Source organism: Hyperolius riggenbachi, chromosome 9 (genome assembly GCF_040937935.1).
Source record: "Hyperolius riggenbachi isolate aHypRig1 chromosome 9, aHypRig1.pri, whole genome shotgun sequence".
Taxonomy (NCBI): domain Eukaryota; kingdom Metazoa; phylum Chordata; class Amphibia; order Anura; family Hyperoliidae; genus Hyperolius; species Hyperolius riggenbachi.
Genome location: NC_090654.1, coordinates 78,450,414 through 78,522,502, shown reverse-complemented (window position 1 = coordinate 78,522,502; position 72,089 = coordinate 78,450,414). Strand labels below are relative to the sequence as shown.

At 43.3% G+C, this 72,089-nt stretch overlaps 1 protein-coding gene across 1 annotated transcript; it reads left to right on the top strand.

Annotated features, from left to right (window-relative positions):
* Positions 1 to 14,475: 14,475 nt before the first annotated feature.
* On the top strand, positions 14,476 to 70,775 carry LOC137533441 (protein SSUH2 homolog). The gene is made up of 13 exons (XM_068254831.1): positions 14,476 to 14,538; positions 19,935 to 20,042; positions 20,279 to 20,413; positions 22,804 to 22,879; positions 35,379 to 35,508; positions 36,923 to 36,983; positions 43,015 to 43,139; positions 45,125 to 45,187; positions 50,878 to 50,957; positions 55,501 to 55,593; positions 55,678 to 55,783; positions 68,961 to 69,065; positions 70,503 to 70,775. Exons 2-13 carry the CDS (start codon positions 19,997 to 19,999, stop codon positions 70,641 to 70,643), a joined length of 1,161 nt encoding a protein of 386 aa, XP_068110932.1. The 5' UTR covers positions 14,476 to 14,538; positions 19,935 to 19,996; the 3' UTR covers positions 70,644 to 70,775.
* Positions 70,776 to 72,089: the final 1,314 nt, after the last annotated feature.

The following is a 72,089-nucleotide window of genomic DNA, read 5'->3' as shown; positions in this document are numbered from 1 at the left end:
GGAGGGTAGCCACTGGGGGAGGGAAAAATCACTGTGGGTGCTGGGGGAGGGATAGGTCAGTGTGGGTGCTGGGGTAGGCAGGATCACTGCTAGAGCTGGGGAGGGAGAGGTCACTGTGGGTGCTAGGTGGAGGGAGAGGTCACTGTGGATGCTGGGGGAGGGAGAGGTCACTATGGGACCTAGATGGAGGGAGAGATCACTGTGGGTGCTAGGTGGAGGGAGAGGTCACTGTGGGTGCTGGGGGAGGGAAAGGTCACTGTGGGTGCTGGGGGAGAGAGAGGTCACTGTGGGTGCTGGGGAGGGAGAGGTCACAATGGGTCCCAGGTGGAGGGAGAGGTCACTGTGGGTGCTAGGTGGAGGGAGAGGTCACTGTGGGTGCTAGATGGAGGGAGAGGTCACTGTGGGTGCTGGGTAAGAGAGAGGTCACTGTGGGTGCAAGATGGAGGGAGAGGTCTCTGTGGGTGCTAGGTGGAGGGAGAGGTCACTGTGGGTGCTGGGAGAGGTCACTGTGGGTACTGGGTAGGGAGAGGTCAGTATGGGTCCTAGGTGGAGGGAGAGGTCACTGTGAGTGCTAGAGGAGGGGGTGGTCACTGGGTACTAGGTGGAGGGAGAGGTCACTATGGGTGCTGGGGGAGGTAGAGGTCAGTATGGGTCCTAGGTGGAGGGAGAGGTCAGTATGCCACACAAGGATTCCTGTCTGGGCCTCTTCACTTGAAAGTGTCCCGGGCGGGGGCGGAGCTTCCCGCGGGTGGGCGGGGCTTATCGCGGTCGGGGGCGGGGCTTATTTTGTGTGGCAAGAGGGGCCTTTTTTGAAGATTTTAAAAAGGGGGGTGCCTGGGCACCCAGAGCACCGCCCTGTGCACGTGCCTGCAGCGATGCATGCCCGGAGAATTTGTCCCTGGGTGCAAGTACACAGCTGTACTCACATCTCCCAAACTATATCCCGGGAATTACATATGCCGGCAGAAGCTGACGATCAGGTTAAAATATATTGAAAATGCTGTATGGCTGCGGACAAGTGGAGCAGCACCCTGTAGATGAATAGACCATTACTAACTTCCATTAAGGTGAGGTTAGTTTTTTTTAAAAAGAAAAACGAAACAAAATTGCTCAGTTAGCTTTAACCCCCCCTAAGGACCAGGCATTTTACATGCGGGGGGAGTGCATTTGGGGGGGTCAGGCAGCCGAAACCCTGCTGGGGCTTGCTAAGTTGTGTCCCCCCCCCCCCCCCTGTAGCCAGATGTCCCCCCTTTAGTCAGCAGGCAGCCATTACTCACCTCCCAGGCTCCAGCGATGAGCCACTGTGGACCCCTCAGCTCTTGCCGGCATCCCCAGTCGTACTGACACTAAGTTCCAGGTCACGGCTTGATGACGTCATCAAGCCGGGACCCGGAACTTATGTCAGTGCAAGCAAGTATGCCGGCCAGGATGGAGGGGAGTGCCGATTCGCCGGGGGAACGACATGAAGGTGAGTGGATTTTCTTATTTTCCCCTCTACCTCCTCATCAGTAACAGAAATCACTACGATCCGCCGGTGATCATAGTGATCACTTGACCAGGAGCCATACGCGATGTAGTCAGTGAGGGGAAATGTCAGCTGTCATATGACAGCTTAATCTCCCCTCTCAGGTGCGCATGATTGTGGCGGGACGCAGCATTTACTGTGATGTAGAGTCTACGTCCAGTCAGAGCGGCAGCACCACCTGCTGGACGTAGATTTGTACTGCGTCGGTCCCCAAAAGGGTAATGTCTAAGCCACTGATAACACAAGTGAATACACCCCTAAGTAAAGAATGTCAAAGTTGCACCCAAAGTGTCAATATTTGCATGCCCACCATAATTTTTCAGCACTGCCTCAACTGCCTTGGGAATAGAGTACAGCAGAGCTTCACAAGTTGTCACTGGAATATTCTTTCACTCCTCCATGATGACCTCACGTAGCTGGTGGATAGAGACCTTGCACTCCTCCACCTTCCATTTGAAGGTGTCCCACAGATACTCAATAGGGTTTAGGTCTGAAAGCATACTTGCCAGTCCAGCACCTATACCCTCAGATTCTTTAGCAAGGCAATAGTCATTTTGGTGGTGTGTTTGTGTTGTTATCATGCTGGAATACTGCTCTGTGGCCCAGTTTATGAAGGGATGTGATTATGCTCTACCTCAGGATGTCATCCCCAAGCCAGGAAACTCTCACCACAATGCTTGACTGTAGGCTAGATACAATTGTCTTTGTACTCCTCACCTGGGTGTCACCACACATGCTTGACACAATCTGAACCAAATATGTTTATCTTGGTCTCATCAGACCACTGGACATGGTTCCAGTTATCCATGTTCTGCCTTTTTTCAGCAAACTGTTTGCAGGCTTTCTTTTACATCATCTTTAGAAGTGGCTTCCTTCTGGGACAAAAGCCATGCAGACCAGTTTCATGCAGTGTGCGGTGCATGGTCTGAGCACGGATAGGCTGACCCCCCACCCCTTCATACCCTGCAGCAGGGCTGCATAAGTCTCATACGTCTATTTGAAAAAGACAATCTCTGCATATGATGCCGAGCACGTGCACTCAGCTTTTTTGGTTGATCATGACAAGGCCTGTTCTGAGTGGAACCTGTTCTTTTAAACCACTGTATGGACTTCGCCACCATGCTGCAACTCTGAGGTGTCATGTTGAAAATCCAGTGACCAGTATGCGTGAGTGTGAGAGTGATAGCTCCGAATTTAACAAACCTGCTCCCCATTCAAACCTGAGAATGAGTAGCGCGACTTTGGAGAGGGAAAATGTCTAATTGGGCAGCATTTTGTGCACACCACCATAAAAAGTGGTCCAAGGAAATGTACGTTGCACAACTCTCATACATATTAACAGTGAGATGCGAAAGTTTGGGCAACTTTGTTAATCGACATGATTTTCCTGTATAAATCATTGGTTGTTACGAAAAAATGTCAGTTAAATATATCATATAGGAAACACACACAGTGATATTTGAGAAGTGAAATGAAGATTATTGGATTTACAGAAATAATTGTGCAATAATTGTTTAAAGTGATCCTAAAGTAAAAAAAAAATGAGTTTTGCTCACCTGGGGCTTCCAATAGCCCCCTGCAGCTGTCCGGTGCCCTCGCCGTGTCCCTCCGATCCTCCTGTCCCTGCCGGCAGCCACTTCCAGTTTCACGGTCAGGAGCCGACAGGCTGGGAACGCGAGTGATTCTTCACGTTCCCAGCCACAATAGCGCCCCCTATGCTGCTATATGCTATGTGCTATATGCTATAGCAGCATAGAGGGCGATATTGTGGCTGGGAACGCCGGGCGGATCGCTCAAACTCACTCTTATCAAACGAACGATAGTCTGTACACACGCCCGATTTAGCGGGCGAACGACGGGACGTTCAAACGACCCGTCGTTCGCGGAAATCCGACGTGTGTATGGGCCTTAAGCCTCGAGTTCAGAGAAGCACCCTCTTTCGCCTTAAACAAAATGGGGGGCTGGGGGTCCCTAATATAGCAGCTTATTACACTGCAGCTCAAATTTCACAATTGTCAATGTGGCATGAAACCTCTCACCCCCCCTTTGGGTGACAATAGAACAAGCTATTTGTGCCCCTATCGTGCTCCACAATCTTCTATGGCTAACCTCGACCCAGCGTAAGACTATCAAAGACCCCGTCATCATTCATTCCCTCGGGACCTGGGATAGAGTCAAACATAAAGCGGGCCTCATCTCGCAACATCTACCCCTTACCTCCTTTTTAGATCATCCTGACTTTATCCCAGGTCTTGACAAGTCCCGTGCGTTTAATTGGTGGAAGGAGAGGGGCCTCACCTCTATATCTGATTTAGTAACTGATAATGCAGTTATGACTTTCGCTGCCTTACGGGAGAAGAAACAAATTCCTGTACACGAAAGCTTTCGCTGCTTGCAAATTTCCTACTTTATAGCTCAGACCACAAAGCGCCGTGACTCACTACTATCGCAAACAAGCTTTGAACATATTTGTGCTTCTGGTCCTGGATCTGCGGGTCTGATCTCGTTATTATATAAATATATAATTTCTCCTGCTAAACTCCCTAAACCATCATATATTACAAAGTGGGAACAGGAGCTCAATATCTCCCTTGACCCAGAAGATCTTCCTGAGATCTGGTCGCTCACACCTAAATGCTCAATTAGCGCATCTATAGTAGAAACACAATACAAGATACTCCTGCGATGGTATTTAACACCCAATAGACTCGCAAACTTTGACCCTAAATCCAATGTATTATGCTTCAGAGGCTGCGGCCAGTTAGGTACTATGTCTCACATCTGGTGGTTTTGTCCCAGGGCCCGCAGGTTTTGGATCAGAATTTATCAAATAATATACTCATCCATCAAGACACAGATCCCTAAACTCCCGGAAGTCGCCCTATTGGGTATCAGGCCCCCGGACATCTCAATTCACCAATATAAATTACTGACTCACATATGCCTCGCTGGTAAACAAGTGATCGCTAGCTCATGGCGATCTCCTGCCTTACCTATTGCCCTCTTTAAAGCAAACTTAAATAATGCACTTTGCTTCGATAAGATGAAAGCCATCTCTGATGACTCCCTCCGTAGCTTTGAAAAGGTTTGGCAACCATACGTCTCACAATACCTTAGATGCCCCTCTAACCTAATCACAGAGGTGTAGTGGATTCTGAGACGAGTGTGTCTGGGACATGTTTCATCGACACGGACGTACACTTCTCGAGTGGCATAAAATTAAGCGGATCTCTGTTACCTAGAGCGTGCAGCTGGAGAACCTACTCTACCCTCCCCCACCTCTCCTCCCTTCTTTCTTCCTCTGTATCTCTTTCTCTCTCTCTTCTCCTCCTTCGGGGGTTTCCCCCACATCTTTTCACCTTTATCTACATCCATTATTGCACAGGCGAGTGCCTATGGCACCCTCTCCCTGTCTCTATTCAGTCCTCATACCATAGGTATTCGAGGTCGCCCCCAATGAGGTCCACCCCCCTCTGCACATTGGACCCATTATATTTTGCGCACCTTCCTTTCGTACATCGGTATACCTCAATACCCCGGGAGTGCTGGTATATGTTGCCACTGGCTGCCAGCACTCTCTTGATTAGCCTTTAACACTGGCCTCCATAGTAAAGCATTTTGCACTATCAGGGCTATGATGTTCTTATAATCCCAATATATTTTGTATGTTTCCTTCATGAAAGTTGAAATGTTTGTATTTTCTATAATACTTTCCTCAATAAAAACTTTTTGTGGAAAAAAAAAAAATGATTAAAAATCAATTGTCTATGTGCTCGTTCTGCAAAGAGTCCCGTTACCATTACTGTTTTTATTGATATTGTTATATTTTGCTATCTCTAGAAAGGTTGTTGAAATAACCCTTTTCCCTCCCAGACTAGCTATAGTTAGATAGTTGGGTATTCGCACACTAATTTCGAATTGGTGGCATCTACTTGATCTCTGTTGGAGATTGCAGATTGTATCGATTGTACATAAAATCAAAATGGTACAGTGTTGCCTCACCAACCAATCCTAAAGGTCAGTGCAGTTTCTAGGCTAAAATGCACCCAGGGCGAGGGTGTAAAAATTGCGCCCCCCCCCCCCCCCTAGGTTAGATAGGTAGGTGCCTCTCAGTATAGGTTAGATTAGGTAGGTGCCCCCTAGTATAGGCTAGAATAGACAGGTGCCCCCCAGAATAGGTTAGATTGGGTAGCTGCCCCCCAGTATAGGTTAGATAAGGTAGCTGCCCCCCCAGTATAGGTTAGGTAGGTGCCCCCCAGTATAGGTTAGGTAGGTGCCCCCCAGTATAGGTTAGATAGGTAGCTGCCCCCCAGTATAGGTTAGATTAGGTAGCTGCCCCCCAGTGTAGGTTAGATAGGTAGCTGCCCCCCCAGTGTTGGTTATATTAGGTAGCTGCCCCCCAGTGTAGGTTAGATAGGTAGCTGCCCCCCAGTGTAGGTTAGATAGGTAGCTGCCCCCCAGCGTAGGTTAGATTAGGTAGGTGCCCCCCAGTGTAGGTTAGATAGGTAGCTGCCCCCAGCGTAGGTTAGATTAGGTAGCTGCCCCCAGTATAGGTTAGATAGGTAGCGGCCCCCCAGCGTAGGTTAGATTAGGTAGGTGCCCCCCAGTATAGGTTAGATAGGTAGCTGCCCCCCAGCGTAGGTTAGATTAGGTAGCTGCCCCCAGTATAGGTTAGATAGGTAGCTGCCCCCCAGCGTAGGTTAGATTAGCAGCTGCCCCCCAGCGTAGGTTAGATTAGGTAGGTGCCCCCAGAATAGGTTAGATAGGTAGATGCCCCCAATAATGGAGGGGGGAGCCGCAGGGAGGGCAGCCCGACCTCTCCCTCCCTCTCCTCTCCCGGGCGCCCTCCGTGCTCCCCCCTCAGATGCAGAGTCCGTGAGCAGCAGGGAAGCGCTGTTTACAACTCACCGGCTGCCTGGCTCCAAGCGCTGCTCTCTCGCCGCTGGTCTCCTCTCTCTCTGTATACATACTGATACACGCTGCTTCCGGCTACAGGAAGCAGCGTGTATCAGTATGTATACAGAGAGAGAGAGGAGACCAGCGGCGAGAGAGCAGCGCTTGGAGCCAGGCAGCCGGTGAGTTGTAAACAGCGCTTCCCTGCTGCTCACGGACTCTGCATCTGAGGGGGGAGCACGGAGGGCGCCCGGGAGAGGAGAGGGAGGGAGAGGTCGGGCTGCCCTCCCCGCGGCTCCGGCTCCCCCCTCCATTATAGCGCCCCCCTCCCAACAGCGCCCCGGGCGGCGGCACGCTCCGCATGGGGCAAGAAACGGGGCTGCTAAAGGTCACTTTGCCTGCAGTGCTAAATGCCTTCTGAATTACCTCAGGGTCTGAGGCTAAATAGTAATCTGTGGAAAGGGGAACAGGAGTTGGAGGGTGGCGTCACAAGTACAACAATTATAACTGAAAAAAAACCTTCATCACCTGCTAAGGTGGTAACTAGCACCCTGGTGCGAAATTAGATCTGTCTGACCGAAAACTGCAACAGTCAAAACTAAGAAAGTGGGATGCTACCGTTACACAGCCACAAGATGTCGCTGTTGCATAACTTAATAACTGCAAACATTTTCAATCATATACAGATGAAAAAAAAGTTTGGCTATTTCTGATTAAAAGTGATTTTGCAAAAGTGATTTTGTCATATACCTCCTTGTATGTCAGTGTGCAGCCTACAGTATGTAGGTCGCACTGGACAACCATTCCACAAGAGAGTAAACAAACACAGAACTAATGTTGTGAAAGGATGATTCAAAACAAAGTGACTTTGATAGAACATGTGATTGACAGTTCACACATATCACGTTGCCATCAACTAACATTCCTGCATATTTCGTGTAGTAAGCACGAACCATGTGGCAACACACAGCAGACTTAGCTGTGCTATGCTGCGATTTAACCATTTCCGTCACACCATGGGCTTGATTCACTAAACTGTGATAATTCAAATATTACATATATTACATATATATATATATATATATATATATATATATATATATATACATATATATATATATATATATATATATATATAATGGTCCGGGCGAGCGCGCTGGAATCCTCTGGCGGCATCCCCGGCTTCCCTCCAGCGGTGTCTTCCGGTTTTCGCACGACCCAAAGGTCACATCCCGCACACGCGAGCGTTAGCCAGCATTATAGGCTAAGAAGGAGGATGTAGGTGATGATGTCACCAATTGGAGGAGTGGCTACTGGATGGAGAGGCTGCATTTAAGGTCAGGAGCATTCAGTGCTCGCTCACCTTGATACTAATCAGTTCGCTGGTTCCTGGTCTAGCTAGCTAGCTTCCTGAGCTACATTCATATAATGTGTAGACGCACAATATATATGTACTCCAGTTAGTCAGTCTTTATTGCTCGCTCTAGTCTAGCCCTTTAGACCGCAGCCATCTGATTTACGTTCCTGACTCAGCCTGACCCTGACTTTGTTCTGCCTGATCCTAGCAACTGACATCTGATACACGTGTATGACCCTGCTCGAATTTGACTACGATTTAGCTTAACGATTTTGTACCTTGTTATTTCTAACTTGTGCACAAGTTCTGACCTATAGTGAATACCTTACTTCCTGTGTATTATCTGTGTGTATTGTCTCGTCACGCACCAGCGTGATATTATCAAGGTCCATAAAATTATCATGGAGGGGTTGCAAGAGCAGATTCAGACACTTGCTGGTGCGGTTGGCCACCTCACCGAGCAAATGGCCTCTCAGCAAGCGCAGATAACTCAGTTGTCCAACGCACATGCTCAAATCAATATTCCAGCGAATGTTAATGTGCAGTAATCTCCTCCACCGGCTCTTACTCCAACTATAATTGAGCCTAAAATGCCATTACCCGAGAAGTTCCCAGGTTCTCGTTCTGATTTTAGTAACTTCCGTAATCGATGCATGTCTTACTTTGAGGTCAGGTCTAGATCTTCCGGTACGGAATCTCATAAAATTACTTTGGTCAAAACACTATTACAGGGAGCCTCACAAACTTGGGCATACGGGTTAAGTCCTGAGAATGTAGCTCTTACGTCTGTAGAAACGTTTTTTGATGCCATGGCAGTAATATACGCTGACCCAGAAATTTCAGCTATGGCTACAAGTTGCAAGATTTACGTCAGGGAAAGCATACAGTTGAGGAGTATGCAGCCGTGTTCAGGAAATGGTCGGTATCACTTAAGTGGGGTGAGGCAGCACTCCTCGACCAATTTCTTTTCGGTATAAATGATTCAGTTAACGATGTGCTGGTGAGTCAACCTGAACCCAGAACTCTGGAGGATGCTATCTCCTTGGCTATACGTGTTGACAGACGGATTAGACATAGACGTCAACACAAAGTCTATTCCGTCTCAAGGAACCTCAGTAGTGCATCCTCCAGTGAAGAGTCAATGCAACTAGGTTTGTCACGATTGTCACCTACAGAGAAACTTAGAAGGAAACATGCTGGGCTTTGTATGTATTGTGGGGAGAAATGCCACATGGCTCAAAATTGTCCTGCAAAGGGAAAGGCTCCGGGAAACTCCAGCGCCTAGGTGAAGTTGGGGAACCTCACCTGGGCGGGCTCACTCACTGCTCACTGCACTCTGTGTGGGAGCAGTGTCAGTGTGCCTCACGCTGTCCTGGATAGTTTTACCCCTCCTAATGGCAAAAATGGGTTCCTCTTTAAAAAGGGGCCCCAAATCTTTATCTGTACTCAACAGGGGCCAAAATCTGCGAATGGACTTTTTAATCATTTCAGTATTTTTACCCAAGCTGGTGACAAAAGGAATCCCCTTGGTCTCTCTATCTCTAACCGATCTATGTAGTAAGGTGGACCTATCAATGCCTGACACCTCTTGCCTAACCTTCTCAATTCTAGCAGCATCATATCCTTTCTGTTTGAACTTTGAACTTATGGATCGGCTGACCCGACAATAGTCTTCCTCCTTTGTACAGATACGTCTGGCCCTAAGGAATTGCCCCCTAGGAATGGCTTTTACCACATGTCTGTGGTGATGGCTATCGTGTCACAACAAATTGTTGCGATCAGTGGGCTTACGGTACAACTTGGTTACCAGCTGACCTTCCGATGCCTTGATGGAGACATCCAGAAAGTTCACACTCTCTGCGGATGTCTCCACTGTGAATTTAATAGTACGGTGAGCCCGATTCGCTTCGTCTACCATCTCCAAGTGCAATTCCCTAGGGCCCTTCCACAACAGTAGAATATCATCCACAAAATGAAAATATTGCACAATATGTTTTGCATACACAGGATTCTTGAGAAACATGGACTGTTCCAATGATTCCACGAATATATTAGCAATGAATGGAGCTGGTGGAGACCCCATACTCGCCCCCATTAAGTAATTGGACTTAAGTGTTAACTCCAAAATATCAAGTAAAAAATATACCAGCCCATTAGACAGGCTGGTCTCCAACAGCCTATCCTCTATAACATGTATGACCTCATCCTGTGGTATCGCTGTGAATAAACTCTGTATATCCAGACTACAAAACAATAAATCATTCGGTACATCAGCCATGCTGTCCAACCTAACTAGCAGGTCTGTGGTGTCTTTAAGGCAATGCGGGAACGATGCCACAATTGGCTGCAGATAGGTATCTAAAAACCCTGCCAATGGATACAATACTGACCCCCTACTGGCCACAATGGGTCGTCCGGGGGGGGGTCTTGCAGCTGCTTGTGAACTTTAGGCAAAAGATATAATAAAGGGATAACAGGGTGCTCCACTGTGAGACCCCTTGCTGTACTGCTGTTGTTGACTCCATCCTCTGCAGCAGAACGTAACAAGATATCCACTTTTTCTTTAATTTTAATTGTAGGATCTCCATCACATTTCTCGTAGTGCACTGCATTGTGCACCTGACGGAACCCTTCTCGCAGATAATCTTGTAGATCCTGAATCACCGTAGCTCCCCCCTTATCTGCCTTAGTAATAATTATATTGGGATTGTCACTTAATCTTTTCAGGGCCTGCTTTTGGGCATAAGTAAGATTGAAATGTACATATTTGCTGTTATCCCACTTTTGCTTAATCTCCTGCTTGACCATTCTTTCAAATAGATCAATCGCTGGAAACTGTTCCTCAGGTGTCCAGGCTACAGAGTGGGTTTGCGTTCCACTTTGTTTAATCACGATCAATTTTTCATACAGAAGTTGACCATGAATATGACCATGAAGATGTTGTTTATGTATGGACATTGAACAATGGGTTAATGGGAAAAGGTGGAGCTAATCACATTGGGTGTGGTGGCCTGCCCTGAATCTTTATAATGCTGTGTGTATCTTCAATTGCTGTTATACACCTGAGGAAGGATCTAATATCCGTAACATGTAGTGTACGCTTGTTCCTAATACAGCAATTTATTGCAGCCAGTGGTGTGCCGTCTCTTATGTTTCATTGGTGATTTCCTGAAGCCGTAGGAGCAATCCGGCTGAGACAAGGCACCGGCTAGTTACAGGTCCAGGGGACCCAGCACACGAGTTCTCCTGGTATTTACAGTGTGGGGAACATTATTGATTCTGTCTTTGCAGCCAACTTGAGTATACCTGCACTCCCTTTGCAGAACAAATTATATGTGACTGTCATGGATGATACCCCTTTGCAGCACAAACAACTCATTTCCATCACCCCAGAGATTTCATTGCAGGTTGGGGCTTTGCATCACGAGCAATTGCAATTGTATGTTTTCCGCATGCCTTCTAGTCCGATTGTGTTGGGGTTGCCTTGGTTACAGCAGCACAACCCCTATCTAGACTGGTGTTCAGGAAAACTTACAGCTTGGTCACAGCATTGCTATGATGAATGCCTACGGGGTATTCCTCTCCTCAGCGTAGGGGTCAAACAGATAGTATTACCTCTACCTTATGAGGATTTTTCCGATGTATTTTCTCCCCAATCAGCCGATAAGTTACCACCACACCGATCTTATGATTGTCCCATTGACCTATTGCCGGTACCATGCCCCCACTTGGTCATTTATACACTCTCCATGAAAGAATATATTAAAGAGAACCTAGAGAAAGGCGTTCCCTCCGGCGGTTTCTGCTGGCTCGTGCGCCACCCAAAGGTTGCATCCCGCACGCGCGAGCCTTAGCCAGCATTATAGGCTAAGAAGGAGGCTGTAGGTGATGATGTCACCAATTGGAGGAGTGGCTGCTGGATGCAGAGGCTGCATTTAAGGTCAGGAGCATTCAGTGCTCGCTGACCTTGATACTAATCGGTTCGCTGGTTCCTGGTCTAGCTAGCTAACTTCCTGAGCTACATTCATATAATGCGTAGACGCACAATATATATGTACTCCAGTTAGTCAGTCTTTATTGCTATATATTGTATATTTGTAATTCATGCATAATATCCTCCTGATATTATTGAAGTAACATGTACTGTATATTTTCCTGTGTACCGACCTCTTGCTTGTTTCCCGACCTCGCTCTAGTCTAGCCCTTTTGTACCGCAGCCATCTGATTTACGTTACCAACTCGGCCTGACCTTGACTTTGTTCTGCCTGATCCTAGCAATATGACTGACATTTGATACACGTGTATGACGCTGCTCGAATTTGACTACGATTTAGCTTAACGATTTTGTACCTTGTTATTTCTAACTTGTGCACAAGTTCTGACCTATAGTGAATACCTTACTTCCTGTGTATTATCTGTGTGTATTATCTCGTCACGCACCAGCATGATAGCAAGGTGCTATTCATGACTTTCATTATACTAGCGGTGCCTTGCGGTAGAAAAGTAGTGCCTTGCTGGCCAATGTGATATGTGTGAAAGAGGCCTCAAGGATACTAATAAACACAATAGATTTAAAACTTTATGCAATTGAGAGATGTTCTGGATATTACAGTTGGGAATCCTGGGTCCCTATGGACTCAACAAAGCATTGGAAAGTATGGGGTGAGAATCATCACCTTTATTGATTTTAAAGAACTTGGTAGAGCATTTTATATGCCAATATTTATGGCTAATTTAACCTCATGGTGACCTTTTATATGGAAATACTTATTTTTTATTCTATTTAAATATTTTAATACAATCCATGGATGTATATAATCTTAAAATGATTCTAAAATATGTTTAACTATTATTATTCATCCAATATTGCTTCCTAACTTTTACAAATTATTCTGTGGAATTATAAGACTATTCCTAATTTGCATAGATCACCCGTGATTGGACTGTTACCTTCTTGGGGGAGGAAACCGATTAGTGATTTGGGTGTAACATCTTAACTGTGTACTTGTTCCTATACAGTAGAGTCCCAGTTATCCAGAACGCAACTAACCAGAAATGTCAATGAACCAGCACAAATCGCCGGCAGGACTCATAGTATTGAAAGCCAACTTCTTAGGCTGTTTGTGGGCTCTGATGTGAGACTGGGCTCCATGGCTTCCAGTTTAATACAGATTTCATGGTATGTATATAAAGTAGCATATAGTACTGTATTCGCTAGTCTAGGCCTATTTTTAATATTGAGTCTCAAGCACACCTATACAGCATAAGTCGATCCCTGTTGGTGCCAGATGACCAAGACTTTACCGTATATGTTAATGGCAAAGGCCAGTGTATTTTGATAAAGTGGGGGCTAGAACCCCTGTGAAACGCATTGCAATTAAGAGTATTCCTGGGCCTCGTATGGCATTACCGCTGGTTTATACCCAATTTGCACCACTGACTGATCTGACAAAGGGTTGGAAGTCAGTCATGGCAAGCTGGAACAGGATGCAGAAAAGGCACCCAGAACTTGTTATTCTGAATTATCCTAGGGAGTCTGTGGTCCAGACAGATGCATTAGCTGTTGGGCTATTAACTGTCTGTCCTGACACAAATGACGAGTGGTGAGGAGCAATCAAGCAGACCTTGACAGTACTTCCTTCTGGGTAGGTTGGTCTGTCCTCTGACCATGCTCCTTTAACCTAAATTAAAAGAAACAATGTTTATGGATCCCATCAGTGGAATAGCAATAGGGAATGCAGGCTTTGGGACAGTTCCAGAGTGTCTAGACAAGAATGGGCCAGCAGGAGCTCTCCTTCAGCTGCAGTATTAGCTATTCTTTTATGCTATGCTGGTAATCACCTATATATATATGTTCTTTGAATAGTAGTAATCATAAACACACTGTTTACCTCCCCTACTTACACTTCTCCGGCACTAGCACTGGAGCACATACCTCCTTATGGTGCCCATGCATGGTACACTTTTTTTTTTCATTTTTTTCGATTACGGTAGATCATTTTGTTGGATTATTCCATGAGATTGAATATACGGTAAACATTTTTCCAGCATGTCCGCTCTAATTTTTATTGAATAAATGGGATAATTGTTCATTTTCTTGATTAAAAAAAAAAAAGATTCTCTATAACTTTCAATTCAATCGTTTTGGATGAATACACAGGAAAATCAAACGTTTTTATTGTACCATGTATGGGCACCACTAGTTACACCACTTTTACTATGCACAATATTCTGAAAGCACAGGACAGGAGGAAAACATCGAGAAATACACCCTGCATGTATTTGGAGAGTTTAGCCTGTCCTGCAGGACACAGGAGCGGCGGAGAGCGGTGTGGATGGCGGCTGCCTGATCCACCCAGCTCCCCGGATCAAATAGAATAGTTTTGTTTTTTTATGTCCCCTCTTTAAACATATTAGATGTAGCTAAATCCATATTTAAAATTAGATTTCTGTTAGTCACATGCTGGATTGGATAAAAGTGACATGCTGGATTGGATAAAGTCTTACATAACATTTTCTACTTGCAGGTCCATAGTAGCAAAGTTGATTGGGCTTTTCCTTCCAGTGAGCGATTAGGTGACATGCAATTTATGCTGTTACATCTCTCCCTATCAGGAAAGCAGATAAGCCTTATGTGGTAAATACCATCAGCAGAGCCATAAAAAGAGATCCTTGTGACTGCACAGTCACGAGATGACAGTGACAAGCTCTACCTGTGAGAGATTGGAGTCCTAGGATACTCTGTCCAGGCTGGACACAGGAGGTAAGTGCCATAGACGGTCTTTGTGTGTATACTGTATGATCACTTTTTGGTAGGAAATGCCTTTTATATTGTACCTTGGTTGATGAAGATAAAAAAAAGGTGTTGCTATTGTTACATCGCCCATTCAGTTGGATGCAGAGTGAGTTCACCCTGCGTCCCCCTGAAATTGCAGACGGCAATCATTTTTCTTTGTTCTATTGCATATTGTATGTTTGTTTCAGCTCACAGAGCACACTACAGCTGCCTTTTTCATTCCCATTTACCTCCTCTGAACCCACCCTATTAACCCCATTGGGTTTTAGTTCTGTGAATACTGCTTGACTGCAGTGGTGACTGTGCCTGTAGTTCTTTTCCTTTCTCCAGTTTATGCAAATTACATGTTAATGAGCAAGGGCACACGGTCATGCAGTGCGAAGTGGAACAAGATGAGAGTTTTACATTAAAACAAGAGAGTATCCGTGGTGAGTATCTACATTGGAGGCGGGATCCGTGAGAGTATCTGTGAGAGTATCGAGGACCCCATAGAAGAAGCCATAGTGACTGAGAGAGCTGATCTGAATAATATTTTTGAGAATCCAGCTGCCTCAAATACTTCCAATCAGGCTGTGGGAGGAAAGGTGTTAGAAATATGTTTGGCAAGGATCAGTGCACTCGGAGCCTTTGAGAAAGTGCAGGAGCGTGAGACGGTCGTCAGGTCAGTTGCCCCCTTGCCGCCACCCATCGCCTCTCAGAGTTGGTAATGTACAATGATGTAACACGATTCAATGTGGAAGTTGAGTATGCAAATAAATGGTGGATCTATTACAGCAGTGCGGAGAGGATTTTCTTCATTTTATTAAATACCGGTACTATTCTCCCTTCGAGTCATAGCAACTCAAAGAGACACGTAATTTGGGGTCCGGCCATTTATTTATTATTTATTTATTTTATTTATTATTTATTGTATTTATAAAGCGCCAACATATTACGCAGCGCTGACGCCATTGCCGTCACCCGAATTACACTGAAAATCCTGCTGTGCTGCAATAGGCATAATAACATTATGTCTATGATGGCGCCCAAGTCAGGCGCTACGCGGCTGCGAGTGTGCGCCAAGACTACCTGTCTGGGACTCAAGGGCCCTTATTCAATTCACTTTTTCTCCTAAGTTTTTTTCTAGGAATTTTTTTTGATCTTCTGTTTAAAATAACTTTTTAGCACTCGGCATTTAAAAAAGTACCAAAACAGAAGTTGAAAAAGTACTGTCTAAAATATTCTGAGAAGTTTCTTGCTCGCTGGTGGCTTAAAAGACATTTATTGAGAAGGTAAAAAAATATCACTTAAGAGAAAACTTTGGAGAAAAAGTCAATTGAATAAGGGCCAGCCTATTTTTTAGGCAAATGATGAGCAAATATGGTGGCTTGCGTAAAATCATATAGTGACAGATGTTGTGGAGAAATATGAAGCTATGGACACACCAATGAGAGAATTGTACACCTGTTTTCTTGTATCTGTACTACATCTCACATCTTTAAAGTAAACCAGAGCTGACAAAATAGCAAAAATCGATACTTACCCGGCGCTTCCTCCAGCCCCATAAGCACGTCCAAGTCCGTTGCTGTTCTCCCGCGATCTGCCGTTCAGCTGCATGAGCAGAAGGCACCGACTGATGCGACTGGGCCTGTTATCGGGGCTGATTGCGGCTGAACAGCAGACCGCGTGATTACGGCGAGGGACTCAGACGTGGTTATGGGACTGGAGAAAGCCCCGGGTAAGTATCGATTTTTGCTATTTTGTCAGCTCAGTACACTTTAAAACCGTATTACAAAGACCTTTTAAAAGACCTAACAGTTGAATCCTTCACTATACAAGAGGAAGAAAGTGTTTGAGATATTTAATTTGTATTAGTTGCACTTACAGTGGTGTGAAAAACTATTTGCCCCCTTCCTGATTTCTTATTTGTTTGCATGTTTGCCACACTTAAATGTTTCTGCTCATTAAAAACCGTTAACTATTAGTCAAAGATAACATAATTGAACACAAAATACAGTTTTAAATGATGGTTTTTATTATTTAGTGAGAAAAAAACCTCAAAACCTACATGGTCCTGTGTGAAAAAGTGATTGCCCCTCTTGTTAAAAAATAACTTAACTGTAGTTTATCACACCTGAGTTCAATTTCTGTAGTCACCCCCAGGCCTGATTATTGCCACACCTGTTTCAATCAAGAAATCACTTAAATAGGGGCTATCTGACACAGAGAAGTAGACCAAAAGCACCTCAAAAGCTAGACATCATGCCAAGATCCAAAGAAATTCAGGAACAAATGAGAACAAAAGTACTGTAATTGAGATCTATCAGTCTGGTAAATGTTATAAAGCCATTTCTAAAGCTTTGGGACTCCAGCGAACCACAGTGAGAGCCATTATCCACAAATGGCAAAAACATGGAACAGTAATGAACCTTCCCAGGAGTGGCCGGCCAACCAAAATTACCTCAAAAGCGCAGAGAAAACTCATCCGAGAGGCCACAAAAGACCCCAGGACAACATCTAAAGAACTGCAGGTCTCACTTGCCTCAATTAAGGTCAGTGTTCACGACTCCACCATAAGAAAGAGACTGGGCAAAAACGGCCTACATGGCAGATATCGAAGGCGCAAACCACTTTTAAGCAAAAAGAACATTAAGGCTCGTCTTAATTTTGCTAAAAAAAATCTCAATGATTGCCAAGACTTTGGGGAAAATACCTTGTGGACCGACGAGACAGAAGTTGAACTTTTTGGAAGGTGCGCGTCCCGTTACATCTGGCGTAGAAGTAACACAGCATTTCAGCAAAAGAACATCATCCCAACAGTAAAATATGGTGGTGGTAGTGTGATGGTCTGGGGTTGTTTTGCTGCTTCAGGACCTGGAAGGCTTGCTGTGATAGATGGAACCATGAATTCTACTGTCTACCAAAAAATCCTGAAGGAGAATGTCCGGCCATCTGTTCGTCAACTCAAGCTGAAGCGATCTTGGGTGCTGCAGCAGGACAATGACCCAAAACACACCAGCAAATCCACCTCTGAATGGCTGAAGAAAAACAAAATGAAGACTTTGGAGTGGCCTAGTCAAAGCTCTGACCTGAATCCTATTGAGATGTTGTGGCATGACCTTAAAAAGGTGGTTCATGCTAGAAAACCCTCAAATAAAGCTGAATTACAACAATTCTGCAAAGATGAGTGGGCCAAAATTCCCCCAGAGCGCTGTAAAAGACTCGTTGCAAGTTATCGCAAATGCTTGATTGCAGTTATTGCTGCTAAGGGTGGCCCAACCAGTTATTAGGTTCAGGGGGCAATTTCTTTTTCACACAGGACCATGTAGGTTTTGAGGTTTTTTTCTCATTAAATAATAAAAACCATCATTTAAAACTGCATTTTGTGTTCAATTATGTTATCTTTGACTAATAGTTAACGATTTTTGATGAGCAGAAACATATAAGTGTGACAAACATGCAAAAGAATAAAAAATCAGGAAGGGGGCAAATAGTTTTTCACACCACTGTAATTAATACCCTTTTTCAAGATATGTTTAATTTTAATTTTGAATAGTATGAAAAGAGTTTAGAAAGTTTTGTATTTTCCATTGTTGTCTGTGTCCCCATTGGAGAAATTCCCCCTTACTTCCTGTTCCTGAGACCTCCACGGACCTTTGTGACATTAATATTAAAACTTGTGACACAAGGACAGGAAGTGAGGTACAACAATGCACGGTGTCTGTGAATTCTTTGGAATCTTCCTTACTCCACTGCCATCATCACTCTTGGAGAGATTTCTCCGTTTCTTGTCTAGACAACAGGTCATTATAATTCTCAGAGATGGGACACATGATGGCATACTTACCAAAGCTAAAGTAGGAATTTTACTTGGAATTGTTCCTTAAAGGGAACCTTACCTGTAGAAAAAAAATGAGTTTCATTTACCTGGAGCATCTACCAGCCCCCTGCAGCCATCCTGTGCCCTCAAAGTCACTCATGGCTCCTCTGGTTCCCCTAGTTTTGTTTTTGCCGACTCTGAGTGGTGGGCCGCCGTGCGTACCTTTGCACGCATTCCCGCTAATACAGGAAGCTATCGCGGACATTAACACATACATTTTTACGCGTTACTAGTGCAACGCGTACATTTTTATGCATTGCACCTGTAACTCATACAAATGTACATGTTCATGTCCGCGATAGCTTCCTGCACCAGCGGGAATGCGTTCAAAGGTACGTATGGCGGCCCTCCGACTCCGAGTCGGCAAAAAGGAAACTAGCTGGCGGCAAGGGACCAGAGAAGCCATGAGTGACTGCAAGGGCACAGGATGGCTGCAGGGGGCTGGTAGATGCCCCAGGTAAGTAAAAAGCTTTTTTTTTTTTTACAGTTAAGATTCCCTTTAACATCTCCATTATGGCAGCCTTTTGGAGTCAGGCTAATGTAAAGGGAGGAAAGCAAAGAGAGATGAAAGATGAGTAAAATACAGGGAATAGAGCAAAGAAAATGAAAGAGGGAGAGTGAAGAGGTGAACAGCGGGAAAGAAGAAGACAAGAGAGGTGGTAAAAAGAGATACAATAGACAGAGGAACAAGAAAAAAGAGATAGAGAAGAAAAGGCAAAACAGAGGGAAGGGATCAAAAGGAAATAAAAGAGAAGCGTGAACAGAAGAGATGAAATAGTAGAACGAAAATGCACAGGATTAAATGAGAGGAGAAAGAAGAGAGATTGTAAAATGAAATGATAATAGACTACGACATGAGATGGTAATGAGATACAAATGCATAAAAAAAAGTTTTGCTGGATCTCATGTTCAAGTGCTTCTGCTACCCACTGCTTGAGTGGTATTATAGGTGGATGGAAGAAAGCATCTCAGGTTGAGTGGACTTCATCCTACTGATATTTACACTGATGCAGTTAATTGTACAATTGGAACTTAAAATGGTTATCTTTCTGCTTGTTTTATGTGTTTTTGCTTATCAACTTATACTTCAATTTGTCTACCAAGTGTCCTAGAATTCTGATAATTTCATGTCCAACCACTTCTGCCCATATGAAATAAACTTTTTCTCCTGAGTTTTCTCCTAGGTGATATTTTTGAACTTGCATTTTAAGCTAAAATACATTTAAAATCACCATCAAGCAAGGAAATCATCAAAATAATTTTGATAGTACTTTTCACCTATTTTTTGGTACATTTTCAATTGCAGAGTGCTGAAAATGTTACTTTAAAATAACTTACTTTTAAATAAAAGAGGAAAAATTATCTCCTAGGAGAAAACTCAAGAGAAAAAGTTATTTGGATAAGGGCCTTCATGTTTGCCTTTGTTCGAGAAGGCCCCTCATCTTCCTTTAATGCCCCCTCTGATACTGTCATCTTTTCCCTGATCTCCACATATATATTTCAGCTCGGCTAGGACTATTTTAGACAACCGGGTCTACAGAAGTGATAACAGAAGAAACAGGAACTATGTCAAAAGGGGATCTTCCCGGTTATGGAACCACTGGTGATGGAGGTAGTTATTTAAAAATATATATGAATTGTATATTAATTGTTATTGATAGCATTTGCTGTAATGTTACTCGAAGGGTATGGCCATTGGTGATGGGGAAATTATATTTAAAGCTATAACTAAATAAAATTGTTTAAGCTTCTTTTTTTGTGACCCTACTTACAAAGCACCTCATTTTACCAAAGTCATTATTTTTCTTACAGCCTCCATGTTGATATGCATTATTACTTACATTTCAGGTAATGCTTATCATTTTGCCGCTTCAAATGCTGGACTAGTCCCTGATGCTCCAGTTCATGCAATTCCAGTTACAGCAGATGACTTTCCTATGACTATTCTGCCGGGATATGAAGCAATAACAAGTGGTCAATATGGTGAGATTCGTACTGGATCCAATCTCAGAAATACTTAAAAGTAAATCTGCTGCTGCTTTACAAAATAAACAAAGTTCTGGACAAAACATGCTACCCTTACTACATACTATATTTGTGCTTCTATTTTTTCTATCATGAAATTTGTACAAAGATATGAGAAGAAAAAAAGTTGAACTTCAGAAACCAGGAAATAGTTTTTATATCTTTAATTATTCAAAAATGTAAAAAAATTCTTTAAAGGAATCATCAAGCATAATATGCTCCCCCTGATATATTTAACCGGGGCTTCCTCCAGCCCCTTGCAGCTGATATGTCCCACACCGCATCTCCGCTCGCAGCCGCTGACCCGGGGTCCCCACCGGTGCAGAGGACGACCTCCTCTAGTTCACCTGCGCCGCTGTCAATCAAGCCCATGTTGTCCGCGGTGTACTGCGCAGGCGCAAAACTACTGCACATGCACAGTACACCACGAACAATGTGGACTTGATTGACAGCGGCATTCACGCAGGCGTAGTAAGGACAACCTCAAGGTCTGCTTCTGCACCCGCGGGGGACCCGGCAGCTGCGAGCGAAGATGCGGCGTGGGACATGTCGGCTGCTAGGGGCTGGAGGAAGCCCCGGGAAAGTATATCAGGTGGCAGCATATTATGCCTGATGATTCTTTTAACAAGAGAAAGCTTCAAAAGTAATAAATACATCCATCCAATAATAATAAGCAAATAAGGCCCACAAAGGGCTTAGGATTAGTAAAAGGCTTGTATAGTTCTTTAGGCGACAACGTTGCTTTATTTCGGGTTATGCAACCCTTCTTCAGGCCTTAACAATACAATATAGATTTAAAATTTAAAAAAGATTTTAAAAATAAACACAAATTACAATAATATCATGTAACAGCCCAAAAAAAGTGACCCATCCCAATTGGTGTAAGGAAAACACATAAAAGTTAGCGACCCAACTGAAGAAAAAAACTGAAGTGGCAAATGGTAGCCAATAGCAACCAGTGTAAAGAAGTATACAGTAAGTATAAAAGAACCCAACTAGTACTTCATCAAAAGAGTGAAAAAAGAAGCCCATAGATAGTGCCACTATGTGTAGAAATAAAGATACTGTGATGAGCACAAAAAGAGGATATAAAAATATCTGGGTTTCAGATCATAAATAAATAAACATACAATAGGGGTATCAGATACCTCTGGGGAAGATCAAGCCAGGATAGACCACCAATGAATAAAAAAAAACACTACAATATAGCGACTACAGGTAACAAGAAAAAATTACCCTCAAAAATAGCTAGACATCAAGGCCCATTGATTGTAAGCAACACATAGTGGAGCTAACCCATATTGGAACAATGTAGCAATGTCATAAGCCATAATAACACAAGATTAAAGGTATAAAAATAAAGGTATATGCCCAACTACTACCAGTGCACAGGCACATAAATAACCTTGGAGCTGAATAAGGCACATCGCAAGTCTCCACGGAACCACTGCGTGGAACGTACCAAAACCTGAAGTCCCAAGCCGCACGTCAGAACCAGCAGCGCCGGCAACCACCAGAACGGCGTCTGTTTACGGAGGACTGTGTTTACTATGGACGTCAGTACCTTTGACGTAGCTTCTGGTTCCTGGATCCTATGCATTTCAGTTGGTTGGTTTCTTTTATACGTATTCTTCTTTACACTGGTTGCTATTGGCTATTACATGATATTATTGTAATAAGTGTTTATTTTATATCTGTATTGATCTATATTGTATTGTTACGGCTGAAGAAAGTTGCATAACCCGAAACAAGCTGGCATTGTAGCATAAAAAAACTATACAAGCCTTTTACTAATCCAAAGCCTTTTGTGGGCCTTATTAGCTTATTATTATTGTATGGATGTATTTATCACTTTTGAAGACTTCTCTTGTTAATTTTTTTTTTTAATTTTTGAATAATCAAAATACTATTTCCTAGTTTCTGATGTTCAAATTCTTTTGTTCTCATATCCTTGTACAAATTTCATGAGTGTAATTGGTGCCATGGAACACCATTAAAAATATAATGTTTATAATAATCTCCCAAAAATTCTTCTCTGTGTCTAATTTTTCTATCAACAGCCAGGGTCCAATGCAGATGTTTGCAGGTAAAGAACTTTATGAAAACATAAAAACAAGTAACCAATCAGCATCTGCTTTGTAAGGTACAAGTCCTACTCCTCCCACTCTCATTGGTTCCTGTGATTGCCGAGCTGACAAGGGAACCCGCCTCAGAGCAACAGCAATCATCAAGTTTCTCTCACAATAGTCTGTTGTCCGATTAGCCTATAAAGTAACATAGAGGGTTCTTTAAATAATTGGCAATTCAGCAGTATATGGGGAGACCTGATTATTATTTTTTTTCTACAGATGGAATGTTTGAGCCACCTCCTCCATATACCCCTCACAGCGCTGCTACAGCCCCTCTAGAGGAAATTAGACTGCCGTAAGTTTTTTTTACTTTATTTTCTTAATTCTCGTTTAAATTCTACTTTTGTTTAGAAAATATCAGTGCACTCTAGTTCTGCTTTATCTATTTCAAGGAATTCATCTACCCAGAAGTCTTTTGCGATCTAACGGTAGATCATAATCTATGGAATAGGCACCACTGTTCTATGCCTTACTCTACATACTCAAGTCCAGACAGGTCTTATTAAAGGATACCCGAAGTGACATGTGACATGATGAGATAGACATGGGTATGTACAGTGCCTTGCACACAAATAATTAGGCTGTGTTCCTTTTTGTGTTTCTCTGCCTGAAAGAGTTAAATATCAGGTATGTACAGTAAATGGCTGACTCAGTCCTGACTTCGACAGTCGTGACCTTCACTGATAAGAAATTCCAACTAGAAAACACTTTCCTAGCAGAAAATGGCTTCTGAGAGCAAGAAAGAGACAAAAAAGGGAATTTCTTATCAGTGAGGGTCACACTGTAGTCACTTCCTGTCTGAGTCAGGACTGAGTCAGCCACTTACATACCTGATATTTAACTCTTTCAGGCAGAGAAAGAAAAAAGGAACACAGCCTAGTTATTTGTGTGCTAGGCAATGTACATACCCATGACTATCTCATCATGTCACATGTCACTTCGGGCATCCTTTAAAGATGATTAGCTATTTGTGCAGATGATGCATATAACCTCCACTATATGTATGTTATTTTCTCATACAGTCTGGTATTTAATATGGGATAAAATGAAAGTAAATATTTTCAGGTCCAGATTTCTGGAAAAGTCACAAAGGCCCCGGCTTTAGGCAGCTGTAGCCACAGAGGATGCCCTGGCATGGAAGAGGGAAGTGAGACATTGAAGAGTTGCAGCTGCATATGGAGGAGTAGGTTGCAAATTGAAAAAGGAGGCTTTAAATGAGGGGCAACACATGGAAGAGGGGTGATGCTGTACATGGAAGGGGAGGACAACAAAATTGGCCTAGGGGCACGTAAAATATATATCTAGCCTTGATCATGATGACCCTCCATAGAAAGAGATGGTACATCTCTAACAGTTTTTTTTTACCATAAGAGCTTTGTAGTCTGATGACACACCTTCTGCCAATATTACATTTCATCATGTGATGACATGTGTGACAGCTGCTCGTGACTCTTTATCAATACTGTTAATCATTGCGGGTTACTTTTAACTTAATTACTTGCTAATAATTAACCTGAACTGACTGTAGCAAGGCATTACAGAGGAGAATTCATGCAGAAGTGAACAATGGACTTGTGATCACTCGCCTGTACAACAGACAAACTCCTATTCAGAATATTTCCTTTGTGTTTTTCTATCACGTATTTCAATTATTCTTGATTCACCTTTTACTATTTCTGCAATAAAGCAGAAGTTTGAGGGCTAATTGGACCATGCCTTGTAAGGGTTTATTCGCCTTTCTCTGGATCAACAGGGATATGGGAGGGATCGGCTGCTGTTGTACTTTGTTCTCTGGATGAACTCGATGGACGTACAGTGGTGTGAAAAACTATTTGCCCCCTTCCTGATTTCTTATTCTTTGGCATGTTTGTCACACTTACATGTTTCTGCTCATCAAAAACTGTTAACTATTAGTCAAAGAAAATATAATTGAACACAAAATGCAGTTTTAAATTATGTTTTTTATTATTTAGTGAGAAAAAAACTCCAAATCTACATGGCCCTGTGTGAAAAAGTGATTGCCCCCCCTTGTTAAAAAATAACTTAACTGTGGTTTATCACACCTGAGTTCAATTTCTGTAGTCACCCCCAGGCCTAATTACTGCCACACCTGTTTCAATCAAGAAATCACTTAAATAGGAGCTATCTGACACAGAGAAGTAGACCAAAAGCACCTCAAAAGCTGGACATCATGCCAAGATCCAAATTCAGGAACAAATGAGAACAAAAGTACTGTAATTGAGATCTATCAGTCTGGTAAAGGCTATAAATCCATTTCTAAAGCTTTGGGACTCCAGTGAACTTTTTGGAAGGTGCGTGTCCCGTTACATCTGGCGTAGAAGTAACACAGCATTTCAGCAAAAGAACATCATACCAGCAGTAAAATATGGTGGTGGTAGTGTGATGGTCTGGGGTTGTTTTGCTGCATCAGGACCTGGAAGACTTGCTGTGATGGAACCATGAATTCTACTGTCTACCAAAAAATCCTGAAGGAGAATGTCCGGCCATCTGTTTGTCAATTCAAGCTGAAGCGATCTTGGGTGCTGCAGCAGGACAATGACCCAAAACACATCAGCAAATCCACCTCTGAATGGCTGAAGAAAAACAAAATGAAGACTTTGGAGTGGCCTAGTCAAAGTCCTGACCTGAATCCTATTGAGATGTTGTGGCATGACCTTAAAAAGGCAGTTCATGCTAGAAAACCCTCAAATAAAGCTGAATTACAACAATTCTGCAAAGATGAGTGGGTCAAAAGACTTGTTGCAAGTTATCGCAAACGCATGATTGCAGTTATTGCTGCTAAGGGTGGCCCAACCAGTTATTAGGTTCAGGGGGCAATTTCTTTTTCACACAGGGCCATGTAGGTTTTGAGGTTTTTTTCTCACTAAATAATAAAAACCATCATTTAAAACTGCATTTTGTGTTCAATTATGTTATCTTTGACTAATAATTAACAGTTTTTGATGAGCAGAAACATTTAAGTGCGACAAACATGCAAAAGAATAAGAAATCTGGAAGGGGGCAAATCGTTTTTCACACCACTGTATGTCTTTTGTCAACCCAAATAACTATGTAACTATGAGGCTGGGAACGCTTAGCAGAAATGCTAGCGTTGCAGAAAACGCAGCCTTTTTGCCTGCAACAGTAGTCAATGGGCCACATCAAAAAACGCATTAAAAAAAAGCATATGCGTTTTATTTCATGCGTTTTTAAAAACACTGGTTTTGTTGCATATTTTTCAAAAACACACATAATGAAAGTCAATGGTGGTGTAATGCAATGCGCTTTTTATGCATTTTCCATGCGTTTTTATATGCTTTTTTTATGTTTTCTGATGAATTTCCACTTCCTGCTGTCTTACTAGTGATTTGCATAAAAGGCAATAGAAAAACGCATGGGAAACGCATACATGGGAAACACATGCGTTTTGTATATGCGAACCACAAAAGTGTTAAAACCCGCACTAAGTGCAAGAAAAACGCATGTGCGGCAAAAACGTAAATGCACTACAAACGCAAAAACGCACATGACAGAAAACGCAACCTTTCACGCACTGACTAGTGTGCACCTAGCCTAAAGCGGAACAGAAATCCTGGCCTAGAATAGCTGCACTACGATTTAGTAAATGCAAAAAGTTTATTGAACACTTGACACAATCAGAAATCAATTAGAACAAAGACGACACTCCACAACACAACATGTGTAGCAAATGCAAATCAAAACTAGTGCTTCACCTCCAAATAATATTCAGTAACCCTATATGCTGCATAATGTAACCATCTGATGTCTACAACAGAACCCAGTATGGAAAATGAGGACCCGGGTCCATACAATACAAGGCTAAGAAGGTGCTACAATAATGCTGGCACAGAGTCCCAAAAAGTGAATAGCATGCAAGGAAATATGTGATGTGAACAGAAGTATTTCAAATTGTATGACAAAACACTGTTATGGTGGCACCACCGCCCAATGTTTATAAAACTCACAGAGGTTTTTATTCAAGCACTGAAAGGACAATGCGTTTTGCTAGAACTTGCCTGCTTCTTCAGCTTCATCAAATCACACTGTCTTAGGCCCCATTTACACTTAATCAGTTGGTACGTATTTTATTTTTCTTCTCCATAGCAGTGCATTATGAAAAATATTTCAGTTAAAATGCATATAGTGTAAACTGAGCCATTGGGAAACATGGGCATTATGTAACGATAGGTGTCAGCAACCAGAGAGAGAATCTGATTCTTGGCGATCTGCAGTATCCCCAAGAATACAGATATACCTGATTATTGGGGATCTGCAGAATCGCCAATAATCAAATATATTTAACCTCTAGACACCTGAGTGTGTGAGTGTTTTGGTGCAACAGTAACCTTTGGACCACCGGGGTAGCAGGTGGTCCAATAAGTAGAGAAGACTCTACTGCAGTCAAGGACACCTGGAGAGGGAGTCCCTGACTGATAAGGAGCAGTGTCCCCTCTGTAGAGCAGGGGACCCCTGCGGAAAGGCTGGACACCCTGCGAGGGGTGACAGCCAGAAGGTCAGACAGGCCGGGTCGGCAACAGAGTATCAGATATGCAAAGTACCAAATCAGAGATCAGAAGAATAGTCAGGAAAGCTACAGGTCATAACAGATATCAGAACAAGGCCTAGTCTGGGGTGTGAGGGCCGTGATCTCAACACCCTGGAACTATGCTAGAGAATAACACAGATGAAATACAGTATTCCTAGTCTGGGGTGTGAGGGCCGTGATCTCAACACCCTGGAACTATGCTAGAGAATAACACAGATGATATACAGTATTCCTAGTCTGGGGTGTGAGGGCCGTGATATCAACACCCTGGAACTATGCTAGAGAATAACACAGATGATATACAGTAACTGGCTCCCAGGTCCTCCTGGTTCCACCACACTGAAGGATCTGACTAAGGTCTGAGTGCTAACACATAGGCATTCGCAACGCCAGACAACCAGCAACTGAACAGCAGGAGATATATATAGTAAAGTGCTCCACAGCGCCGCCCAGCTCCCATCAACCAATCACTGACTGAGCAGGGATCAGCTGACCGCCCTGATCAGCTGATCTTCCTCCTATTGGTATAAAGAGCTTGTCTTGCAGCACGCGCGCGCGTAGCTCTCCATCTGTGTGCACTACTAGGTCCAGACAGCCCAGACACATGTTGCTGCTGGGAAACCGCCGCACTGGACGCGGAATCCGCCGCCTTACCGCCAGAACACGTGGCAGCCCCCACGCCATTCCTCCCATGTGCACCACCAGTTCCAGACAACCCAGACGCATGCTGATGCGGACAAACTTTTCCGCTATTCATCACACATTACTTTGAAAATCAGTTATCCTTTCAGTTATAACTGAGAGCAATGGATTAAGTGTGTAAATGGGCCTTAATGTTCTGGCTTTCTAGCTTGAGCAGTCAGTGTGATCAAATAGTTTTCATTCTTTGTTTTATGAAAAAAAATATTACTATTTATATGAGGATAAGCTAAATACAAATGTTTTAATATCTGGTCCAAATATTTTCTGAGGGGTGCAAAATGGAGTTCTGGGGTTCTTTTAATATTTTATAAAGCTTTTGTATGTTGTAAAATACTGAAATAAGATAGATAATCCTTATTTACACAGAGTGTGTTTGCTACCGCGGTTCACAATGGGATTGTAACCAGAGTTAAAACCAATTGTCAAGCGCAGGAAAAATGCAGCATGCAACGTTCGAGATTGGTGAAAAATCAGGCGCAACGGTGTAAAAAGCATACCGCGATAACTTATGGTAGTTATCATGGTGCTCTTTCGTTCGGCAAATCACAGCAGTTTGAAAATCCAGTTGGAAACACGGCTGATGTAAGAGATCGCTTTGTATTCAGTCGCCGTCAGTTATACAAGGGTAGGTCGAAGGCGCCTCATGCATATAGGATTATCATGTCAATTGACAACGAATAAAAAATGAAAAAAGGGGAGGTAATTGCTTACTTCTCCAGAAGACAAGGACACCAGTTCAACTAGATAATAATTTATTCAAAACAACCTAGACAATGCGTTTTGCGGGTCGTAGCCCACTTCCTTAGGTCAATACAGTGCCTATAACAACAATCAAGAATCAAGTTTTTCATTTTAAAGATATATATACATCATCAGTGGTATATATTACTTTCCAGCATGCGTAATCCTATATATCAGTAACAGAATGATCTGCAACATGCCTGCATAACGCCTGCATAACGCCTGCACAATCAAGCTTATGTTGATAAAATCATGACCTAAGTTAGTTGTAAGTTTAAAATTAAGTAAGATGACATCAGTTGGAACAAGGTTATAAGCCCTACCTGGTTTTATTAACAACTTTATTAACAACAACAGTAAAATAAGGGTGTTTCCCTTTAAGATAATTAAAAGCTCAGTATAATTGCAAGCGTTATTTACTAGTAGCACTATGCCGACCTGTAGCTGGCTCACTTCCCTCAAAAATCATGCTGTAGAGCCGGGGTGCCCAATAGATCACGACCGCCTATTTGGTAGCGGCCAATTGGAAGGCAGTGGAGGAGAGAGGTGGCGCGGCTGAAGAGGAGAGGCCAGGGGTGGCTCTGCCATAATGTGACACCATGGCTGGGGGGCATACACACACGCATCCACGCACACTGCCTGCCGACCCTTCGCCCACCGGAGCGTTCACTCAGCTGCCGTCTTGCTCATCTCCCTCCATCCAGCCGTGGCTGAAGGAGGGGAGACATGGATGAGCCCCAGACACCGCCGCTGGAGCGGGAGGGAGGTAAGTGAGACCTACACTTAGCTATCTATACTGAAGGCACCTACACCTAACTACCTATACTGAAGGCACCTATACCTGGCTATCTATACTGAAGGCACCTATACCTAACTACCTATACTGAGGGAACCTATACCTGGCTACCTATACTGAAGGCACCTATACCTTACTACCTATACTGAAGGCACCTATACCTAGCTATCTATACTGAAGGTACCTATACCTGGCTACCTATACTGAAGGTACCTATACCTGGCTACCTATACTGAAGGCACCTATACCTAGCTATCTATACTGAAGGCACCTATACCTAACTACCTATACGGAAGGCCCCTAAACCTGACTACCTACACTGAAGGCACCTATACCTAGCTACCTATACTGAAGGCACCTATACCTAACTACCTATACCTGGCCACCTATACTGAAGGCACCTATACCTAGCTATCTATACTGAAGGCACCTATACCTACAGTAGCTACCTATACTGTAAATGCTGGTAGATATCCCGGACTCGGCAAATTTTAAAGTAGATAGTGAGCCAAAAAAGTGTGGGCACCCCTGCTGTAGAGGTATCGCATATAATAGAATCACGGCTTACCTTAAGATGTACTGCAAATAGTGTATAGGTGGCGCCTCTATTACCGCTGCTTGTAGTGGCTCGTTCTATAAATAGATCTTTCATAATTAGTGAGCGATGTATACAGGGGAGGTGAGGCTTGCGGCCATCTTGGGGGTGATTTATAGCAGCGGCCATGTTTTAGGGGACTTACTATTGAAAAGTATTGGGGCCATCTTAAGTGATATTTATGTCTGCCGCCGTCTATGACCATTTTCTAGAAGACTAGTCATAGTAGCGGCTTCTATAGTGATTTGGAGAGTGTATGGTATGATCTTTTGGGTGCTATAGCTCTGGCAATATACAGTGGGTTGCAAAAGTATTCGGCCCCCTTGAAGTTTTCCACATTTTGTCACATTACTGCCACAAACATGAATCAATTTTATTGGAATTCCACATGAAAGACCAACACTAAGTGGTGTACACATGAGAGGTGGAATAAAAATCATACATGATTCCAAACATTTTTTACAAATAAATAACTGCAAAGTGGTGTGTGCATAATTATTCGGCCCCCTTTGATCTGAGTGCAGTCAGTTGCCTATAGACATTGCCTGATGAGTGCTAATGACTAAATAGAGTGCACCTGTGTGTAATCTAATGTCAGTACAAATACAGCTGCTCTGTGAGGGCCTCAGAGGTTGTCTAAGAGAATATTGGGAGCAACAACACCGTGAAGTCCAAAGAACACACAAGACAGGTCAGGGATCAAGTTATTGAGAAATTTAAAGCAGGCTTAGGCTACAAAAATATTTCCAAAGCCTTGAACATCCCACGGAGCACTGTTCAAGCGATCATTCACAAATGGAAGGAGTATGGCACAACTGTAAACCTACCAAGACAAGGCCATCCACCTAAACTCACAGGCCGAACAAGGAGAGCGCTGCTGAGAAATGCAGTCAAGAGGCCCAATGGTGACTCTGGACGAGCTGCAGAGACCTACAGCTCAGGTGGGAGACTCTGTCCATAGGACAACTATTAGTCATGCACTGTACAAAGCTGGCCCTTATGGAAGAGTGGCAAGAAGAAAGGCATTGTTAACAGAATGCATAAGAAGTCCCGTTTGCAGTTTGCCACAAGGCATGTGAGGGACACAGCAACCATGTGGAAGAAGGTGCTCTGGTCAGATGAGACCAAAATGGAACTTTTTGGCCAAAATGCAAAACGCTATGTGTGGCAGAAAACTAACACTGCACATCACTCTGAGCACACCATCCCCACTGTCAAATATGCTGGTGGCAGCATCATGCTCGGGGGGTGCATTACTTCAGCAGGGACAGGGAAGCTGGTCAGAGTTGATGGGAAGATGGATGGAGCCAAATACAAGGCAAACTTGGAAGATAACCTCTTGGAGACTGCAAAAGACTTGAGACTGGGACGAGGTTCACCTTCCAGCAGGACAACGACCCTAAACATAAAGCCAGGGCAACAATGGAATGGTTTAAAACAAAACATATCCATGTGTTAGAATGGCCCAGTCAAAGTCCAGATCTAAATCCAATCGAGAATCTGTGGCAAGATCTGAAAACTGCTGTTCACAAACGCTGTCCATCTAATCTGACTGAGCTGGAGCTGTTTTGCAAAGAAGAATGGGCAAGGATTTCAGTCTCTAGATGTGCAAAGCTGGTAGAGACATACCCTAAAAGACTGGCAGCTGTAATTGCAGCAAAAGGTGGCTCTAACAAGTATTGACTCAGGGGGCCGAATAATTACGCACACCCAACTTTGCAGTTATTTATTTGTAAAAAATGTTTGGAATGATGTATGATTTTCGATCCACTTCTCAAGTGTACACCACTTTGTATTGGTCTTTCACGTGGAATTCCAATAAAATTGATGCATGTTTGTGGCAGTAATGTGACAAAATGTGGAAAACTTCAAGGGGGCCGAATACTTTTGCAACCCACTGTATATTAGCTGTATTAAATAGAGGGAGTGGTATCAATAAATTATGCCATTACTGTGATGCTTTATTTTGTGAAGGACCCCTTTAGTGCCCTATGGTGGAAGGAAAGGATTATTTTGTATTAGATCAAAAGAGTATTGTGAGGATCCGCGTGGCTGCCTGCGCAGGCAGGCAGCCTTTTGACCACTGTTCAGATCTGCATTCTGCAGGTCTCTGGAAGAGAGACCTTTTGTCAGTATTGCAACTTGCTGCTGAGGAATTTGCATATGTTTGTCATGCAGACTGCCTAGCCACATCCCTTGTGGGCTTGCTCTATAAATACTATGTGATACCACAGTAAGTTGCTGGTCATAAGGATTCTTCCTGTGAAACACTCTGGAGAGTGTCAGCCTTGCTCATTGTTTGAAAGATTAGCTTAAGAGTAATTCTTGGGACTGCACTCGGCAGGTTCTCTTGTACAGTTAGGATTGCATATCTGTCTTGTCTGTCTGTTGCGATTGTCCTGTCCCTGCGGTGGTCGACAGGAGGTCGTTCTGATCTTTGTTCTTGGGGTATAGCTGGAGCAGCGGTTGCTACCAGCTATCTCCTCTATCTGTCTTGCCTGGATCGCACTCGCCTAGCGCTAGATGCTGTGGATCCATCTAATCTCCATCTCTCTGTCTCCCTGGATCGCACTGGCCTCTTTTCGCTAGTGCTGTGGATCCTATCTCTCGCTTGTCCCTGTTTTCGTGTGTCTGTCTTGTCAGCTATGAACGCTTGCTGGAGGCTCGGTGAGGTAACCGTTAAGCAAGCGCTCGCGTCCTCTGTTTCATGTTTGTCTGTCAGTGGTTAGTTAGGCGTGCTTGTCTCTATTGTGCTTATCATGTGGAGACCGCGCATGAACGCGTGCACTGTTGCGAATGAGTGCGGTGTTCGCGTTCAGTTAGCGTTTGTTATTTTCCTTATCTCCTCATTGTATGATTTGCTGTGCCTTTGCTACTCTCGTGCTCCGCCTTGCTGTAGCCTTGTGTCACGTCTGGTGATCGCACCTCTCGCGATCGCGTTCCTACTTCATATCTGCTGTGGTGTGTGCACCGTCGCGGGTTGGCGACTAGTTTGGTGCACACACATACAATCTGTCTCTGTGCTCATTCTCAATCGCCTCTCTTGCGATTGCGTTTCTGCCCTACGTGCAATTCCTGTCTTGCGTCTGTGGCAGGGCAGAGGAGTTGTTCCTCTGCACTCCACAGCTCCACCTGCCGACAGGAATTTCCCTCTACAGGTGCATTGCACCTTCTGCTGGGTTCCCGCAAATTTTACGCTTGTGGAGGATTTCCGCAGTGTCAGCGCACATCCTGTGCGCTGATCACGGAGAGAATTCCTCAATCGTTACAAGTATCATGCAAAAATGTATAGATCGATAATTAGTGGATCACGTGCTAGTTGCCATAAATGCAATATGGGGCTGGAATCAGGTCGAATAAAACATTAAAAGTAGATATAGATATAGAAGTGAAATAAAAATCAATAAAATCAAATTAATAATAAAAATATAAAAAATAACATCAATAAAAAAATCGCTAGAAATCAGATCAATGAAACATTAAAGTAAAATAAAAATATGTAGTTATTAAAATAAATGTATAAAAAAAATAATATATTATAATAAGAAAATAATAAAAATTTATATAAATAATAAAATATAGGAGCAATCATAATAAGGGATGCTCATTCATATTCTGTTTGTGATTTTTTTATTTTTTTTATTTAATAAAATACTCCTCTAAAATCCGAAATCAAAATTCCGCACAAATTTGATTTACTGCAACTGACTAATTTTAGCCCAATCACTGAACTCGGAAGCATTAGACCAATAAGAGAATGCAGAATTTTCCCACAAAAATCAGGTAACCGTAGTAATTTTAGACCAATCACAAGTCTGATTTTTTTTCAATGCAAAGAAGTTCCTGAGTTGTGAACGCCTGCCAATACGAACCTCAAACCTCCCTGTACTGTGCCCATGCAGAGAAGGACACAGGGGGACAAATGGAGGACACACGGGGACACAAAGGGTCATAGAGGAGGACAGAGGTGGACACATGGGGCAGAGGAGAATACAGGGAGAAACAAGAGGTACAAAGGTAGCATGAGGTACAAAGTGGGCATAATCCACAAGATGCCCCCCTTCACCATGGATGCATCATTTTTTCCCCACTAAGTTTTGTTCTCTAAACCTAGGTGCGTCTCTTGGTCAGGAGCGTCTAATTTTATCTAAACAAGCTTTATTGTGCAGACATGTTGCAGATCATTCTGTTACTGCATTATAGGATTATGCATGCAGGAAAGTAATATATCCTACTGATGATCACACAGTGCTATAAAGTAATGTATTTTATAGTTTTTTGTGTGCTTTATTGTTTTTCTTATATATCCAAAATGCCATAGCAACTTTTTTAACGATTGTGTATGTACTATCATATTCATATGTGTTCTATTATTGATACTCCTATTTGTTGTTAATAGGCAAGGTATTGACCTGAGGAAGTGGGCTACGACCCACAAAACGCGTTGTCTAGTTGTCTAAGTTGTTTAGAATAAATTATTATCCAGTTGCTCTGGTGTCCTTGTATTCTGGGGAGGAAAGCAATGACCTCCCCTTTTTTCCGTTTTTTATTGGTTGTCAAATGACACAATAACGCTATATGCATTGGGCGCCTCCGACCTACCCTTTTATCCAATCAGACCTCCATTGGAGGTAGTAGCTTTGCAGTTTTGTTTCTGGAAGCTATTAAGAACCATGGGGGAGTGACCATCCAGTATTCTGCAGGACCTGGAGAACTGAGCAGGGGCTGTTATTATCCCGCAGGCTTATGCGGTGGTTGCAGGAATCTGTACCCCACCTTTGTGAGTATAACACATATACTTACATTTTCCATAAACCTGACTATACTGCACCATTGGGCTATCCCTACATCTCATTTAGGTGAATACGGGAATCAACAAAACTGCTGTACAATTTCGCTGTCAGTTATAACTGAACAGACAACTGAGGTGCAAGGTAAAGTCCATGTTTCCCTATGGCTCAATGCACATTATATGTGTTTTAACTGAAAGCTTTTTTTTCACAATGCAATGCTATGGAAAGTTAAAATGCATCAATTTTTCAACATATAGTATAAAAGGTCCCTTACTGTGATTTGCAGTTCGAGATCACATGGTTAATGCTGGTTTGCTCCAGTCAGGCCTGAGAGACAGTCACATGGAAGCGAACATGGCGTTGAAACATTTAGCTCAGAGCCACCAGGTGTTTAAAAACACTTACACTAGCAAGATTCTGGAAGTCCTATAGACCTTCACAGACAAGACAAATACCATTAATATTGCGCTTTTCTACCTTAATATTGCCACTTATTTCAAACAAGATACAGTAGATGTTCCATTGTCCTATGAAATATGTAAATGTAAGAATGTTATGGCTGTTCTGTCATAAAATTCAGTATCTCATCTCTTCTTACAGGCCGCCTTATGTTTCAGAAGATGTGGCCAGAAAGGTGTTTATGGAGTACGGAAGTAAGGTTTGCTGCTTCAGCTCCAAAGCAGCCAGAGAGATGGTGTTCCAGAATTTCCACTCTTTGCACACTTACAGGGTAATTTGTTGTAAACCAATAAGGTACTGTCAGAGAAGAATTCCATGAAGAATTACAATTAAATATCCCTGAAATGTCATCATGTCAAAACACAGAGTCTCGGCACTATTTATAAGCTTTGCTGCTAATAGCAATAAAATAAAATAATAAAATATGCAGTGTTCCCCCCTCTGTTACTCCAATGTGCCTGTGTCCTTTCTGTCTCTGTGTCCCCCTGCATCGGTATCACTCACACTGGGTTCCGGGAGTTCTGTGTGCAAACGTACATAACATCAGCGGCTGACATTAGATCCCTGCAGCCTGATAAACTGGGCGCACTGCCAATCATGGTGGCAGCTGTACTGTTATAGGACCCGATGGTCTCTCAGGTGAGACCACGGCTCCCTCATTGTGGCCAATCACTGCACTCGCTTCAGCAGATACACAACACTTACGGTGTACAGGAATTAAGTGTGGGGACATCTTATGGCCAAAAAGTAAAATTACACGTACATACCCACACACACATATATATATATATATATATATATATATATATATATATATATATATATATATATATATATATATATATATATATATATATATATATATATATATATATATACATACTCATATATACACATATATATACACACACACACACATATATATATATATATATATATATATATATATATATATATTTATTAGTTTTAAGCCCCTTTTCATCCTTACTCCATAGTTGCCAAAATTAAACACATGTTAATAAAGTGACATCATTAAAAAATACATAAATAGTTACCTTAGGTTAGGGACTTATTTTAATATGTATGTCATGAGAGTATATTACTGTTATTTTTGCAAATAAAGACATGTATTAATTAATATAGTATATTAAAAAAACTCAACAGAAAAAATACATCTTTTTTTTCCAAATAAAATATTATCACCATACATTGTACTAGGGATATAAATTAAATTATGTAATAACTGGGGAAAATGGGAAATATAAAATGTGTGGGGTTTATCTAAAAAAGCACATTTTATTTTAAAACTATAATGACTGAAAACTAAAAAATAATTATTTTTTCTATTTTTTTCTTTTTATTCTCTTTGAAACACATGCAAAATAAAATAATTCTTAGAAAAAAGTACCATCCAAATAAATAGATTATTTTGGTGTGATAAGTAGCAATAAAGTTATTGGCAAATTAATCGGATGTGAAAATTGCTCTGGTTTTTAAGAGGAAAAAAACCTGTGGTTGGGAAGTGGTTAAAGCTTACCTTTACAATTGATGAATGCAGAATACAGAGACAGCACACATTAGTAAAGCATTGTCGATATGTTGAATATAACCATACTAGATCATGACATGATAAGAAAGTTACAAGCTACACGTTTTGTCTGACATGTGTACCTCTTTCATTCTAGTATTGCCTGGAGACCTTCACAGAGTACCGGAAATGTAAATGGGTGACCGTACCGTATTATGGTAGGTGATGGGTGCTTTCATTGGTGCATGTTGTGAACCACTCAAGCTTCCTTTACATTAATGTATTGATTATTTTCTGCAAGGATAACATCATATTCCCGTGCCTAACTTTAAAGTGAACCTGAGATGAAAATAAACTGATGAGATAAACAATGATATTTATCCTCCTAACATTCCCAAAGTAGGTTGAATGTTTTACTTTCTTTAATCAGTAGCAGTCTATTAAGTGTCCCAAAGTGAAAATACATGAACTATTGATCTCGTCTCTCCCCTGTCCTCAAAAGTTTTATTCTGCCAGGAAAACTTTTATGGCTGTAATTAGCTTATCAGTGATGTTTACTATATTCCAGACAAGCTAGACAAGCTACCGACAAGACAGAAGCTGTCACTTCCGTGCCTGGAAATGAACTCTTTCAGCAAGATAAACCACGTAAAACAGCCTGACCTGTATATTAATGTTTTGTACTCTATGTACACGTTTATCTCATCATGTTACTTATCGCCTCCGGTACAAATTAACTTCAGCCCTAACTTTAACAAATTCCTCACTTTCCTATTCCCATTGCTTATCTCCTGTGACCCTGTACTGTATCTAGTCATATTCTCAACTTTGTGCCTGATCTCTCTCCTCTTGTATGCGCTTTACTGTAAATTCTGCCCCATATGGCTCCTAACTACAACCTTGCACCTAATTGTAATGTCCCTCCACTCTCTGCATAGCTGTAGCCTATCCCCTGACCTGTGCCTAGCTGTAAACCAACCCCTAGCATCTACACTGACCGTGCGCATAACTGTTGGCTCAACCCAATCTGTGCCTGACTCCAAGCTGACCCTTCATTATGTGCACATCTCTAATATACTCTTGTTCCGTAGCTCACACTAACCTCAACCCCCAAATTTAAGCTTAAAAAGGAAATGTAATTAAAATAACAGAATAAATAACATTGCCTCTTTTTTGCTATATTAATTTATAGATTATTTAGTCAGTGTTTGCCCATTATAAAATCTTTCCACTCCCTGATTTAGATTCTGAAATGTATCACTGGTGGTGACATCTGTATGGAATCTGTATGGGATGTTCTATGCAAACAGGGAGATATTGCTTGCTTGTCAGTTGGAAAAAGCCGTTATTTTCCACAATGCTACAAGGTTCACAGACATCAAACTAGTCCATGGTCATGACATCACACTTTGGGAGGGGTTTCACCACAATATCAGCCACACAGATGTTCCTGATGATCTATTTGAGAAAAGATAAAGATTTCTTGTGGGAAAGGGGGTATCAGCTACTGATAGGAATGCAGTTCGATCCTTGGTTAAAGTCCCTCTTTAAGTTTAACCTCCTCCTTGCTTAAATCTAAAAGCCCCCACTCTTTTCTTTTACCATGTTCCTAATTGTAACCTCAACATCATGCCCTGTGCCTACTATAGCCCTTCACCATTCTCTACTGCCCTGTGCCTATCTATAACATCATTCCTACCTTGTGTCCAATTCTAACCTCACTCTCTGCACTAAGCTTCTCTCTGATTCCACCAGCACTTTCCTAGCTCTAACCTCCTGTAACGATTGGGGAATGATCTCCACAGTCAGCGCACAGCATGTACGCTGACTCTGAGGAGATCTCCCACAAGCGTTCAGACAGAGGAGCCCAGTAATGGTGGAACACACCTGTGGAGGAACAAAACCAGCCAGCAGGTGGAACTGTGGAGCACAGAGAGACAAATCCTCTGAACAGTCCACAGACAGACAGAAATTGCACAAAACGAATGTGGTGATGAGCAATATATTAACAGGACAGAAACAGGAACAGATCTGCAATAGATCAGATGAATGTCTGTCAAACTGATAGCAGACTTTGAGGAAACAGGCATTCATTCACAGAGCATCCACAGATGCCAGACAGAAATTGCACAGTGCGGAAACAGCAATAAGCAATACAAAAACAGGACAGGAACAGGAACAGATCTGCAACAGATCAGATGAATGTCTGTCAAACTGATAGTAGGCTTTGAGGAAACAGACATTCATTCACAGAGCATCCATGCATGCCAGACAGAAATTGCACAATGCGGAACAGCAATGAGCAATACAAAAAGTACAGAACATAACAAATCAGTATACTTTATTATTGTGAGAAGTACACGTGTTTGGTGCACAGTAAAGTGGCAATCGCCACCAAGGCGGTAAGCCCCAGTGGGAGTAACCCACTGGTGGCAGAGTAGTCAAACAATCAGGAGTCGGCAACAGATCAGGAGATACAGTACAGAATCGTAAGGCAGAAATCAGGGCCGGTAATCAGGCAGAGAATCGGCAACAGATCAGACAAGAACAGTACAGAATCAGGAGGCAGAGAGCGGAGTCAGAGGTTCAAGCAGAAGGTCATACACAGAATATCAATGATAATTACAATAATGAACCTAAGCTATGTGTGAATCCCCGGGGTCCTGCCGGCTCAAACACACCAGGATCTGACTAAGGTCTGAGACAGAATATTAATACAGTAATAGTAACAATCCTTCGCTATGTGTGAATCCCCGGGGTCCTGCCGGATCAAACACACCAGGATCTGACTAAGGTCCGAGAGCTATCACAGAGAAATGTTCGCATGAACATAGACCCAGAACTGCAGTCCTATAGACTAGCAATATGTCGGGCGGGGAGGCAGAGTCAGGAAGTGACTTTTATGGATTAACACACCAATCAGAGACAAGCACGCAAAAGGACAAAGCAGCCATCTGCATTCACTTAGCCTGCATCTCATAAGTTCATGCATCCACATGCAAACAGCATAGCACTTGAATTCAGAATAGCAGACCACACCATAATGGCATGCGAATGAGATGCAAATGGACAATTCATTCATTGTAAATGTCAGAAAATCTCTGCAAACAGCAGCCAGCATAGTCTGGCTGCAGTAGTGTCTGAAGACAAAACAGACCTCACAGAGGAGATCATTACACCTCCCCTTTTAACCCATACCCATAGCTCCCTATTTTGGGGGGATAGTCCCTCTTTGGGAACCCAATTCCTCTATCCCTCTTCCTTCTGCATTTGTCCCTTTTTCAGGACTGATGTACAGATCTATGTAAATATATGTATTTTTCTTCTAAAAAAATGTGTTTGACTAAAATGCATTCTCATAATTAAATTGATATATTTATTTTCAAATGCTAAATTGAAGAAAAAACTAATGATGATAGAAAGGGCCAGTGTGGTTTGAATAATAATAATAATCCTAACATTTGTATAGCGCTTTTCTCCTTTCGGTTTCAAAGCACTCAAGAGCTGCAGCCACTAAGGGAGCGCTCAAGGGGCCGCCCAGTAGTGTTAGGGAATCTTGCCTTGAACGCCTTACTGAAAAGGTACTGACCCTAGCCAGGTTTCGAACCCCATTCGCTTATGTCAAAGGCGGTGCCCTTAACCAGTACACTATTCGGCAATAGCATGATTAAACTACATCTTTTGATTCTGAATTCTTTCTGATATGCATTGTGAGGGGAGTGGTGGGAGCGGGGTCAGGGGTGTTGCAGGGTGTGTCTTAAAGTGTCTCTTTTGTATCTCCAAAAGTTGGGAGGTTTGTATGCCTAACTCCAACCTTGCTGCACATGCCACAGACACGTCATTTACATCCTTATGTTTGCCATGTTCTTGCTGCTTATTTGATGTGGCTCAGGGATCACTAAAGACATTTAAAAAATGGACTGTTAGTAATAATGAAATCCACCTACAGTTACTAAGAAATATGTTGGACATCTGGTGTGGTTTGAACCAGTGCCACAATGTTTCTCACTTTTCACAATACAACCTGTCAGACAATAGGAGGGTGAGGCCTCCATTGTGCAATTCCAGCAGCTTTATTAAATCTGTTTCTGGTGCCTCTTTTTCAGGCAGTCCTGGCTGCTACAGAATACAGATACATCCATGGAGTAGTAAAGTGAAAGCCTCATCCAGGGGCCTAAATCCAATCCATGACAGTCCCTAGCAAATTTTTACTAAGCCCTGCAAATGTTCATGTGTACAAGATACAGAGGCGCCAAAAGAATAAAAGGTAATTAAATGAACTTAAAAAACCAACTGGTTAAACAGAGGAGGCAGTGGTGGTCTTACCCCCTCCAAACAGACACAGGCAAGGACTGCGATTCAGACAGTCAACAATTTATTCGGAACTCCAAAAAACAATGCAACGCGTTTCACGGGCCATACATCCTGCTTCCTCAGGCAAAATACAGTAGGAGTCACAGCATCTGTATTATATCAGCGAGCTCGGCGCCGAGCTCGCTGATATAATACAGATGCTGTGACTCCTACTGTATTTTGCCTGAGGAAGCGGGATGTATGGCCCGTGAAACGCGTTGCATTGTTTTTTGGAGTTCCGAATAAATTGTTGACTGTCTGAATCGCAGTCCTTGCCTGTGTCTGTTTGGAGGGGGTAAGACCACCGCTGCCTCCTCTGTTTAACCAGTTGGTTTTTGAAGTTCATTTAATTACCTTTTATTCTTTTGGCGCCTCTGTATCTTGTACACTACATTGAGTCCACCCTGGGTGGAGGGTTGTTACCCTATTTTCCTGTCTACAGAGAGCGACTTTTTATTCCTGAGTGGGGTCAGGATTGTTCTACCCACCTGCCTATACAGTGGTTGCCTATTGGTAACCATGGTTTGTAAGTATAATTTTAACTTCTCATTTATTTTGTTGTCCCCAAGACGAATTACACTATTGGGGCTCTTGGTGTCCCTCTGCTTTATTTTCTGCAAATGTTCATGACCTTTTTCCTTTAGTGGCACCCGTGGATAGGAAATCCCCCCAACCCCGTTTCAATAAGTGTTGTCACAGCCACACCCAAGGCCGTTTTTAGGCATAGGCAATCCAGGCAGAGAAGGAGGGGGCACCACGGAACTATTCTTAGTGCAGAGTTTTAAGGGACTCTAATGCTAGGAACACACAACATCATGCAACATCCCATAAAATTGATGGGAATCTGACAATTATTTCCAACATGTTGAATCTGTAAAGGGATCTATTTTGCAAATTTATTATCAGAAAATTAATCCCTTTATTGATGCAGAGCAGTTTGGACATGCGAACTTCACGTCAGATTACCCGTCGATTGGATGGGAAGTTGCATTGTGTGTTCCCGGCATTATACACAACTGATGGTTCCATTAAGAAAGGGATGAATGGAAATCTTTACACTTAAATGGACACTGCTGATTAATATCACAAAAGAGCTCTGTGTAGCATAACACGAGATAAAACAGGTACTAGTAAGGTGCTAATTAAGCAGTAAGTGATCATTATATTGATTAAGACAACTCTTCTGCATTTCTAGGACACTTTTTGGACTTTTAAAGACCCAGGCTGTACATAAACAATATGTTGTTGTTGTTGTTTTTTTACAAAGCAGAAACAAACCCCCCACAACAGTAATAGACAGGGCTTATTATTTGGGTATTTTTTTAATGTACATTCTTCCTTTACATAAGATTGTGTGTGTGTGGGTGTGTGGGGGAACCAATGTGACAAACACCCGCCAATCCCATCTGCTATGCCACAGTTGCCACACAGCTTTCATCCAGTAGAGGCTTCTGGAGGAGAATCCACTGTGAGCACAGTAAACATTTAAGATTGGTTGATGTGCCCATATTCATGATACAATCTTAATTGTATGTCCAATCAATAAGTTATTGATTTTTCACTGGAAATCAAGGTATTTGCTGCAATCACTCTTTAGATTGATGAGGTAGAGATACCTTGAAGCTAGCTATTCCTAAAAGGAAGAAAACAGTTAATTGCAGCCTAACTAGCCAAATCAACAATTTATAAAAATAAGACAAAAAAAACATTCTTTGCCTTGGATATCAAAATGCCCGGAAACAGACCCGATTTGGTTGAAAGTGGGGAATGCTGTGAAAGCACTGAAATAACTATTGGTTCTGTAAAATATTCCTCCAAAATGGTAGAGAATGCAAGAATAAAGAAAATTCTGCTAGAACAAATTTCATTCTAATTTTTGCACCTACCTGTGGACAGGTGAAACCATCGATGGACCAGCAAATGGACCGGCCCCAAAGCCGTGGGAGATTCCTGTGGTGGTTCCACGCATGTTTCAGGATGGAAAGCATAAATTAAAAGTGCCTCATACCAGCAGACTGGAGGTAAATTCATCTTGCAACATAATGCTATTTATAACAATTAAACAATGCTATGCAATGGTACTGAATTATGTGACAAGATGCTGCAGTCCTGTCCCTCAGCACAGTGTTCACAGATATGGTGGTATGGAGTTCCAACACTAACAAAAAAAATTAGACATCTTATCTCATCATTTTTTAATTTATTCATTAACCTATCAAAATGTCCAAGTACACTGCGCTAGCTGCACAAAGTTCTCAATATCTCAATAGACAGCAACTTAAAGTGGCTGCGCACACGGGCAATGTTCCAGGTGGTAAATAACAGTATATCAAAATACCAGTGCGCTCTCCACAAACATCAGCTGGTCCGGAGCCATCTGGGAAATTCACTAGCGGGACGCCGCTGTGTTTTAGAAACAAATGCCCCGGAAAATAAGCGTGCTCCATATCCCTCAGCCTGTATACTTGTGTGGGATGGAGCCTTTGGAATAAAGCTTCATCTGTGAAACCTGGCAGACTTTACCATATATTGGCTGGATGGCAGCCGGAGCGCTTGATCCACCTGGTTTCTGAGGTGGCAACAATCCCGTGAGCCTCAGTCCTTCTGTTTGAGGATTTTAGATGTGTATGATTAATGATCCTATGCAACATCAGCTCCTGTCATTTCAGGATGCTGCTGCTCAACTGAAGTTACGGTATTACGCTATGGAAGCTTGGAAGCTTTCTGTCTCCTCTGTAGGTCCTACTGTTTGTGAAGAGCGCACTTGTATTTTGATATACTATTCATTAACCTATGTGAGTCATTACCTGAAAAAAGATACAGTAGGTGTCTCCATCTGAACCTCCTTTTTATGGGCCTTCTGGAAAAAGGACTTTTATAGATGTATTAGTATTCTTAAAGTGTACCCGAGGTTTCAAAAAGCAAAAAAGAGGGAAGTCTCCTATAGAGGCCTCCCACGTTGTCTTCCTGTCCCCCAATTCTCCTGCACAACCCCCTAAAGAATTCTAAGAAGAGCTTGTAGGTAGGAACATCGCGGCCACGTTCTTCTTCAGGCATGAGCGTGGCCATACTGCACCTGCGCGAGCACGGCTTCACCTGCACAGTAAAGCTGAATACTCACTACCCAACGGATGAAGATAGATTCAGCGACACCCCCTACATGACGAGCATTTTAACGATCCATCTTCCAGCTGGCGGATATGCCCGACATCAGACCACGGCACACGATGGATGCGAATGGAAAGCCGTTGCGGTACTTTACGGAGAGTTGTTGGGGATCTTAGAGATCCGATACGCCGTGATGGTCATTATCACCACCCAACGCTAAATGGCATCAGCGTGAATGCTCGTCTGTACCCAAGCCTCGCGATCGCGGAAACCTTCGCTTATCACTCAAAGTATAGCCAGTTGTTGAAAAAATTGTCAGGAAAATGGTATCCTGGGTACTGTCCTTTAGCCAGAGATGCTAGTGCACGAGCCTCTCCGTGCTACTGCACAGGTAGCTAGGTATTGGTGCCCCCAGTATAGGTAGACTGGCATAGGTGCCCCCAGTATAGGTAGCCAGGTATGTCCAGCCCCCTGTTCTACTAGATTTTGCAGCTGCTAAAAAGGTTAATACAAGTAAGTTTCAGTTTGCCATGGAGCCCCAGGCTGTGATATGGCTCAGTTTTCCATGGCTTTCAGAAGATAGTTTAAGAAGTATGGACAGCAGCAGACCCGGCAGTGCATGGTTCTCATCAAAGCTCCACTGATTCCATGTAAGAGATCACTGTTTTTCTCATTGCACAGCTGAATAAGATATAAAACATACCTGCTAAGGCTGCTTCCAGCTCTAGCTGTACTGAGACGTGGGAGCTTTGTGATTTTTTTTTTATTTAAATTAACTAAATTACATTGCAATAAAGGAAAATAAGATGGGCAATAAGCTGTTGGGAGACATTTTCTTATTGTATGCTATACCAGTCTGTAGATCTGCTTTAAAACAATGCTGTTCTTTTTTTTGCAGGTGTGTTCACTGTGTATGGGGGTTGGCAGGAAACCCTGTGCTAAATGCTTTGGAATAGGGAGGGTAAGTAGAAGTAAATATTGTTTTAACCTCCAGCATATGCCACTATTTCAAACAACAGATAAATAAATAAAAACACTGACGAACTGATATGCAGAGTGGTGTGGTCTCTTTAAACATAGTGTATACCAGGGAAGGCGTTTGGGCGCAACTCTTTGGTTGCTGTTTTTTTTCAGCGTTCTTAAAGTGTACCGGAGCTCAAAGAATAGTAAGAATCAATACTTACCTGGGGTTTCCTCCAGCCCCATAAGCATGTGTGTATCTCTCGCTGTCCTCTTGTGGTCTGCCGTTCGCAGAAGACCCCGACTGATGCAACTGAACCAGTTACCGGGGCTAATCGCAGCTGAATGGCAGACCACAGGAGGACAGTGAGGGACTTGCGTGTGCTTATGGGGCTGGAGGAAGCCTTACTAAGCTTTGAGCTCTGGTTTACTTTAAAGAGGAACTGCCGCCAAAATCTTAAAATTTAAAACACATACAAATAAGAAGTACATTTCTTCTAGAGTAAAATTAGCCATAAATTACTTCTCTCCTATGTTGCTGTCACTCACAGTAGGTAGTAGAAATCTCTCACCTTACCGACAGGTTTTGGGCTAGTCCATCTCTCCATAGGGGATTCTCAGCATGGCCTTTATCCTTTATAAAGACATTCCCTGAAAATGATTAATACAAAGATGCGGGCCAGCCTCCCTGCTCGCTGCACTCTATTTTGGCAGTTGAATGGAGCAACTGCTATTCACTAAGTGCTTTTAAAAATAAAAAAAACCCTGAGAACTCCCCTATGAGAAGATGGGCTAGTCCAAAATCTGTCGGTAATGTCAGATTTCTACTACCTGCTGTAAGTGGCAGCAACATAGGAGGAAAGTAATTTATGGCTCATTTTACTCGGGGAGAAATGTACTTCTTACTTGTATGTGTTTTAAATCTTAAGGTTTTCGCGACAGTTCCTCTTTTAGCCTCATACACAGGTACAAGGCATGTCACCTGGCAGGGGTCAGAACCCGATCCCTTGGGTGACATCGCAGGGCAGAGGGTGCATTCTGTTGCTATGTAGGGAAGCAGAAGACCAACGGAGTGGGTACCAAGTGATATCACACAGCACCTGGGGTGAATGGGGAGGATAATACTCTCAACCAGCGATCCACCAAATTGATCGGCCAGGCAGATCACTAGTCAAGGCACCAGGGCCATATGCAATTCACTTTTTCTCCTGAGTTTTCTTCTAAGAGATAATTTTTTATCTTCAATTTAAAATAATTTTTTAGCACTTTGCGATGAAAAAAGTACCAAAAATGAGGTGAGAAAGTGCTGTCAAAATTATTTTGAGTATTAGTTTGCTTGCTGGGGGTGCAAAAGGCATTTTATTTACAAGTTGTGAAAATATCACCTGGGAGAAAACTCAGGTGAAAAAATGAATTGCATATGGCCCAGGTGGCATCGGAGCCGCTGTACTTGATTCTGAGCAGAGGCAGTCATTATTGAGCACCTCGGCTGACATTCATCTAGTGTGTGCAGGAGGCTTTAGGGCACAGACTCCGAAATGGGCAGGAAGTAACTAGGTGGGCCTTCCCATTCCACCCAGATACACACCTGATTTTTATCCCACCCAGATAGGAAGTCGACATATGAGGAGGCACAGGTGCAGTGTCAGATTAGAGATTGTGTATTCGGCAGGCGAGCTGGAAGCTGCTGAGTGTGTTGTGGAACCCCTGGGACTCTGAGCTATTCTTAACCTCTTGAGGCCTGCAGGGCTAAACCCCCCTAGTGACCAGGCCATTTTTAGTAAAATTGGCCACTGCAGCTTTAAGGCCAAGCTGCAGGGACGCACAACACAGCACACAAGTGATTCCCCCCACCCCCTTTTCTCCCCACCAACAGAGCTCTTTGTTGGTGGGGTCTGATCGCTCCCCCATGTTTGTTTTTTTTATAATAAATATTATTGTTTTTTTTTTTTTATAAAAATCCCTGTTTCTTTAAAACCCTTCCCTCCCTCCCTCCCCACAGCCAGCCAATTACGGCGATCGGCTGTCATAGGCTTCTGCCTATGAGAGCCGATCGCTCTCTTGTCCCCCAGGGGGACAGCCGTGTCACACGGCTGTCCCCAGTGCAGCGCTGCTGCTGATCGCAGAGCTGCACAGAGTAAATAGACGGCATGATCGCCGTCTAACAGTCTCCCGAGCGGCAATAGCCGCTCGGAGACTGAAGGCAGGGCGGAGCTCGGCCCTCCGAGTATGAGATGCATGCGCAGCGTGCGCGCGATCTCATGCAAATTACAGCCCCAGGACTTCACGCCAATCGGCGTTAGGCGGTCCTGGGGCTGCCGCCGCGGCCACGCCCATCGGCGTGACGCGATCGGAAACAGGTTAATCTGAACCCTGCATTGTAGTTTGCAAGCTTCAAATGCACTATAAATTATTTTTTCCTATGTAACTGTCACTTATTAGGTAGTAAACATTGACAGATCTGACAGATTTTGGGGTAGTCCATCTCCTCATAGGATTCTCAGTGTTTCCTTTATTGCTTATAAAAGCACTCTCTTAAAAGAATCTATACAAAGATGTCAGCCAGCTTCCCTACTTGTTGCTCACTATTTTGACAGTTTGATTGAGCAACTGCAATGTGGAGAGTGCTCTAGTGAGAACCCCCCATGAGGAGATGGACCAGACCAAAACCTGATGGATCTGTCAGATTTTCACTGCCTACTGTGACAGCAAAATAGAAAAAAAAAGTAATTTATACTGTATTTTACTCCGAGAGAACTGAATTCCAATTTTACAATTTTTTGTCCTTTAATAACTGGTCTAATCTAAATTATACAGGCCCATGGAGCTTTGAGTTATCGTACAAGCAATTTGCATTTTTACTGTTTGTTATGCTCAAAAGAAGCTGTATTTAAACTTTACAGTAAAGAAATGTACATTTTATATTTTATTTTTGTAGAGTGGAGTCCCAACTAGTTTTCAGTGTTTTGTGCCTCATTTTGTGCCTCCTGGACTGACAGTTTTCAGATTAATGTACTGGGAGAGGTAAGAGGCACCCCAAAGGAGGAAAATTATTCTGATACTTAGACGTTAATTGGAATAAAAAAAAAAAAGACTTACCTGAGTCAGTAAACCACTGCTAGGGAAAATATGGATTGGATTATTAGAATTGATAAACAATGCGTTTCACGGGTCGTTGCCAACTTCAACAGGTTAAAACAGCCTGACAGGCACTCCTATTGACGGTGTTGTCTGTCACAATAGACACTGTTTTATCCTGATGACGCTGGCAACTACCCCTGAGATGCATTGTTGTTCGGTGCTAATAAACCAATCAATATTTTCACCTGCAGTAGTTTACTGATTCAGGTAACCTCTTTTTTTATTCCAATTAATGTCTAAGTTGTGGAATCCTCTTCTTCCTTTGGGGCGCAGTACAGTACCCCCATTCCCCAGGTTATGCCTGGGTGGGTTGTTAGAGTTTAGAGTCTTTAAGATATCTTTACCAATATACTTTTAGAAGGGAGCGACCCTTTGGCTCACCAAAGACCCGAGTGAGGAAGGGATCTCCTCACATGCTAGATACTACGGTTGCTGGTTGTGCTACCCATCTTTGGCCTGGTGCACACCAAAACCCGCTAGCAGATCTGCAAAATGCTAGCAGATTTTGAAATGCTTCTTCTTTTTCTGTAGCGTTTCACCTAGCATTTTGCGGTTTTGGGAAGCGTTTTTAGTTTAGTAGATTTCATATATTGTTACAGTAAAGCTGTTACTGAACAGCTTCTGTAACAAAAATGCCTGCAAAACCGCTCTGAACTGCTGTTTTTCAGAGCGGTTTGCGTTTTTCCTATACTTAATATTGGAGGCAGAAACGCCTCCGCAATCCAAAAAATGCCTCACCCCGGGAGTATACGTTTCAGCAAGACGCCTCCCGCTCTGGTGTGAACCACCCCATTGAGATACATTAACCAAGCGTATCCGCAAAACCCCAAAAAACCCGCTCGGTGTGCACCAGCCCTTAGTGAGTCATTTTCCTTCTGGAAGGTCCTTGGAACCTCACCAGACACCCACCTCTAGTTTTTAGATTTATGCCATATACTTCCATGGTAGACAGGAAGTGAGTGGAATTAACTCGAATGTGCATATCCACTGACAACAATATGTCTAACCTCTTTATGTCTAACCTCTTTAGACACAATTTAAAACTAAAACAAACAAACAAAAGCTTGAAATTGTGTTTTGAAGTTACAGGTATACATCCCATTTCTGGTACACTGGAGCATATTCACTATGCAATGGTAAAACTACCATGCACAGAAAGTGCACAGCAATTTTACCGGTACTTCCAACAGGTACATAGCATGCATTGTACAATTAGGGCAACCCTCATTACCTGGGTAGTGTGTACATTTGCTTATTTGGTACATTTAATCTCTGACATGTTCTACCTACCTAAAAAACAAGGTTTTACTTACAGTATACACATTGCCAACTCCCCTAGCTGGCCAGAGCAGCAGGATATTACATAGTTACATAATTTGGTTGAAAAAAGACATCTGTCCATCAAGTTCAACCAGAAAAAAACAACACACCATCCTGAACCCCACACATTTCCTACTTGATCCAGGGAAAGGAAAAAAACCTTACAAGGCCTGGGCCTTCCCAAATCCAGTTGGCAATCAGATAGAACCCTGGATCAACTCTCCCAGATATTACCTAATAATTATAGCTGTGGATGCCCTTCAATGCAAAGAAAGCATCCAAGCCCTCTTTAAATGCAGATATTGGGCCTGATTCACAAAGCGGTGCTAACAGTTAGCACGCTGATGAAAAGCCCTTTATCGCGCCTAAACTCAGTTTAGGCATGATAAGTTTAGGCATGATAAGTTTAGGTGTGATAAGTTTAGGCATGATAAGTTTACGTGTGATAAGTTTAGGCGTGATAAGTTTAAGCACCAACTGGATTAGCACCGCAGTGCACAGCTGATCAAAAGTTTTGCGCTCGCAAAGTCTGGTGCACTTCGCATAGAGTTTAATGGTGCTGCTTTGTGCGCGGGAATTTATGTGCGATCTAAACTTATCTAAACTTATCACGCCTAAACCTATCATGCCTAAACTGGCTTTTCACCAGCGTGGTGCAATGGTTATCATGCCTAAAGTCTCTAACTGGGTTAGCACCGCTTTGTGAATCGAGCCCATAGAGTTTGCCATAACTATTTCCTAAGGTAAGATATTCCAATTTTAATCACTCTCACTGTGAAGAACCCCTTTCTAAAAAGATGCCAAAACTTTTTTTCCTTCATTCACAGATCTTGTCCCCTTGTCCGTGGTATTAGGGACAAAAAGCTCATCTGCCAAGCTTTTGTATTGCTTTCTGATGTATTTATACATGTTAATCAAATCACCCCTCAGTCGCCTTTTTTCAAAGCTAAAGAAGCCCAGTTTGTCCAACTTCTCTTGGTATGCGAGATCTTCCATCCCTCCGCATTTAGTTGCTTGTCTTTGTATCCGTTCTAGAAGGTCTATGTCCTTTCTATAGTGTTGTCCAAAACTGAATCCCATACTCCTGTTGTGATCTCATTACTACAGAGGTGGCCTGCTCTGCTTCATGTGGGTTTCTATCCTGCGCTCCAGGAATTCAGAAAATTACAAATATATTAATGAGGTCCTTTTTTAACTACGCTTTAATTATCCCTTGTTTTCCATATACAGGCCAACTGTATTCACTGTGGTGGAACAGGAAGACGTTCCAATGAGCAATGTAACATATGTCATGGAATGGGAAGACCCATGTAAGTTTTGTCTGTGAGTTTCATGCCTTGGAGTCAGAAATTAAAATGATGAGGTCCCATGAAGAAAAATAGTCATGGGGCCATGACCCCAGATGCACTTAACTTGTAGCACCATTCCCCATGGATATCAGTGTAAATGGAAATGTAGTCACATACAACCTACAGTGCATAAACGTCATGGAGGAGGAGATGTTAGTTGCCCCAGCATTTGCACATATATGAACCCTGCAGAAAACATGTTGGACAGCATGTGTAAAAATACACTGCAGTAGAACCCCTTTATAGTAGACTCAAAGGGACCTGGCCAAATTATTTAATAGATCAGAAATGTACTATATCAGGATTTGCCATACATTGTATATTAGTATAGTTGCAGGTTCGGGACCTAGGGACTAAGTTTTCTATAGCCAGAGGTTTCTATTTCAGAATTTGATATACCAGAATCTCTCCTGCAGGATCTTGCAGTGAGTGACATCACTTAATTGAGAGGTATATCCCCAGGGCAGTGGAGCTGGTACAAAAATCATCTGACTCCAACTCCGATGCCTCAGTTTTAGATTCCTCCGACTCGGACTCATGGACTCCTCTAATTTACATATCATAATCTTGTTGATTGAAAGTATGAAAAGAAATTTAATTACTGCCAAAGCTTAGGAATTTTAACCACTTCACCACTGAGGGGTTTTACCCCCTGAGCACCAGAGCAATTTTCACCTTTCAGCGCTCCTTCCATTCATTCGTCTATAACTTTATCATTACTTATCGCAATGAAATGAACTATATCTTGTTTTTTCCACCACCAATTAGGCTTTCTTTAGGTGGGACATTATGCCAAGAATTATTTTATTCTAAATGTGTTTTAATGGGAAAATAGGAAAAATGTGGGGAAAAAATTAATTATTTTTCAGTTTTCGGCCATTATAGTTTTTAAATAATGCATGCTACTGTAATTAAAAACCATGAAATTTATTTGCCCTTTTGTCCCGGTTATAAAACCGTTTAAATTATGTCCCTATCACAATGTTTGGCGCCAATATTTTATTTGGAAATAAAGGTGCATTTTTTTCAGTTTTGCGTCCATCCCTAATTACAAGCCCATAGTTTATAAAGTAACAGTGTTATACCCTCTTGACATAAATATTTAAAAAGTTCAGTCCCTAAGGTAACTATTTATGTATTTTTTTTAATTGTAAATTTTTTAATTTTTTTTAATTACAAAAAAAAATAAATGGGGAGTGTGGGAGGTAATGAGTTAATTTTTTGTGTAACACTAATGTATTTCTATGTAAAAAAATGCTTAGGGTGTAGTTTCTACTATTTGGCCACAAGATGGCAACAGTAACTTTTTGTTTATTGCGACCTGCGAGCGTCCTTCCGGACGCTTGCAGGAAGTAGTAGGAGGCTGTGAGTGTTTGATTTTTTTTCACAATGATCGCGCTGCCCATCGGAGAGCAGCGGATCATTGCGGGGCTTAGATCAACAAACGGGAATGGATTTTCCCGTTCATTGATCTCCGGGCGAGCGGGCGGCGGCGTATTTACTAACGGCGGGCGGCGTGTTTACGAGCGGGGGCACGGGCAGCGGCGGGAGCGCGGAAAGTACGGATTTCTCCATCCCTGGGGGTTAAAGGATGGAAAAAGGGACGGAGAAATTCGTACTGGTGGGGGTAAAGTGGTTAAAGAGAATCTGTATTGTTAAAATCGCTCAAAAGTAAACATACCAGTGCGTTAGGGGACATCTCCTATTACCCTCTGTCACAATTTCGCCGCTCCTCGCCGCATTAAAAGTGGTTAAAAACAGTTTTAAAAAGTTTGTTTATAAACAAACAAAATGGCCACCAAAACAGGAAGTAGGTTGATGTACAGTATGTCCACACATAGAAAAATACATCCATACACAAGCAGGCTGTATACACCCTTCCTTTTGAATCTCAAGAGATCATTTGTGTGTTTCTTTCCCCCTGCAGTTCTCATGCACTGAAGTTTCAGGCTGCTCTTTTCTTCCGGTATCAGCTTTGCCCTTGTTTGTAATTCCTCAGTATGTGAAAGCCCAGCCAGCTCAGAGGACGATTTATCCAGCTTGTAAAAGATAAGAGAGCAGAGAGAAGCTGCCCTAATCTAAATAATACACAGGCAGTGTGCATAGAGGGGCCTGGAAGGGGGAGTTCATAGCAGAACCACAACACTGAAGAACTTGGCAGCCTTCCAGACACAGGCCGACAAGTCTGACAGGGGAAAGATACATTGATTTATTACAGAGACTGTGATAGTAGAAAGTGCTGCAGTTAGCCAGAACACATTAGAATAGCTTTTGGAACTTGTAGGATGATAAAAAAACAGGATGCAATTTTTGTTACGGAGTCTCTTTAAAGGGGTTCTGTGGACTGTTTAAATAAACAAAAACCACCACTTACCTGGGGCTTTTATCGGCCCCCTGCAGCTGAAATGTCCCGCGCCGTCCTCCTCCAATGCTCCGTTGTCATCACCAGTCCCATTGTAATATTCATCTAACAAGACGTATAATGCTCGCTCCCGCGTGCGTCATCAGAAGCTTACTGTGCAGGCGCAGTACGAAGTTTTCTTGTACGCATGCAGCCACAGCCATGCAGGCTAATCAGATGGCTGATTAGATCGGGACTGGCGGCAGGGAACGGAGGAGGACGGCGTGGGACATTTCAGCCCCAGGAAGCACAGAAGGGTAAAAGGGAATCTTGAGGGTCCAACAGGGGCCCTAGGATAATTACCGCCCCATCTTAATAAAATGTCAGCCCTAAGAGAGCTCAGGAGAAACACTATAGCACCCAGCACAGCTTCCATTCAGATGCTTCAACTGTGAATGCTCACTATTTTCTTCAATCATCGCGCTGAAAACATAATGCTCACCCTTTCTGACCTTTTGCTACCTGCAAGTACAAGTGTTTTGTGGTTACAGATTGATGAGGAAGCGAAAAAAAAAGCCACATTAGTAGCCTCCACCTGTTCCTGGGCCATATAGAAGTTGCTATAGCAATGCCCCTAGTCCAGAATGATCAGAATCCAAGAACGCTACTGCGCTTCTGCCAATGAGATCACTCCAAAAATCCAATAATGACACAAACAGTGTAGCTCAGCGAAACTTGTGGGCAAAGCATAAATCTAATAATCAGAAACATGGGGATCACTCTATACTGCATTAAACCTTTTGATAGAACTGCAGGAAATCTGCGCTGCTGGCCACAGTGGAGGATATGTTGGTGTGTCCATCTAAGGAGGTCCTGGAGACTGCACATTGGTGCTTTATGCGTTTATGACACTAAACAGTCTGTAAGTGTGATTCTTTCATTTACAGTTCTATTAAAAGGTTTAATGCACTATAGAGCACTCCCCTTGTTTCCAGTTATCAGAATGAAGGAAATAGTGTGTGCTATCATAACTTGCACATGGGATTTGTTAGAACACAAATTGGGCCATCGTGGGGACCTGAAACAAGACAGTCAGGACAGGTTCATCAGGTACATTTTTTTAAAGGAAAACTTAAGTCAGAAAAAAAAAATGACATTTACTCACCCGGGGCATCCCTCAGCCCCCCGAAGCTGGATGGTGCCCTCGCAGCCCCGCTCCTATCGTCCTGTCCCCGCCGGCGGCTACTTCTGGGTTCGGCGACAGCCGCCGATAGGCTGGGAACGCGGCTGATTTTCTGCGTTCCCAGCCGCTATATCACCCCTCTATGCTGCTATAGCGTATATATATACGCTATAGCAGCATAGAGGGTGATATAGCGGCTGGGAACGCGGAAAATCAGCCGCGTTTCCAGCCTGTCGGCGGCTGTCGCCGAACCCAGAAGTAGCCGCCGGCAGGGACAGGACAATCGGAGCGGGGCTGCGAGGGCACCATCCAGCTTCGGGGGGCTGAGGGATGCCCCGGGTGAGTAAATGTCATTTTTTTTTTCTGACTTACTGTATATACTCGCATATAAGCCTAATTTTTCAGCACAAAAAATGTGCTGAAAAGTTACCCCCTCGGCTTATATGGGGGTCGGTGGAGCAGAACGGATGGTGGAGCAGGTTTTGTTACTGGCAGAGGAGCTAACGGATTGTGCACTAGTGATCCTGCTCTTGCCAGCTGGCTCCATGCTGTGTCCATGCCCCACATCCCCTGCAACATGGCGTGCAGAGTGTGCTACTCAAGACTACCTCTGTCCCCTGGCTTGTAAATCGGAGTGTGCAAGCAACGTGTCAGTGGTGCAATGATCTAGGATTCTTCCTGTGTTGCAATTCCCGTCTCTCATATCAATGGCGTTTTAAGACACAGCTGTATCATCCTTGGGGTAAATCTGGCTACGGAGAGAGGGGCTGACTTGCACTGGGGGCACATCAGGCTACTGTGGAGGGGGCTATACTGGATAGGGGGATTATACGCAAGTCAATCATTTTTCCTGGTTTCTGTGGGAAAAGGGGGTGCCTCGGCTTATACGCGGGTCGGCTTATATGCGAGTATATACGGTAAGTTTTCCTTTAAGTGTATTCAAACTCACTTGAAATAACTTTACTGCCTCTTCTGTACAGGTGCACATCATGTGTCGGCTCTGGTTTCCATATATGTGCAACTTGTGGTGGACAAGGCCGTCTTCTGAAGTACATCAGTCTGACAGTTAAGTGGTAAGTCATCAAGTGGTTACTGTTGGATCAGAGAAACGTGGAAGTTGTTACCTAGACAATACTGAGTTTTCTCTCTGGTTTCAGGAAGAACGACACTTTCCGTTTTGTAGCTGATCATACATCAGAGTTTCCGTCAAAGTACTTCAAGGACGTCAGTGGAGAGGTTATCTACTCGGATGAGCAGCTAATGGTGAGATCTGTTTTAAACATGGCTTAACTTTGTATTGGTATACTCAATATTAGGGGTCGTTTTAGTATAAGAAATACAAATCTAATTACCCTAGAATGGTCACAAAGATACATATCATCATATATCAGAACATGTATTGGAGGCATATCTGATCCAGAAGCTCTTTAAGGTCAGAAGACCCTTTATTTTTTTAAGAACAACACAGTCCTAAACACATACAAATGCAGCAAATAAGGGTGTCAGGAAAAAAGGGCACGGGGTATAGCTGAAATGTAATGATATTGACTAAAACATTTTTTTATTGTTTCTTCATCTTTATTTAAAATACAATAAAAATACGGTAAAATAACAATAGTAATAAAAAGGCCACCAAAATTGCATAATATCGCCTACAACAATGCAAACAGAAATATATTTACTATAATTATTATTTATGCTTCTCAGAAGAAAGACCTGCATCATCTTACAAACTGATGCTATTGGCCCTCTAGGCATGAACGATAAAACTGAACTTTCCTGCATGTTAGATGCTTGATATTATAAATTAGTGCCCCATTATAGATCGGGGTAATGGTGAAAGACATAGTCTATGTATATTTTGTTCAAGGAATTCCAGCTAATGAGTCGTTTTGAAATGTCCTTCTATCCTTATTTCTATTTTAGGGACCAGCATACCGCACCGCCCGTGTGTGACCCAAACTGGGGGCCTTGGTTAATGCTGAGGTTACAGTGCCATTTACAATGACACTTACCGTACTTTAGCCCCAGATTGACTGACAGTATGATTAGGCTGTTTGTAGCACTTCCCCGTTTCTGTACTGTACAGGATATATATAATGTTTATCTTTGTACTGGGATAGCGTTTGAGGCCTATGTAGTCAGCCAATTTTGGTTTTTAACAGGGGGGTTGATTTTTCCTTTGCAAATCTTTTTGGATTGGAGGTTTGGGAGATGGAGATGGCCCTAAAAGTCAATAAATATTTTTATATGTGTAGATTTACATATTAGTTTAATATTGTCATAGTTCTAGAATGTTACATTTTAAGATTAGACTCGCTTTGTCTGCCTCTTTATGGTTTTAAAGTGTAATAGACACTGGGTGATCACTCAGCACTTTATAATGACTCAATAAGTAATGACTGATTGGCGTGGGTCGGTGGATTGCACGTGCAAGATAAAATAGGCTAAAATTTATACTTACTTTCTATAGTGTTAGCCGACTTTCGCTGTGCACAATTGGACTGAAGTGTTTGACTTGACATGCTGTGGCGGCATATACTGTATGCTGAGCGGCATTGATGATTTGTAATTTGTCTCTATCACCATGATAGGTCTCCTTTTCCATGATAGGTCTCCTTTTTTGGTCCAAGTAGGCTTCCATAGTGCTTATTCCCACCCATATCACGCAGAGTCCATCTGTACTAACTCCATCCTATAGCGAGACGCAGCACCCGGAAGAGGCAGAGTTTTTCTGCGATATACCAGATGTTCGCGCCCCGCTTCTTTCAGTGGAACGCAGCGTGACCAAGCGTCCAGCAGGACGTGAAACAGCCGTTGCCGGCCCACCTTGGTACCCGCCACCCCACCTCCACTCCCACGGCTGCCCTTGTAGTGCAAGCGAACACCGATGACAAAGTTTGATCTTGATGTATGTGACATTTGATGTTCAAGGAGATGCAATAAACCACTTGGAGAGGATAGTCGGTGCCCATATCTTTTTACTTTGTGCACAGAAAATATATTCACAGTCGTAATGACCATAGTAAAACATTGGTAAATATTACCAATATTTTACTACAACTAAGCTTAACCCTACTCTCACACAGAACCCTCCCTCTACCAATGCCTAACCCTAAGACCACCCCCTAGTGGTGCCTAACTCTAAAAACCCCCTTGCATCACGCTGATGGGCGTGGAAGGGCACCAGTCCCAGGAACGCCTACGCTGATTGGCGCAAAGTCCTGGGGCGGGGATTTGCAGGAGATTGCGCGCGCCGATGTGCGCGCATCTCCACTTGAATGATGGAGCTCCGCTCTGCCATCAGTCTCACAGCAACGATCGCCGCTAGGAGACTGTTAGATGGCGAAACCGCAGTCTATTTACACAGTACAGCGCTGCGATCTACGGCAGAGCTGTACTGGAGACAGCCATGTGATACGGCTGTCCCCTTGGGACACAGTCATTGGCTGGCAGGGGGAGGTGAGGGAGAAGAATAAAAAACAAAAAAAATGGCAAAATGTATTTAAAAATAAATACAATAAATATTTGTATAACAAAAAATAAACATCCCACCAGGGACCAGAGCCCACCAAGAGAGATCTCTGTTGGTGGGCAGAAAATGGGGGAGGGAATCACTTGTGAGCTGAGTTGTTCGGCCCTGCAGCAAGCACTTAAAGCTGCAGTGGCCTAATTAGTGAAAAATGGACTGGTCACCTGGGGGGTTTAAGCCCGTGGTCCTTAAAGTGCACCTCCAGACTAAACATCTACTCAGCAGTACTGAAAAAACAGCTTCACAGCATCAGAACTTTGTTTTTCTTACATAAGCCTTATTTTTACATGTACAAAAGCTAAGCTCCGCCCCATCAAAGAAAACTGCCCGTGCTTTTTTTCCCTGATGCTGTGCAAAGCCTGATGGGATTTCCTATGTTGTAATTCACGTTGCCCAGCAACTGGGAGGGGTCAGCACAAAGGAGAGTTGGAACTGTGTCTCATGTTCCCATTCACCTCCTTTCAACCAAAAAGATGGCTGCCCTCATGAAATTAAAAATGTGCCTGTTCTTTTAAAACAAGTTGGGTAAGAGATTATATTACCTATCTATTTTAATTAACATAACTAATGTAATGTAATGACAGTATGTTTGTTTAGGCTGAAGTTCCTCTTTAAGTAGTTAATCCTAAAACCCTATTTCTCCGCTGCAATAACGTAAATACAAAAAGCAGTAAATTTCTAAGGCAATACATTTCAAAATAATAATTTATGAAATTATAAGTCCAAAGTGATAAGAAAAATTAAAACAATAATTTTAAAATTAGAATTGTCAAAACCAATTTTGAAACAATATTTTTCAAAACACATTCTCAAAATGAAAAAATTCGCCCGAGCGGGCGCTATTTATCAGGCACCCAAATTACTTCTTTTGGACGATATTTCTTCTTAGTCGATATTTTGCATTAGCGCCTATGGGGCGGTCAGATAGTCCGTTAGCTGCAAGCGCCCAAATTTCCTGATTCCATCCTGAACACTGTTTATCACTATAAAAAATGTGCAAAAGTATAAGTATTCAGCCTCTTGCCATCCAGCTCTGCTCATCAACTTAAAGTGGTCTGAAACTCTGACATAAAATTCAATAAAAATGTGTTTTCCTACTTTTTATTACTCATACAGTTATCATATTTGCTTTTGTGCATAAGTAATATTGTTTGTTTACAAATTACAAGTTTCCAAAGTGTAGTTTATCGTGTCCTGAATGCTGTCATTGCATTTTATTCAAACTGCTTTTTATTATATATTAACATCTTCTAATGATCTTTTCTGAACTGTGTGTGTGCCTGAAGCACAGAGAGCTTCACAGAGAGCTCCTTTTCACTTGTTACATTGTGTTTACACACATTGCAACAACATTGGATTGTAAACAAAGATACTGTTATCTCCAGTTTGGATGCGGATTTGAAGCTGAATAGCAGGACAAAGTGCTTTGTTTAACCATTTCAAGGATGTTTTGCAAAAAAAACAAAAACTGGGATAGTAGCTTTCAAGCTGTGAGGAATCTTTTAGAGCAAAGTAGAAATGCTGGCTTTCAGACCACTTTAAAGCCAATGGGTACCGTTTAAAAAAAAGAAAAAGTCAGATACTCACCTAAGGAGAGGGAAGGCTCGGTCCTAATGAGCCTTCCCTCTCCTCTCCCGGTGCCCTCGGTGCTGCGCTGGCTCCTCCGTTCGCGTCCGCCACCGCAGGGACTTCGGAGATCTTCCGGAGCACTCGGGCTTCCGAAGACGGGCCGCTCCATACTACGTACGCGCAAGCGCGTCATAGAGGGCGCTCGCGCATTCGTAGTATGGAGCGGCCGCGTCATCGGGAGCCCGAGTGCTCCCGAAGGCTTCCGAAAGCTCCCTTCGGCATGCGGAAGTGGCAGTATTTGACCGAACTGGTCGAATACTGCCACGGGGGATCCTGCGCGGGACCGGGCACCGGGAGAGGAGAGGGAAGGCTCATTAGGACCGAGCCTTCCCTCTCCTTAGGTGAGTATCTGACTTTTTCTTTTTTTAAACAGTAAACATTCACTTTAAATAGAAACCGTGACCAAGAATTGAACTTCCCAATCAATAGCTGATACACTTTTTTCCATGAGAAATCTATTCCTTTTCACAAACAGATCATCAGGGGGCTCTGTATGGCTGATATTGTGGTGAAACCCCTCCCACAGGAAACTGTGTGCACCACGGTCCTGACAGATTCCTGTCTGTGAACCTCGATGCATTGTGAGAAATAACAGCTGTTTGCTCTTTTTGGCAGTTGGAAACAGCTGTACACAATCAAGCAGCATCTCCTTCCAGTGATCTCACCTGCCAACAGTAAAGAGGTCAACATGTAATAAATGTCTGAATGTAAATCAGGCAGGGGAAAGATTTTACAATGGGCAAACACTGACTAAATAATTTATACATAATTATTGCAAAAAATGAAGCACTTTTTTTATTACATTATTTGTACTGGAGTTCCTCTTTAAATCAACTCTATTAACCAGAGGCAGACACCTCATGGTGTCCCATAACGAAATTGGCACTTACAGTGGCTTGCAAAAGTATTTGGCCCCCTTGAAGGTTTCCACATTTTGTCACATTACTGCCACAAACATGAATCAATTTTATTGGAATTCCACGTGAAAGACCAATACAAAGTGGTGTACACGTGAGAAGTGGAACGAAAATCATACATGATTCCAAACATTTTTTACAAATCAATAACTGCAAAGTGGGGTGTGCGTAATTATTCAGCCCCCTGAGTCAATACTTTGTAGAAACACCTTTTGCTGCAATTACAGCTGCCAGTCTTTTATGGTATGTCTCTACCAGCTTTGCACATCTAGAGACTGAAATCCTTGCCTATTCTTCTTTGCAAAACAGCTCCAGCTCAGTGAGATTAGATGGACAGCGTTTGTGAACAGCATTTTTCAGATCTTGCCACATATTCTCGATTGGATTTAGATCTGGACTTTGACTGGGCCATTCTAACACATGGATATGTTTTGTTTTAAACCATTCCATTGTTGCCCTGGCTTTATCTTTAGAGTTGTTGTCCTGCTGGAAGGTGAACTTCCACCCCAGTCTCAAGTCTTTTGCAGACTCAAAGAGGTTTTCTTCCAAGATTGCCCTGTATTTGGCTCCATCCATCTTCCCATCAACTCTGACCAGCTTCCCTGTCCCTGCTGAAGTGAAGCACCCCCAGAGCATGATGCTGCCACCACCATATTTGACAGTGGGGATGGTGTGTTCAGAGTGATGTGCAGTGTTAGTTTTCCACCACAAATAGCGTTTTGCATTTTGGCCAAAAAGTTCCATTTTGGTCTCATCTGACCAGAGCACCTTTTTCCACATGTTTGCTGTGTCCCCCACATGGCCTGTGGCAAACTGCAAACGGGACTTCTTATGCTTTTCTGTTAACAATGGCTTTCTTCTTGCCACTCTTTCATAAAGGCCAACTTTGTGCAGTGCACAACTAATAGTTGTCCTATGGACAGATTGCCCCACCTGAGCTGTAGATCTCTGCAGCTCGTCCAGAGTCACCATGGGCCTCTTGACTGCATTTCTGATCAGCGCTCTCCTTGTTCAGCCTGTGAGTTTAGGTGGCTGGCCTTGTCTTGGTAGGTTTATAGTTGTGCCATACTCCTTCCATTTCTGAATGATCACTTGAACAGTGCTCCGTGGGATGTTCAAGGCTTTGGAAATCGTTTTATAGCTTAAGCCTGCTTTAAATTTCTCAATAACCTTATCCTTAACCTGTCTGGTGTGTTCTTTGGACTTCATGGTGTTGTTGCTCCCAATATTCTCTTAGACAACCTCTGAGGCTGTCACAGAGCAGCCGTATTTATACTGACATTAGATTACACACAGGTGCACTCTATTTAGTCATTATCACTCATCAGGCAATGTCTATGGGCAACTGACTGCACTCAGACCAAAGGGGGCTGAATAATTACCCACACCCCACTTTGTAGTTATTTTTTTGTAAAAAAATGGTTGGATTCATGTATGATTTTCATTCCACTTCTCACGTGTACACCACTTTGTTTTGGTCTTTCATGTGAAATTCCAATAAAATTGATTCATGTTTGTGGCAGTAATGTGACAAAATGTGGAAAACTTCAAGGGGGCCGAATACTCTTGCAAGCCACTGTATGTATTAGGCTGTCTACCAAAACCACTGAGCTGCTGTCCGTGGCATTAATTAGCTGTTCGTTTTGTAATCAGATGCTATCCTTCCTGACAATAGACTTTTCTGGAGAGCATCTCATTGGTTACAAAACAAACAGGTAATTAATGCCACGGACAGCAGCTCAGTGCACGCGAGAAAATTGCACATCAGAACCCTTGTCCGCGGCCTTTAGGCAACTTCACTAAACCTATTTGGCTGGTGGTGTGGATAGTGTTTTCCGCTGTGTCCCCTCTCCTTCAGGCAGCACTGAGCTGCCTGCTGTAGAATAGATCAGCTGTTAGTTTTGCGACAAATCAGTTGCTATCTTATCTGACTGTAGACTTTTCTGTGGGAGAAATACAGAGAGCGCCCCTTGATAGATGTCCTAATATGTAAGTACCCCAAATTCCTATGGCGCCTCCTGATCTCAGACATGTTTCAGCAAGAACACCATCCATTTCTTCTCCCCATGGATGTGAGTGGAAATAGTAATACATCTTGGAGACACAGGGATGTAAAGTACTTTCCTCAACCACAGATGATGCAGAACCTCCAGGAAAGCCATTTTAGATAGTGTATCTCCTGGATACATTGTTAGAAATATCAGTATACGTGCTGCAGTGTCCTGCAGTGTGACCACTGATCAGTAGCTATAAAGCAGGGGTGTCAAACTCAAGTACAAAGTGGGCCGAAGTTGGACTCTGGGACCAAGTCACGGGCTAACCTCTATGTCTAGTGGACAACTCTCTCCCTGGTGTCTAGTAGCCTCCCTCCATCCTTTATACAGTTCCCTGATGTTTAGTTTTCTTCCCTCCTCATCAGAGGCGTCGCTAGCCCTATTTTGGGGTGGCACATGCCCCCAATCTGTCCTGGGGTGCCACGGATCTCAGCCCGGCCGCCCCCTCTGGCAGCGGCTCCCTCCAGCCGCCGCCGCCGCCGCGTCACTCAGATTTCAGGATCAGGCGGCGAGCCGGCGACCAATCGTGCGGGCGCTAGGACCCAGCGCCCGCACTGATATGCGGAAGTGACATCACTTCCGCATATCGAGCGGGTGCGTCCGGCGCCCGCTCTTACTGGTCGGGTCGCCGCTGATCCTGAGGTCTGCTACGAGGTAAGGGGCGTGGGGGGAGCGGCGGCGGCTGGAGGGGGGGCATCCCTGTCACTAACTCACTCCCTAAAGGGGCTCCCTGGCACTCACTCACTCCCTAAAGGGGCTCCCTGGCACTCACTCACTCCCTAAAGGGGCTCCCTGGCACTCACTCACTCCCTAAAGGGGCTCCCTGGCACTCACTCACTCCCTAAAGGGGCTCCCTGGCACTCACTCACTGCCTAAAGGGGCTCCCTGGCACTCACTCACTGCCTAAAGGGGCTCCCTGGCACTCACTCACTCCCTAAAGGGGCTCCCTGGCACTCACTCACTCCCTAAAGGGCCTCCCTGTCACTCACTCACTCACTCACTCCCTAAAGGGGCTCCCTGGCACTCACTCACTCCCTAAAGGGCCTCCCTGGCCCTCACTCACTCCCTAAAGGGGCTCCCTGGCACTCACTCACTGCCTAAAGGGGCTCCCTGTCACTCACTCACTGCCTAAAGGGCTCCCTGTCACTCACTCACTGCCTGAAGGGGCTCCCTGGCACTCACTCACTACCTAAAGGGCTCCCTGTCACTCACTCACTGCCTGAAGGGGCTCCCTGGCACTCACTCACTACCTAAAGGGCCTCCCTGTCACTCACTCCCTGAAGGGGCTTCCTGGCACTCACTCACTGCCTGAAGGGGCTCCCTGGCACTCACTCACTGCCTGAAGGGGCTCCCTGGCACTCACTCACTGCTTGAAGGGGCTCCCTGGCACTCACTCACTGCCTGAAGGGGCTTCCTGGCACTCACTCACTGCCTGAAGGGGCTCCCTGGCACTCACTGCCTAAAGGGGCTCCCTGGCACTCACTCACTCCCTAAAGGGGCTCCCTGGCACTCACTCACTCCCTAAAGGGGCTCCCTGGCACTCACTCACTGCCTAAAGGGGCTCCCTGGCACTCACTTACTGCCTGAAGGGGCTCCCTGACACTCACTCACTACCTAAAGGGGCTCCCTGGCACTCACTTACTACCTAAAGGGGCTCCCTGGCACTCACTCACTACCTAAAGGGGCTCCCTGTCACTCACTATCGGGGTCCCTGTCACTCACTACCTAACTGGAGGCGCCTGTCACTCACTAGCTAACCTGGGGGTCCCTGTCACTCACTACCTAACTTGGGGGGCTACCATATTAAGGGGGCATTCTGCCTATTTATGTGAAATGCTGTCTATTTATGTGCCTCATGACTGCTGAGTTTGTCTTGTTGGGAGCCTTATGATTTGTTGGGGGCCTCAAGATTGCTGAATTTGTCTTGTTGGGGGCCTCATGATTGCTGAATTTGTCTTGTTGGGGGCCTCATGATTGCTGAATTTGTCTTGTTGGGGGCCTCATGATTGCTGAATTTGTCTTGTTGGGGGCCTCATGATTTGTTGGAGGCCTCATGATTGCTGAATTTGTCTTGTTGGGGGCCTCATGATTTGTTGGGGGCCTCATGATTGCTGAATTTGTCTTGTTGGGGGTCACATGATTGCTAACTGCGAGACTATGGGAAAAGCTGAATCCTTATCATATGAGACAATAGCATTAAACCTACTTTTTTAGCTTTTTAAAACAGAAAATAAAACTGGGAGGTTCTAAAAAATTGAATACATTTTTCAGGAGTAGGATGGATGAAATTGTTTATCTTCACAGTTTATTTTCAACTTGGATTTTCCATAATGTTCATGTATGAATTAAAACGTTTGTACAGTATTTAGTTTAAATTGCGGTTGCCACTTTGCGATAGATAAGTGACTTTTGGATTGCAGTTTGGGCACTCGGCCTCCAAAAGGTTCGCCACCACTGTCATAATCTAATGTCCCTTTATTGCTAGGTTCATGTAAATTTGTCTCCACCCGGCCGTTACCACACCTATATTCTGGTCCATGGCCCACCCATTTTTCGGTGCGGCACGATAAGCACGCCGCACAACGTGATCCTAATATTTTTGGCACGCTAGCTGCAGTGTGCTGAATTCTGCTGCCTACAGTATGTACAGTATACGCTGTTCTCTAGTGCCTGCACTGTGTGCTGATTTACCTCCAGTGTGTACAGTGTAAGGTGTTACTCTGTGCCTTTACTGATTGTAAACCAGCTATATTGTATGCTGATCCCTGCTACTTTCAGTATGTACAGTATTAGCTGTAAAGCCTGGTACACACATACAATTTTGATTAGCCAATTTAAGCTCTGTTCATAAAATTCATTGTCTGTTGGCCCACTTACTGCACGGGGGTGGTAAAATTGGGGGTCAGTGATTGACCAATCAAAATTGTATGTGCGTATACATCTTTGATCTATGCCTATACTGATTGTAAATTATCCAAATAAAGGACAGGGGGCTCCATCCAATATTTCAATGGGCAGGCCCATTATCTGTAGCTTACACCGCTGCTAAGTTCATGTACATTTGGCCCCACCCATGGCCACACCCACTCACTGCATGGCCACGCCCATTTATATACCTCCCCGCCTGGTCCCCACAGGTGCCCCCGATCTCCAAGGACCCTAGAAACGCCCCTGCTCCTCATACAGTTTCCTGGTGTCTAGTGGCCCCCTCCTTCCCCTTTACAGTTCCCTGGTGTCTAGTGGCCCCCTTCCCTCTCCTGTACCGTTTCCTGGTACCTAGTGCTGTCCCTCCCCATATGGCTTCCCTGGTGATCTAGGGCATACCCTCCAATATAGCTTTTCTGGTGGTCTAGAGTGGACCAAACATAATGCAATGTGGGAAAACCACCTGAGGGCCAAATCTGTTGGCTCAGAGGGCCAGATTTGTCCCACTGGCCAGATTTTGACATGTATGCTATAAAGCCATAGGTTCCAGTGCAAGATTTACAATGGGGCGACCCAGTAGTGTTTTACATTAGAGAACTCCAGTACTGTCCTTATTTTTTCCCCACAGAAACTGCTTTCCAGGTCAGCAGCAGGAAGAGATGTCTGAGTACGAAGTGAGAAGCAGATTACAATGATGCTAAGTACAGACATTGATAATTACCACAACCACCAATGAAGAGCAGATACATGGGGCTTATGCAGGACCTTAAAGGAACACTATCACGAAAAAATGTAAAATACTTGTAAACACATCCAAATAAGAAGTATGATTCTTCCAGAGTAAAATGAGCCATAAATTACATTTCTCCTATATTGCTGTCACTTACAGTAGGTAGTAGAAATCTGACAGTACCGACAGGTTTTGGGCTGGTCCATCTCTTCATAGGGGATTCTCAGCATGGCTTTTATTCTTTATAAAGACATTTCCTGAAAACGATTTATACAAATATGCTGACCAGCCTGTCTGCTCACCGCACACTTTTTTGGCAGTTGGACTGAGAAACTGCTATTTATTAAACTGAACCTCCGGACTAAAAATCTACTCACCAGAACTAAAAAGGCTTGGTGTTTCTTTAACAGTTTCACAGCGTCAGGACTTCGTTTTTCTTACCAAAGCATCATTTTTAGCTGCATTTTTATCTAAGCTCCACCCATCAAACAAAAAAAGCCCGGGCTTTTTTTCCCTGATGCTGTGCAGAGCATGATGGGATTTCCTATGTTGTTATTCACGTTGCCTAGCAACTGGGAGAGGTGCTCAGGACACAGGACAGTTGGAACTGTGTCTCATGCTCCCTGTCACCTCCTTTCAACCAAAAAGATGGCTGCCATCATGAAATCAAACATTTGCCTGTTCTTTTAAAACAGGGTGGGTAAGAGATTATATTACCTATCTATTTTAATTAACATAACTAATGTAACTTAAAGATAACCTTAAGTCAAAAAAAAAAAATGAGATGAACTCACCTGGGGCTTCCCTTAGCCCCCTGCAGCCGATCGGTGCCCTCGCAGCTCCGCTCCGATGCCTCTGGACCCGCCGGCGACGACTTCCGGTTTCGCCGCCACCGGCCGACAGGCATGGGAACGCGAGTGATTGTTCGCGTTCCCAGCCTGTATATCGCCCCCTATGCTGCTATTGTGGCTCCTTAGCAGCATAGCAGCATAGGGGGCGATATACAGGCTGGGAACGCGAACAATCACTTGCGTTCCCATGCCTGTCGGCCGGTGACGGCGAAACCGGATGTCGTCGCCGGCGGGTCCAGAGGCATCGCAGAGGCACGGCGAGGGCACCGATTGGCTGCAGGGGGCTGAGGGAAGCCCCAGGTGAGTTCATCTCATTTTTTTTTATGGCTTTAGGTTCACTTTAATGACAGTATGTTTGTTTAGGCTGGAGTTCCTCTTTAAGTGGTTTTGAAAATAACCAAAACCCTGAGAATCCCCCTTGAGAAGATGGGCTAGAACAAAACCTGTCAGTTATGTCATATTTATATTACCTACTGTAAGAGAAAAGTAAATTACATCTCATTTTACACTGAAAGAAATGTACTTCACATTTGTATGTGTCTGCAAGTATTTAAAATGTTATGATTTTCGCGATAGTGGTCCTTTTTAAAGAGGAACTGTAATGACATACAATAGAATGCAGTAAATTATTCAGGATACCCACTTTTATGTTAAATATCCTGGAAGCCTGTGGGTCCAATCAGATATAATCATGGGTTCTTGCAGGAGACAAGGGCTGTTCCTATTGGCTTCTGCTCCTGTCAGTCTTAGGTAATCCTCACTGCTTCTGTGAGTTCTGTGAGTCTCGCACCGAAACCCACAAAAGAGAACTGCCAGTAATGGAACAGTGTTTTACTGCATGCTGTAACCTTGATAAATTAACATTTACTGACATTTGGTGAGGTGTTTACCGCACAAGTCTATAATTTACCTCGCTGCTCTGTAATTTCACCTTTTCATGCGGTAACACCCTTGGTGAATCGACATTTTCCTAAGTGCTCGGTAAAATCCAGACCACTAGGGAAGCTATATTGGAGATGAAGCCCTAGATCACCAGGGAGGCTATATTGGTCCCACTGGTTCAATTTTGGCCCACTTTATATTTGTGTTTGACACCCATGCCATAGACACTGATGCACTATAGGAAGGGATTAGATGGTGAGCCCCCCTGAGGGACAGTTAGTGACAGGACTATAAACTCTGTAAATGTGCTGTTGAAGATGTCAGCGCTTTATTCATGCTTAAAAATAATCATACTATTTGGACAGAGTCTGGAAGAACTGCAAACCTGCATGTTTTGCATCTGTATGATCTGCCGCACATTAAATAGTAAAATCATATACGAGTTTATCGGAGATATACAGGGACAGATAATGCGTTTCAGACAGTAGATATATTTTGATCACAGTTATGTTGTCCTATTCTTGGTCAGTGTTAGTGTTCAAATTCGGGAGATTGAATTATGAAACCTGAATTCTGCCGCACACCACACTTCAGCGCCCGAAGAAGTGGACAGGGTCACGGGGAGTCCACCTACTTGGGGTTCACGCCACTCTGATCCTGACACTTCTTCGGGTGCTGAAGTGTGGTATGTGCAGGAGAATTTATGTTTCTAAATTCAATATCCCGAATTTGAACACCAACACTATTCATGGTTATTGTGATTCAGTTGAACTCCACTGCGTGATGCTCCAGGGGTTGAGTGGTGTCTGCTTTTGTTGCTGTTGACTCAGTATTCACCTGTAGACCCACCAAAATGAAAAGACTAGGTGCTGATAGGAACCGAACTGGATGTTTGAATAACTATGTTAATCTACCTATAGCTGCCGCCTATCGCTGGATTCCCAGATCCCGCCATAAATGAAGCTTCTGAAAAGGCTTTAAGTCAGCATCGCAACCAACTGGACTCTTGCCAGATACTGAGACAGGTATGTGGCCTTCAGACAGAACCTATTGTATCTCAGCATAATACTATCTATAAGGTCACCATGGATCACCATGAGCTCTAGGCATTCTGTAGCATACTATTAGACTAAAATTATGTATACCAATTTAACAAATGGATATATTTTTGTATATAATTTTTTGAATACATCTTCATGCTGCTGCAGTTATACATGTGTGCAGAACCATAAAATTTGATTTCCGGTTGATTATGCTCACAGCCTTTAAATTTGCTTGCAATCACTTATATGCACTCTAACAAAAAATACTTCAGGCCCCTTTCACACATGTGGGGTCACGCTACTCTCCCCACCACATCTCATCACAGTGGCCATTAGTCTTTTTGAGACAGTACTGGCGGTGCTCCGGTCGCACTGCTGCTATAATGCGCAGTGCAACTTTTTTAGGCCGTTGAGGTGCGATCATCCAACTGGCTTAAAGGACAACTGTAGCAAGAGCTATGAAGGGTGCCATATGTATTTCCTTTACCAGTTTCCAATACCAGTTGCCTTGTTATCCTGCTGATCCTCTGTCGAAAACTTTTAGCCATAGGCCCTGAACAAGCATGCAGCAGATCAGGTGTTTCTGACATTATTGTCAGATCTGACAAGATTGGCTGCATGCTTGTTTCTGGTGTTATTCAAACACTACTGCGGCTAAATAGATAAGGTGGGCTGCCAGGCAACTGGTATTGTTTAAAAGGAAAAAAAAACATATGGCAGTCTCCTTAGCCCTCTTGCTACAATTGTCCTTTACCAACTTAACCACTACAGGTGGCGTTACCATTATGGACCAAAGCAATTTTTACATTTTAGCGCTTTTCCTATTCATTCACCAATAACTTTATCATTACTTATCACACTAAAATGATGTATATCTTGTTTTTTCACCACCAATTAGGCTTTGTTTGGGTGGTACTTTTTACAAAAAAATATTTTATTCTAAATACATTTTAAGAGGAATAACATTTTTTTTTTAAAGAGGCCCATTCTTGTGGGCCTCTTTCGTCCAAAGGCCCAGGTATGGTGCAGCTTTTGCTATGCCCCAGTGTTAGAGGCAGAAAACTGAACAGACCTATATGCTGTAAGACAAGTCTAACCAAACCTTCCATAGAGAAATGATATGTTACAATTCAAACCAGAGTTTTATACTATACTAGTGACCTAAGTCCGTTTAAAAACGGGCTCTAGGTCTGTCACCGCCGTGCGCGCGCACACATACACCCGCCGACCGCCCCGTGGCCGTCCTGCGTCCTGTCCCAACGGCTGTCAGTGCAGGACATGGGCAGTACCACAAAAGCGCTGACACAGGGACAGGACGCAGGGACACTTGTACATTATTAGGTAGGATTATATAATTATATAATAGGTGGGATTATATACTTAAAACTATGTCAGTGATCATTGCTTTTCTCACTCCAGAGACACAGCATCGAGTGGCTGCCGCTTACCAAGGTGGAATATACCTGGAAAAATAAGCACTACGACTTCTTTGTTTTCGGGAAAGAACATAAGGTTAATGCAAAAAAATATCCATCCGGATGTGGCTGTGCAATCATGTGACCTGCAAACTCAATGGACTCTTTTGCACTATATAAACACTAATTGGATGTGTTCAGTCACCCAAAGTGGTTTTTTTATGGTTAGATCTGCTCAATGCACTTGGTGGCTCAGATCCTAACAGATGCCAAGAAAGGTAGATTAGTTCCATAACTTTCTGCACAAAAGCCTCAACACCCTAATTGTGAAAAACATGCAATATGTGATTTCACTGAGCATTAGAATTGATCCATTAACTGGCCTTTGCTTTTGAGCATTGCATTTAGCAGAAACTTTGCAACATCAAAAAATAAAAAAAAAATGCCTAAAAGGAGCGCCCCATATACATACATGAATTTTTTCTAAAAAATAAGTCCCTATTTGTCCCCCTCCCCCCCCTTCTACCTGGTCTGTGTGCCTTTGCTGAACTGTGCAGTGCCAACAGGATTGGGGGAAATCTTTTTTTTTAGCTACAGTAACAGACTTATCTTAAAGGGATACTGTAGGGGGGTCAGGGGAAAATGAGTTGAACTTACCCGGGGCTTCTAACGGTCCCCCGCAGACATCCTGTGTTGGCGCAGCCACTCACCGATGCTCCGGCCCCGCCTCCGGTTCACTTCTGGAATTTCAGACTTTAAAGTCTGAAAACCACTGCGCCTGCGTTGCCGTGTCCTCGATCCAGCTGATGTCATCAAGAGCGCACAGCGCAGGCCCAGTATGGTCTGTGTCTGCGCAGTACACTCCTGGTGACATCAGCGGGAGCGAGGAAACAGGCGTGCAGGCGCAGTGGTTTTCTGACTTTAAAGTCAGAAATTCCAGAAGTGAACTGGAGGCGGGGCCGGAGCATCGGTGAGTGGCTGCGCCAACACAGGATGTCTGCGGGGGACCATTAGAAGCCCCGGGTAAGTTCAGCTCATTTTCCCCCGACCCCCCTACAGTATCCCTTTAAGATGCAAATAACAGAAACTTTCGATTTCCGATAAGATAAGGACACTATGACCGGAAGGTAATGAAATCCCCCTCCCTCTGATGAGTTTACACAGGGAAGTAAGCTTGCTATCTAGTTGATATTTGCTGTGGGAGGGACAGTAATTTGTAAAATAAGGAGAAAATTAACACTGAGCTAGGTTAAAAAAGGGCAGAAGTGTTGTCATTTTTGCCATTACATTACATTATTTGCTAAATAAATAATTTCTTATTGGAAGATTTATTTAAATGTTTTCAGTTAATATGGTCATCCCACTTTTAAGAGTGGTCTATTGAGTGGTCCAATAAAAACCATCCTCATTCACCATTGCACATAATGGACTTTTACTTACTAACGTTCCTCAGGGATGCAATTGTACTGACACCAGCTACTATGGGGCCCTGGGTCAAAATTATCTTAGGGGGCCCTCCTTCCAACCAAATTGCCCCAAGGGCTACTGAGCCGCCTGCCAGGCCCAATCCAACCCCCCCCCCCCCCCCCCC

Coding starts and splice junctions, on each gene's coding strand:
- LOC137533441 (XM_068254831.1), top strand. CDS start 19,997: ATGTCAAAAGGGGATCTTCCCGGTTATGGAACCACTGGTGATGGAG. Junction 20,043..20,278: donor TGGAACCACTGGTGATGGAG/GTAGTTATTTAA, acceptor CTTACATTTCAG/GTAATGCTTATCATTTTGCC. Junction 55,594..55,677: donor ATCAGTCTGACAGTTAAGTG/GTAAGTCATCAA, acceptor CTCTGGTTTCAG/GAAGAACGACACTTTCCGTT.